The sequence below is a fragment of the Sceloporus occidentalis genome, unplaced genomic scaffold, assembly GCF_023333645.1.
Source record: "Sceloporus occidentalis isolate IW3139 unplaced genomic scaffold, rSceOcc1.0.p SCAF_55, whole genome shotgun sequence".
NCBI lineage: Eukaryota > Metazoa > Chordata > Lepidosauria > Squamata > Phrynosomatidae > Sceloporus > Sceloporus occidentalis.
In genome coordinates this window covers 5,791,479-5,863,567 of record NW_028317035.1, presented here as the reverse complement: position 1 = coordinate 5,863,567, position 72,089 = coordinate 5,791,479, and the positions used below count along the sequence as shown (strand labels likewise).

The window sequence follows — 72,089 nt, the reverse complement described above, 5'->3', positions numbered from 1 at the left end:
AGCTGCATTTGTAAAATCCAGTGGCACCACCAACTCTGTGGCTGCCTGACCAGACCCTCCTTGGTTACTGCGGTCAGGCTTGGGAACAAGTGGAAGGGGTGGGCAGAGGCCAGTTCAGCTGGGGGATCTGGCTGGGACATGCAGGGGGGGTCTTGGTCAGTTTCTGGGCCATATTGCGGGGAATAGGGCAAAGTGTCTGGGGTGAGGGAAGGGAGTGGGCAGAGGCCAGTTGCGCTCTGCTCGGATGTTTGTGCTTCTGGTGGGGGCACAATACTCACAGGATCCACTGGAGCACACTGCTGAGCACGGTCAAAGAGTTCTCGGTAGGCCTGCTCCAGGAACCATTCTTGGTAAACCAAATAATCGGAATCAGCCCACAAGTCGGGCAAGTAACAGGGCACATCTGCAAGAATCCCTTCCCTGAACTCCCGGATCTCCTCGCACCGATATTTCGATGGGCTCCCAAATTCTCGGTCCTCTTGTAGGCTTTCCATTATCAATCCCGGGCCGCCAAAGTCATCCCCCTTTAGCATGTAGTCATCCTTCAGCTCTGGATACCACTGCACAGCCTGCCAATACAGGGCCCGGTATCCACAATCTACAGTCATTTCAAGTGGAAGCAACTTCTCCAACTCCTCTTGAGGCTGCTCTCCCAGGTACTGCATTCGCCAATCTAGTTGTAGCACGTACCATTCCTTGGAGGGTGGGAGGACTATTCCCCGGACACCCTGGTCCACTCTGAGAGCCTCCATCCAGGCATTTATGTAACTTGCGACTCTGCTGTGCACCAACACGTCCTGTAGTGCTGGAACCATCTTTGGCTTGCTGCTGGTATACCCGCTGGTACTCCGCTGGGACGTTTGCCAGGAGGATCCCGCCGCTGCCGCCAATGTAACGGGTTCACCAAGAGAGCTGTAGTAACTCCCAGAGACCTTGGGCCCCTGTATGACAGATCATTCTGTCACACACATAATAACAACCTAATCTGTTATCAGTGACACTGTAGGTCACTGATTATTAATTGGTCTCTCTGATCAATGTCAATGGCCAAAACTTGTCAATATAAATGATCTGATCTGAAAAAATCTGTTAGATTTTTTGTTGTTGTTTTGTGTAAATATCTAAATGTCTTTGTGACCAAAGAGCAGTTGAAACCACAGCTTCTAAGTCTTCTTAAATAGGTTAATGTATCATACAAAGCATATATACATACATCACCAATTTATGACAGATGACGGGATGATGTAACTTGAGTGCTGTAGGCTCTATATTTTTGTAAATAAAGAGCAAGAAACAGACCTTTCCCTTTTAAGCATGAGTTTTTAAACCCCTTTACATTAAGATAGAAACATAGAAAGTGATTGCAGATAAAACTATTCGGCCCATCTAGTCTGCCCAACCTCTGAATACTTTTTCTTAGTCCCTGGATTTATCCTAGCCTATCCCATGCTTCTTTAAACTCCTTTACTGTATTAACATCTATCACCTCTCCTGGAAGAATTTAAATATTTCTATCTTATCCCCCTGCCACGTCTTTCTTCCAGGCTATATATGTTAGAATCTTTTATCCTTTCCTCGTAAGTTATATCCTGTAATCCATGAACCATTTTAGTAGCCCTTTTCTGAACTCTCTCCATAGTATCTATATCCTTCTGGGGATACAGTCTCCAGCACTGTACACAATACTCTAATTGAGGTCTCACCAACAACAGCAAAAGCACTTCTTTCCACTGCTAATACCTCTCCCTATACAACCTAGCATTCTTCTTGCATTTCCTGCTGCTCTATTGCATTGTCTACCCATTAACCTATATGAAAATGTATTGCCCTACTGGACCATTCATACGATACACTGGCCTTCCTAAGAGGACCTCTAACAGTTACATCACGTGATTAAAAACACATGTTCCTAGCACTCTTGTCACACAGGCGTAATGTGTGTATTAGTAAAGGAAAAAGTGAAAGCATAAAAATAATTTCGATACATTTTGCTACAGTACATATTTAGTTTTTAAATTTTTTTGGACTTTTAATAAAGTTCTATGTGACCAATGATTAATGACCCTTTAGGTCACTAATTATTTACCAGTCTCACCGATCAACAGCTAGTGACCCAATCTGATCATGCTCTCCATCAATAGCACTAAGCTGTAACTGTAACTTAACATCTATACAGACCTAACACTTTCATGATCCACTAACAGGACCCCAGCACTACTCCTTAAGTTTTCATCAAACCCTTAAGCTAACTGCTAGGTGTGTTCACTAAGCAGTTAGGTCAGTTATTTGCATGCTAGTTGGTTCTGAGAAACTATAGAAAAACTTGCCCCAAGCCCAGGGAAGGAGAGACACCAAAAATATTGTTTACTAAATTGCCCAAAAACCAAGGCTAGGAAGCTCACCAAAAATATGACAGAAAAAAAATAAATTCTGATATTTTTCCTGATATGTGCATGTGATGTAGAATGTAGAAGAAAAAACTCTCCTGTGTTCCCGTTAGATTTGTGATTGTAGTGGTCCACTAAGAAAGGTAAGTGGGAAGTCTTTGAGGAATGAGGCACTTGGCCTTCTACTTTTGGGAAATATATATTTTGTTGGAGTTATTTTGATGTCTACATCCAAAAGCATGATGTGTGCCTACCTTGTTTAACTGTAAAAAAATTCTCATGATTTGGGGGTCTCTAATGACCATGTAATGCTAACATACCACACGTATGTGGTACCTAATTTAAGTTGTAATACCCCTACTGTGTCTCAAATGAGACATGGGCCTAGTCAAAATTCCAAATTTGAAAACTGAATGTTCCCGTTTTGTGACCACAAAGTCTGAGACACATGACTTACCCATGCATGTAGGGTATTGCTGAAAACCAATTGAATTGATTTTGTATCACGTAAACATGGATGTGGATGTGGAAAATGTTTTTTTTGTTACTCCAACTCTGAAATGTCCTGTCATGGAATCAGTGGCATGGAACATGCCAATATGTCCCTAATCAGATTCCCTATGCTGTCTAGGTTTTGAAAAAAATATTGTTTTATGGGGTTAAATTTAAACATGGAAGCTCTACGTGGACCCAGCAATGTGATCAGTCAAAAATTTAAGTTTGGAAACTGAAATGCATATGTTCCAATTGTGACCCCAGAATTACATGTGAGGTATTGCTGTTCTCAGGAGGGGTAATTGTTTCAGCAATTGTATGTACTCTGAGAAAGAAATGTACTGAAATAATCAGTTTGTATATAATGTGTTTGTTAAAAATTGAAAGAAAATTGAGAGAATGTTTTACTGTAATGTTTGGCACAGATTGGAGCTAAATGGTTGAATAAAAATTGTTTAAAATGCCCCTAGTAAAATACTTTGGGTTGTTAACTTTAAAAAAATACATACTCTTGTTCAGTAGTTTTGCTCTTTCTTGCCACTATTGGGGCCCCAACAACTAGTATACCACATTTTTATATTATTATATCACATTTTACATTGTTCATTTAATAAAAAAATATAGCTGGGAAACAGCAATGCACGTCGTTCATATTTACCATCATAACTACCAAAATAGAGAAAAATACAAGGTATGTGAAGTATTTCCAAAATCGGGACAAATAGTCAAATACCTAAATAAATGTGTTTTTTTTTGTTTTTTTTAATTTGCACTGGCTGTGTATTGTTTTTATACTAAATGACTATCTATATACACACACACTAAACTGGGAAATCTGACCATTACACCAACAGGTATTTTAATGACATTGCATTCTAAATACATTAACATTAATATGTAGTTGCTCTCCCCCTTTCAGCTTTCATCCAGTAGATCATGTGTGATGCCAGACACTGATGTTGCCCTGGCTTGCAATCTCCATTCCAGTTCATCCCAAAAGTGGTCAATGAGGTCGAGGTCAGGGCTATGTGTGGCCAGTCATGTTCTTCCACACCAACTCATCCAACCATGTCTTGGAAGTCAGGGGCTTAGCCCAAACCCCAATTTCAATAAGTAAGAGGTGTGTCCCAATCCTCTTGTCCATACAGTGGTGCACAAAGCAAGGACCATACGGTCATCAAAGTCCCTGTTGGTGTAATGGTCAGGTGTCCCAATACTTTTGTCCATAATCAATATTCAATATTAATCTGTGAAATCACAGCTGATCATAAAGGGGTTAATGTCTCTCACTATAAACAGATGTTCTACATGTGTTCAGTTGACTGGAGTTTTTAAAATGTTATCCATTTCCTCATTAGAAAACAGCAGCTGTGTCGTCAGAGGAGAGCCAATTAGTGAATCATGTGTCGCAACTAACACAAGTGGCAAGTGCAAAGGTAAGAGCTACCAAATGATCGACAAGTGCAATGGACTGCAGCATAAGAATGTCCTTTTTGAGAGGGTGACTCTGGAAAATGAATTAGTCATAATTTGTTCAACAGCATGGAGACAAAATCTACAATGACTGTTGTAGCCTCGATTTCCGGGCTAGGCTTGTCCCCCCATTAACCACAATACTGACACCACACACCATTGAATATGGATAAGAAAAGGTCACAACCAATTTTATTTATTAGAGTCATTGTAATGCGAAAACCTGGAACAATAAACATAGGTGCGTTGACAAGGACAATGACTCAAAACACAAACATGTAAATATATACAATAAACACACAAAGCTTGTCAAGTAATCCAGGTCCCACAGCCAAATACCACTTAAGGAAGGGACATACCCGGATGCCCCATCCAAACCTGAGGTTCCCAGCACTGAAAGCCAAGAACCTCGCACCAGTTGTTACCAACGATTCTCTTACCACCACATTAACCTCCTGGATACCTGGCAAGGTGCCACCCCACAGACTGTGACAAATAACAAAAACCCAAAGCTAGAATATAAACATAAGGGGAGGGAGGGTGCGACACGCAACCAGGTAAGCTGACCACAAAAAATGGTTCCCAAGCCTGGGAAAACAGCCACTTAAATAATCTACCCCACCTCTACACAACAGTCACGGCCCACTATAGCCCATGCTGGCCCCTCCGTGGGCATCATTCTACTGTATTAATAGCAGACCTTAGGACAGATCAATAAAAAAAAAAGATATGGTGCACTTTATTAAAAATATATATATGTTGATTGTGATTGAGGAAAGCACGAAGATGTTGGTGCTGCTGGTGTATATTTGAGGCACTGGAATATTTCACATTTTTTGTTATAGACCTTAGGACAGTGGTATTAAAGGAAAGAACATGTAGCAGAGCTACAATTCTGGCAGAAGTGTTGTCTGTTAATATTTTCAATGCCAATTGCAAAGAAAGTCAAAATGGTGAACTTAAAAGGGAAAGGTTAACATAGCACTGGTCACCTAGGATATTATTAGTAACTTAAATGGGGATACTAGTGGAAGAGCGCTGGTTATTGAAGGGATTTGTATAGGCACTGGGGGATATCGTTGCTATTTTACACAACTGCTTTATTTTCTATTTCAGCTCTTGATAACAGCTCTGCAGAACCGCCACATGAAGGTGAAAAAAATATTGATATGTATCTGTATTTTCATCTTTTCATAAAATCACATCATACATATGCTAACAATGCAAATAAATAGTTACATATTATGCATTGGACAAGCACTTACAGTTGTGTATGATTACTAAAGGTTGAAATGCATGTGGGTGGCCAGTAAAGTGCTCATCGTGTTACATTTTTGATATGATCATTTCAAGTATTTCTGTCATTATTGGACTTATCTCCTAATGAGGCAATGTAATTCTATAATTAATTGGCAATTTTTAGAACACAAGATGCCAAATCTATGTTAATGGTTAGAACACATGTGTCAACACAGGTAACTAACACACTGGAGCCAATGTTTAAACATTTTGACAAGCTGACAATTGAAATCAAGGGGAAATTTTCTGATTCTTATACCCTGGGTAAACCTTACTATATAGGGGAAATTTGGCAGCTGAGATGGTGGGCTCTCCAAAACTACGCGCTTCCCTATATCAACAAGCATGTTCATGTAGAAACATGATATGCCTTATACCGCCTTATATCCCACTCTGCCTCCCAGAAATGCCTTATACCCCTATATGCCACTCTGCCTCCCTGATATGCCACTCTGCAAATAAGATATGCCTTATACCCCCTATATACCACTCTGCCTCCAAGATATGCCTCTTGTCCCCCTATTTGCCACTCTGCCCTCCCAGATATGCCATATACCCCCCTATATGCCACTCTGCCTCCCAGATATGCCTTTTAACCCCCTATATGCCACTCTGCCCCCCAGAAATACCTTATACCCCCTATATGCCACTCTGCCTCCCAGATATGCCTCTTGACCCCTTATTTGCCACTCTGCCCCAGATATGCCTTTTAACCCCCCTATATGCCACTCTGCCACCCAGATATGCCTTATACACCCCTATATTCCACTCTGCCTCCCTGATCTTCCTTTTAACCCACTATATGCCACTCTGCCTCCCTGATATTCCTTTCAACCCGCTAAATGCCACTCTGCCTCCCTGATATTCTTTTTAATCCCCTATATGCTACTCTGCCTCCAGAAAGCCCTTATACATCCCCCCATATGACACTCTTACCCTCCCCTGACTTACCAGTGCATCCCTAGACTTGTCACCCGTGTTTCAGATTCCCTGATGTCTAGTGGGGCAACCTCCGCTGCCAGCACTTCCGCCGGGCTTCTATGAATGACCACCGGAAGGTCGTGTGATGCCGGTGCTCCGTCATAGAAGCCCCAGAGTAAGTGCCGGCAGCAGCGGAGGTGGTATGCGCGCATCGCACAGACATCCACCGGCTGTCAGAGAGGAGGATCCAGGTCCCCTGCAGGATTGCGGGGGATCTTAGTCTGGTAGTCAGACCTCTATTTGAGGTCTGATTAGAAGACAACCTTGAATATAAGATGATGGTTATTTTTCAGAGCATTTGCTCTGAAAATAACCTTGTCTTATAATCAAGCAAATACGGTATTTATGTTAATATTTGTTTTTTCCAGTTGACATACAGTTTACAAATTTGTGAAATGAATTTTTTTTCTGAGTGTGTGTTTGTGTGTGTGGGGGGAGCCACACACAGGCTGGATCCACCCTGGATGCCAAATACTCTAGGTGAACCCCTGTGCATGTACACACACATTTTTACTCATATACACAAAATTTTATGGCAAGACAGCAAGCTTCATATTTTGCATAATCCTTCTTTACTGTTAACCTCCAGCAGCAAAACAGTTAACAAAGAATACAAGAAATAAGCAATCAGAAAAAACATAAAGCCATCTGAAGCGCATAACTCCTCTTTTTCCTAGCACACATAGAGAGTTGCCAAACTTGTATAGCGCTGTGATATAACCTGACCTCACTGAGCTCTTATCTCCCTCTACAGTAGCCTGCACATTGCAGCTACTGTTAATTTGTTTTACGAGGGTGCATTGGCAGATTATACATTAGAGAATCTGGGCCCTCCAGAGGTCAGGGGCCCATAGGTATGTGTCTAGGTTTCTTAATGGATAATCCACCACTGTATATGTGTCCGGGAAAAAATGAGACACTTTAAAAAGACTTAGTTCACCTTGAAACTATAACCCTTAAGGCAACCCTTGCTTATGCCATACTTTATTAATTAGGTGATGCCATTTTTATGTAACCAAGCCCCTTTAACTTTGATGTCATATCTACTGCCCCTATGTTTTAAGAACAAACTTTTTTATCCGTGAATTTTCAAGAAACAATGAGTTCTCATGTTAAACCTTAATTATTTATACACATAATCTGAAACATTAGGACAATTAAACAAAGGAAAAATGCCTTAAAATCATACAATCTATTCTTAAGATACCACAATTACTTTGCACAGTCAGTGTAAGCCTAGGATAGGGCCAGTAGTGTATTTAGGTTGACAACTAGGCACAGGCATCTACTGGAAACTAGACTGGGCTGTTTATGATCTCCCCTAGGTAAGTACATAATGACATAGTGGCGGGCTAAGCAATAACTGGCCATAATAGTGTGGCCAGCACTCAGCACTCAATAAAGCATTAATGTGAATAGAATTGTATAGGTACAATAGACTGCCTCCTTGAAAGAATGTGAGTTGGACATCAGATGCATATCACATCTTACTAAATACACACCAATGAACATTTCAGTTGGCCAAAGTGGGACATTTACGTTGGGGTCATGGTTAGAGGTGGGACAAGACAGGTCTTCTCAGTCTTTACAACACAGACCTCAAACACAAATCCTTCATCAACCTATGACATCATATCCCCATGCTATACTTTAATGGGTCGCACAAAGGCCATGTGGGAGCTGTGATTGAAGTCTGTGCTACAAATATGTATTGATAACAGTTATGTTGCAAAGATCTAAATATGGCACAAAAACCATAGAAACTCACTGATTGCTCATCATTACACACTTTGCACTTCCATCTGTCGTTACTTGAATCAATTTGCCTCATTCTTTACAGTGCATCTATTATATATACTCTTTTTGTCCACTTGGTAAATAGGTCTAAAAACTTCCTTTTACCCTTTCAGTTTGTTGAAAGTAAATTAGAATGTATAATATTTAATACTATGCAGTATAACTCACATATTATATTTTACTTTTGTGTATATGCTATTTTTAAATAATTCCTCCTCTTCATCCCAGATGGTCCATCAACCAGAGAATCATCTCCTCCAGTCTTTCACACAGGTAGCTTTATTGGAGGAGGGTTGCTGGTCATCCTAATGGAAGCTATTGGATACTTTGTACTGAAACGTCTACACGGACCAGAAAGAGACTACCAAACAATGTGAGAGATTTGGTGATCAGATTATGTATATATCATGTTATGTACAGTATGTTCTAATTCTAGTTTCTCTACCATGCCTGTACATATTATCTTATATGAGTATTACCTTCTAAATTCTAAAATGCGTCTAAGGAGGATCATCTGAAGAAGGAATAGTCAGCGAGTGGTTATACAGGTGTTGCACAATTACAACTCCTTAAATATAGTTTTGCTTTAGTATCAGTAAGAAATAACAGAATCACTGATTACATTTTTAATGTTATTGTATGTTCTTTATCCACAGGGAGGAAGGCACACAGTAACAAATCACTTGCAATATTCTACACCCTGACTCTCGATCACATCACAGTGAGGAGGAGGACTAAGTGGAAGATATAAAAGTAGTCAAAGGCTATATGTTTATATGCACACTTAAAACAAATCTTAACACAATTATTCCTGCTTCTAATTACAAATGTAATTTATATCACATTCTCTCTTGAAATATCACCTCAGCTCTAAAGGACATATCTCATTTATTTAATTTGGGAATCAGTATAAGTTTTGCAAGGTATCAACCACCTTTCATTTCCTTTTGTGCCCCAATCAAAAATGTTTGTGTGGATACTGACCTTTATAAAAAAAACCTATTGTGCCGCTCATTTATTAATCTGTAAACTGTATAGTAATAAGTGCATCTGTTTAAGATAAATAAATAAAAATAAACATAAATGCACTCATATATAATATGAAAACCACAGTCGTAGCTAGCTCCTTTTGTGTCCGAGGCAAGAATGGAAAATTGTGCCCCCCCCACGGGTATTCTTTTTTTACAGAGGCTATTTTATTTACACTGCCTTTACACACTGCCTTTAAACACACCTGCCCCATAAACACACATATACACATACACAGCCCTTACACACAACTGCCCACACACACTGCCTTAACACACACCTGTCCATAAACACACATATACACATACACTGCCTTTACATGTACCTGCCCACAAACACCTGTCCATAAACACACATATACACTTACACTGCCCTTACATACACCTGCCCATAAACACACATATACACATACACTGCCCTTACACACAACTGCTCATATACATTGCCTTTACACATACCTGCCTATAACCACACATACACACACATGCACTGCCCTTACACACCTCTGCCTTTACACACACCTGCCTATAAGCACACATATACACATACACTGCTCTTACACATGACTGTCCATATACACTGCATTTACACATACCTGCCCATAAGCACACATATGCACATACACTGCCCTTACACACGCCTGCCCACACACACTGCCTTTACAGACACCTGTCCATAAACACGCATATACACATACACTGCCCTTATACTTGACTGCTCATATACAATACCTTTACACATACCTGCACATACCTGCTCATAAACACACATATACACACATACACTGCCTTTGCACGCTACCTTTACACACACCTGCCCATAAACATGCATATACACATACACTGCCCTTATACTTGACTGCTCATATACAATACCTTTGCACATACCTGCTCATAAACACACATATACACACACATACACTGCCCTTACATGCTGCCTTTACACACACCTGCCCATAAACACACACCTGTCCATAAACAAACATATACACATACACTGCCTTTCCATACACATGCACACACACAGCAGCTTACAAACACACAAATACCTACACTGCTAATACACACACCTGCCCATACACACATCTGCCCGTTAACACACATATACACATACATACACCTGCCCATTAACACACATATACACATACACTGCCTTTATACACACCTGCCCACATATGCACATACACACACACACCAGCTTACAAACACAAAAATACTTACACTGCTCGTACACACACCTGCCCATACACACAGACATGACCTTACAAGCACACACATATATACATACACTGCCCCTACACCCCTTTCTCCCCATCTCTTACCTTTCTCATCTTCCATCCTCTCCCTTCCATTCAATTTTTGGAGAGCAAGGTCTGTCACTCCAGGCCTCTGCTTTAGTGCTCTCTCATCACTATGCGCCGGCTATTGATGCAGAGCGTGGGGGTATGATGTCATATCCCAGCGCTCGGCATCAATTGCCGGTGCGTGGTGATTAGGAAGCACCGAAGCAGAGGTCTGAAGTGGCAGCCGGCTGCTCAGGCGGCTGTGCACCCACTCGCACCTGCGCCCAAGACAAGTGCCTTACCCTTCCTACAGCCCTGATGAAAGTTGTGTTACTCAAACAGTAACATAATCAGACATATTTTGGCAAAATATGCTCATTTTAGGAGGTTAACGGGTTATAGGTAGAAATCACAGAGATTTATTAGCCATGAAATACTTTACTCATTGATCATTCAAATTTTGTTTGTTTAACTTTTGTTTGCTTTAACATTTTCAGACGCATTCAAGTTTAACAAAATCATTTTGACACCTAAGCTGTTTTTTTGGTTGCAAAACTAACTCTTGGTTTCCATATTTGACTCCAGCTTCACATATACTCTTTATATAACTGCCTTCTAGTACCATTCTTCTTCTTCCCATAAAGGTGGCATTCTTTAGAGGAAACAATAGAAAGATAGTTCTGCTAAGATTTACTTGCTTAAAATGCTAGAGAGCATAACTAATAGTGGAACATCACCATTAATCCCATAATCCTTTGCTTAACTATTTCCATTCACAAAAATAAATAAGGTATAGATAGTGTTGTCTGTCTCCTTGCTTTTTGTTGAGAACACTGATCATAGTGTTCCTAGACTGATTTACTTTATATTGCGTGCTGTATGTATAGTTAAAAAAAACACAGTAAGAGATATTCAGTTAATGTGTAAATATTGTGAGATTTCATTTTTCTGCCTATTGTTTCTGCAAGAAGCTCTCCATTAAAGAGAAAGCAAAGTAATCAGCTGGCAACGGCAAACTGATGCACATAAAAAAAGAAAAGCAAACACAGCACAGTCAATTGAAACCAGGGCCGGCCCAAGGCAAAATGCAGGTACACATATTTGTGGTTTCCAATACGACAATCCAGTTGTGCTTTTTTAATGCGGTCTGAAAATTACCTAGGTTACAAAATTAGTGTGTAAGCAACATACCTACCATGATATATTGTAGGTTTTCTAAGCAGTTACATAAATACATTTGTGTCACTAAACATAGCTATGGTGTTGTATTTTTGTGGGAATGTCTATTTTTTCTTTCTTAGGTTGAAATGCATTAGGTGAATAAGTCCCCTAGCCCAGTGAAAATGGATCAATAAAAGAAATGGTTTCTCAGTATGTTGACAAGGTTTTTTTTCTGATTTTTGAATGTAATACAAAACCCGATATGTTATTATTACAGGTAGAGTGGGATGATAATTTCATTGCTTTGGATGCACCAACGGCATCCTGTGCAAACAAGTGATGAGGGACGGTATAGCCATAGTCTAGATTTTGTCATGTCAAAATTACATGGGTTGCATGGTCTGTGGCCAATATTGCATTATTGTTAATCATATGAGATCATAGGTTTTCATCATTTGTGTAGAGAAATGCCTGAAAGTCATATGAATGAATGCATATGACTATCATGATTATTTTCAGAAGTTGGAAAATCTAAGAGAGAAAAAAACAACAAAAAGGTGGGAGATCTCTTTTTAGAGAAATACATACAAGAGAGTCAAGTACCTTGGGATTTACGGCTAGAAAAATCTCCAGCATTTGGCTTCGATAAGATATGATAAGATAAGAAATAATTTCAGAACAATGTGCTAAAGGTTTGATGCAGCTAATCACACATTTTGAAAAGGACAATATAACTCTTATTAGAAAGGAGATTAAGTCCTTAAAAAATCTATAAACCCACTAGTATGGAAGAGAATATTTTTATTCAGAGAGAATTTTGAATACATGTATTTTGCCAATACAAAAAGTGGGAAATACAAAAGTGACAAACAAGACAAATTAAATGGTACTTAATTCACTAAAAATCAGATGAAGATTTTCAATTTATCTTGTCGACTCCTCACTAAATCCGAAGCTGCTTCTTTAAAGAAGTGGTTAAAAATTTTCCCACAAACATTGTGTAATTATTTTAATAAATACATTCATATGCAAAAGGGAATTAAAAAATTCAATGCGTCTCTGGCTGAATCAAGACCAGTGAAATTATTACAATCAGACTCTAATTTAGAGATGATAAAGGTGGTGAAATAGTCCTTTTAGACAGGAGTGCATATTGGGGGGAGACATATAGAATATTCAATGATAACATCGCTTAGAAGGTCCTCCCTAGTGATCCAACAAAATTCTTACACTCAAGTAATTATTACAATTAGCTTTTGATATTATCACTAAAGCCAATTTTCCTATCTTCTACTTTCTACCTAAAGACCATGAGTCCTAGACTCACTTACAGCTAACCTCTCTGAATATGTTAATCATCATCTTCAAACATATGTTAAAATAACTAAACTTTATTTAAAAGATATAAATGCCATTATACAGGAGGATATTGGATGGTGGGACTCATTTATATGGGTCACCTATGGTGTTACTTCCCTATACACAATTATTGACCTTAAACTGGGCCTAAGGTCTTTAGCAAGACTTCTACAATCTGGACACCTGTAAACCCTACTTCAGCTAATTTTTTTGTTAAAATCTATTGAGTTTATATTCCATCATTATTGTTTTTTGTTTGGAGACCATTTTTACTTACAGCTTCAAGGCACTGCCATGGGCACTTAATTCCACCTAGCAATGCCAATCTGTACATGAATGATTGGCAAGGGTACACCTAACGTGATCATAATCCCTTAAATATGAATTTTGTGCTCTGTTGTTGTCATATTGATGATGTTCTAGTAACTTGGGACAGGGACCTTGTGTTAGGTACCAGGAACCAGAGAAACGCAAAACAAGCAAAGCCAAATCGTGATCCAAGTGCATAAACCAAAAGACAAGCTGGGGTCAGGAACCAAGACAAGCCGGGGTCAGGAGAGACGTCAGGGAAAGCCAGGTCATGGACAAGTAATCATGGAACACAAGAGCAATTGCAGATGGAAACAACACAAGGGCAAGGAGGAAGTGAACCTTTGCTGCTTAAATAGCCCAAAGGGGCTGACTGTGGACTGGATAATGGGCAGGTCCAAAGGAGAGTAGCCGTGATAACTCTGACAGGCAGTTAATTAGCCTTCAGTTGAGTAACTGCGGTAGTAAGCAGAAAGGCAGCCAGACCATAATACATTGATTCTTTATTAGGTTTTACAAGCTTCTGAATCAAAACCATTACAATTTTAAAATATAATAAATTATCTATAAATTTTTCGGATCTAACAAGATTCTAACATTTTTACCAAATAAATCTACAAATGGAAATGGGTTTATAGACAGGTAGAAGTAATATAAGAAACAGGCACATATTTTGAAGGAAGAAATAAAATAAGAACATTTTGATTTGCAAATTTGAACCAGATTATAACAGAAGTGGTGAGAATAAACTGCAATTCTTTATTTATAGAAGAACCTGAGGGGAGTTGTAATAGGAAAAATGAGGGCCTAAATTTTGACTTTGCTACACAATATAACTCACAGGCTTTTAAAATAAATAAGAATATTTGAAAAACACTGGGCTATATTTAAAGTAGGACCAAACTTCTTAAGAACATTTTACTCCTAGTTTAATATTAAACCAAAGGCACTTTTATAAGGACCTGCATTGTAACATTTGTTCTACTATCCCAAGAAAAGTAACTTCTTTTTCTAGTGTTACAACTAACAAGATCTTTGAAATTTCCACAAAAATTACATGTGAAAACCATTGTATATCTCCTTCAATGTGGCTGTGCAAAAGAATAACAGAAGAGCGACCAGATGTTTGAAAAAACTTATTTACATCTATCTAATATACACACGAAATCCGAGAAACATCCTTTCTCTTTACATACTAATAATTGTATAACTTTTAGTTTAAATACATTTTTATTTTTTGGTATTGAACAAGGCAATAAAGACCTAAGAGGAGGAGCTTTCCTATGAAAATGATGTCAAAGAGAAATTTGGATTTAGAAACTGAAAACCTTACATCCATTGGGTCTTAATAAAGACTTTGATACAATGTGTTTTCTAAAAACAACCTTTATATCCATTGAAAAACATATACATATACATACATGTATTCATTTGATGTAATACATTTAAAACTGTTTTTGGAAATGAATGTATATGCTTGGAGTGAGTAATTTTACTTATGGTGATGATACTTTGAGAACATCACAAAGTTTTTTCCTTTAACAATATTCCGCTTTTGTCAATTTGTCATTTATTATTCTGTGTAGATTACGTAATGTATATCACATGACCATACACCTGGTTATGTGATTGGACTTAAACACATTGCCTGCAATTAAGATATCAGATGTAAATTGTGATCAACGATTGGAGAATATGGTGTACAAGGGGATTGGATCAAGGGAGTTGTAGGAATTATAAATAGTGTATTAAGTGTTTGTTGGTGTTACGATTTTACCCACCATACCCCAAGGAAGATCCATTTTTGAACGAAATGCGTAGGGTGTGGGTGATCTCTTTGAATTTATATTATGATTGGTTTGAGTTTCCTAAGGTCAGTCAACCCCCTCTGAATATCGATGGTTGTGTTGGTTTCACATTAACGGCTATTGATAATCCCAATCTTTTGAAATTAGTTTTCTTGGCACTTGAGCAGGTTAACAGTGCAACTATACTATGTGAGTATAAATAAATAAATTGTAACTATTTTTAATATCACAACAAACGGTATTGCACTATATACTGTATATCTTCTTCTTTGTTTCATTGCTCTGTCCATATCCGTCCGAGCCTGGATAGTCCAATCGTATCACGGGATCCACTGAATTAGTGGAACTGCTGTTTTTGCTCTATTGCTACAATTGGGGATTGAGGAACCCACGGAAGAGTTATTATCAAAAGGATTGTATTATTTCTGTGTTGTTTTTTTTATTCATAAATGTAGAGGCAACTTACACCAACAATAACTTGCCCTGAGTAAGAATATATTCAAGCTGGTGTACACGACACAAGGAGCTCTCTTTCTCCCAGTTCCCTTAGTAAACCTGGGGCCAATCTCTTCATCGCTATCACCTGTTTGATTTTTTTGTTTTGCCATTCTCATCCAGGCTTTGACAGTTCATTATTATTTTTCAGACATCCTTGTCACAGGCCAACACCACTACAAGTGCAACCTTTCAAAAATGTTTGATACTAGCCAAAGCTAAAGAACCTGTTACCTCTAGACAAAAATACTGTATATCAAAAAGGTTAATAAAACAATAATTTAAACTAGGGATAATAAAGTACCTTTAGAAGGAAGCTCAATACTCATGAGTGAAATGAACCCTGGCACCTTAAGGCTAGCAATCCGTAGATCACAGGTATGTGGTCCCCTGCTAGATACATGCAGGTGCACCCTACATTGTGATGCCCAGATCTGGAAATGAGCATGAGCACAGCATGAGACCAAGTATGTTCAGAACAGGGAGGGTTGGGGACTACATCCTATGGTGTTACCTTGGCTGTCTGAGAGGCTTGATGATGTGCAGAATGCATTATTTGTCACCAGCACATATGGCAAGCCAGGGCCTGCTATTATTTGTTTCCGGCCCTTAAATATTTATTATGCCTAATGGAAACAAATCTGACATAGACATTATGTATGACAATGAGTGACCTATTTTAAAAACATCACAACACATATGTTTTGCTTAGATCTATCACTATATATGCATATTTCTGAATTAAATGTATAATTCTGCCATATAAAAGTACACAGACATACACTTAGTACTTTTTATTGTACTGTATGCAGGGCCGGCCCGACAATGGAGCCAAGTGGGGCAACCGCTCCAGGCGGCACTTTTGAAGGGGCGGCACTTTGCCGCCCCAAGCCCTTTTTTGTTTTTGTTAAAAGCGAGAGAGAAAGGGGTGCCGAGTGGTTTTCGCTTACCAAGCTGTCAGTACCCGCTCGGCGCCCCTCTCTCTCTCCTCTGCGGCGAGTCTCCCTGTTCGGTCTCGGTGCCGGCTTGTAATGCTGAGTGCCGGAAGATTTCCGGCGCTCAGCATTACAAGCCGGCACTGAGACCGAACAGGGAGACTCGCCGCAGGACTGCTGAAAGGTAAGTACAAGGGGGGCGGAAGGGACGGAGGGAGAGGAAGGGTAGATAATGGGGGGGGGGCGGCAGGGACGGAGGGAGAGGAAGGGTAGATAAGGGGGGGGCGGCATTTTGCCTTGGGCCGGCCCTGACTGTATGTGTCATTTTACTCTTCATCCCAAGGGTTGCAGTTTGTGTTTTTAGTAATAGAACATATTTAAGATCAATCCTTGCTAAAATCTCCCTTACTGCAATTTGCAGTATTTTGAGGAATTATGTAATATCTCACATATACTATTTTTCAGAAGTCTGCAAAAAATTGTGTTTATCTGACAAAGTCAAAATGGGGTTAGATAATTTACTGAAGTTCTCATTCACTCATGAGGGATTAAATATGGAGTATTGAGTGGCTAATATGCATTTGTTTTATGGTGACAAGCTGGCATTAAGCATCCACTCAGTCCAAGTCCAGATTCTTCATCAGGCCACTTTCTTGCTTCAAGATCAGCGTGGTGTGAGGTTCTGTCTTAATGGCAGCGTATCCTCTATCCATTCACCTGATCTGTTTATTACAGACTCCCAGAATGATTTTTCCTGCTCTGTAGAATCCATCCAACTCACAGGGAGGGTGTAACTGCTCCCTAGGAAAACACAAAACAAATAAGCACTTAAGATACACGATATGGCAAAGTAACCAAAGAACTGTAGTGAACAATCAACTTCAACAGCTAGTCTGTGCCATCTTGGCCCCACACAACTGGCCTGTGCCTTCTTTGCCCCTTGCCCCCTCTTCCTACATACAACATACATAAACACACTTACACAAATTACAATCATACTCACTAACATACATTCCATCTTACCACACAATAACACATCAATGCTCACACACACATAAGTACACATGCATGCTCACACATACACAAGTTCACACATTATATGTATACAGTATCTCACAAAAGTGTGTACACCCCTCACATTTTTGTAAATGTTTTATTATATCTATTCATGTGACAATACTGAAGAAATGACACGCTGCTACAATGTTAAGTAGTGAGTGTACAGCCTGTATAACAGTGTAAATTTGCTGTCCCCTCAAAATAACTCATCACACAGCCATTCATGTCTAAACCTTGGCAAAAAAAGTGAGTACACCCCTAAGTGGAAATGTCTAAATTGGGCCCAATTAGCCATTTTTCCTCCCTCTACATAAAGATCGCCTAAGCTATAAAAAGATTGCCAAGACTCTGAAACTGAGCTGCAGCACGGTTGGCAATACCATACAGCAGACAGTTTCAGAGTGCACAGGTTCCACTCAGAACAGGCCTAGCCATGGTCGACCAAAGACGTTGAATGCACGTGCTCAGCGTAATATCCACAGGTTGTCTTTGGGAAACAGACGTATGAGTGCTGCCAGCATTGCTGCAAAGGTTGAAAGGGTGGGGAGTCAGCCTGTCAATGCTTGGACCATAAGCCATACACTGCCCAGAAGTAGAGTCGTTCCAGAAGGAAGCCTCTTCCAAAGATGATGCACAAGAAAGCCCACAGTTTGCTGAAGACAAGCAGACATGACGTAATATTCCACGCCCACCGCGGCAGAGCAGAGAGACAAAGGCCTTTCGCTCCAACCGCAGGACCTCTGCAAGGTAAGTGATCTACAAAGGGGGAGGAAAAGGGTGAGTGAGAAGGGGGGGGTAGATAGTGAGATGGGGAGAGTGGGGTAGATAGTGAGAAGGGGGAGAGAGGATTGATGGTGAGAAAAGGGGGGACAGGGTAGAAAGGAGGGTAGTAAGAATATTGAAATAAAAAGTTTGAATGAGTGAGATAATTAATTTATGTGTTGAGGAATACAACAAAATGAGAGAATAAACAAATTAATGTGTGGATGAATTGTGTGAATGAGTGAGAGTATGAATTAATGTGTGGATTGATCTATACCTGCAAAGCTGGGTTTGTGTGTTATTCTGTTGATCTATATCTGCTATGCTATGTTTCCATACATTATTTATGTATACCTGCAAATACAGGGTTTGTATGTCTTATTCAGTTGATCTATACCTGCAATGCTATGTTTCCATGCATTATTATTGTATACCTGCAAATACATGATCTGTATGTCTGATTCTGTTTATTTGATCTACATTTTCAGTGGTGAGTTCACATGTGATTTTTCAATTGATCTATACATGCAAAGCTGGGTTTGTGTGTTAATGTGTTGATCTATACCTGCTATGCTGTTTCCATACATTATTTATGTATTGTTATGTCTTATTCAGTTGATCTATATACGCAAATGCTGTTTCCATGTGTTGTTTATTTGATCTATACCTGAACTACAGGAAGTAATATTTATATATATATTGGCAGCAGGGCCTAATATTTATATATATATTGGCAGCAGGGTCTAATATTAACATATATTGGCAGCAGGGTCTAATATGAATATATTGGTAGCAGGGTGTTATATTAATATATATCGGCACTATAAATATAGTGTATATGTAGCGCAGCAGCGTACCTAGCGGGGGGCGGTCCGCACTGGGTGCCGCTCATCAGGGGGGTGCCAACTTGCCGGCACCCGGCACCCCTCCAGAGACGGACAGTAATGTCCGCCGCTGGAGGAGCAGGCTCGCAAGGGAGCGATATCGGAGGTCTTTAACAGACCTCCGGCTCCCTTGAGTGATTTTAAGCCGGTTCAAGGATCTCCCTGTTAAAGACCTCCGATACTGCTCCCTTGCGATCCGCGCGGCAACAGCTGCTGTGCGCCGGGGTTTGTTATCAGATCCTGGCGCACAACACTGAAGCCGCGCCCACCGCCGTCCGTGCCCTCTGAACCGGAAGAAGACAGAAGAACTGAAGAAGAGGAGCGAAGAGGAGGAAAAGGAGCTGCAAGGAGAAAAGAGGAACGGTAGAAAAGCATTCAGTGGGAGTGACAGTGAGAGTGCATCGGTAAGTGTGGCTTGGTAAGTGTGTGAGAGTGATGGGTTTTATGCTGTACCATTTCCAATGTATTTTTCCATTATATAATTTATGCTCTAAAGTACATCATAACTCCCATCACTCTATACTGTTCCATACAGTGGCAGAGCTGGGAGACAGAGGCCTTGCACCCCCACCACAGGACTCCTGAAAGGTAAGTGAACTTCAAAGAGGGTAGATAGTTAGGAGGGGTAGATAGGGAGAAGGGAGTGAGATGGGGGATAGGGGGTAGATAGGGAGAAGGGAGTGAGAAGGGGTAGATAGGGTAGAAGGGAGTGAGATCGGTTAGATAGGGCAATCATACTCCTATCATGCCAAGTCTGTGAGTACATCCTGGAATCTGGGTATGCCTGGGCATGATAGGAATGTGATTGCTGTTAACAATCATATATATATAAATATATATATTAATATTGTTATTTAATTGTTTTGTCCTATTTTGGTGTGTTACTTACTTTAAATAAAAGTGTTAGATTTTTATTTATGGTGTGGGGGGGTCATATTCGGTTTCGGACAGCTAAATGCTGCATTTTCGGTTTCAGTCCAGAATTCGTTTCGGTGCATCCCTACTACTAATGAAGTGGTAGGCCTACACCACATCAATGTTTGCCTCAGTATATAGTGATAGGTGTTATGCTTACCACCGTCATTGTCTGCGCCGGTATATAACGGTAGAAGCTATGCAGTTTTAAAGTGTGTGTGTGTGGGGGGGTGCCACATACAGGATCCGTCCCAGGTGCCAAATACTCTAGGTACGCCCCTGATGTAGCGTTTTATAATTGCCCCCCCTTACTTTGGTCTCTGTCCCCCCATAAATATGAAAGCTGGAGGAACTTACAGCAATCATTATTTCATTCTTTTAGGATTGGGGCGACGATGGAGGCAGCTAGAGGGGGCCTGCCTGATGCTTCGGTGGGATGCATGAGGCGATGGCAGCCTACTTCATGTTCGTGTTCATCTGGACTCACTTCTTTAATGTTTGTTTTCCAGGTCCTGTTTCCTCATCTGCCACTCGATTGTTCGATCTGTGTGGCTCATCTGTTTTCTGGGCCAGGAAACAGGCGGCAGTGCGGCCAAACAGGGAGCAGCTGGGGTTTTCTCCGTGGGCAATTGAAGTGGGGTGGTTTGGGAGGAGAGGTATGGGGCTTCTCCCCAAGTTAGTTTAGCTGTGCAAATTGTTCTAAGTATACATTCTAAGTATAATTAACTGTTTGTTGCATATAAACAGATTTATAGAGAATATAATTTCAACTTATTATATGAAACAGCGATTTTATATTTTTCGCAACCTTAAGATGACGTACACTACTGTCCATAGCCCTAGCAATTATCTACTAGATTTTTCTATCCTCGGCAACTGCCCTCATTCGACTTTGTCAGTGAAAGTTTGATCATGAGAGATTATTCTAGTGCTTGTTGGGGTCACTTAGCAAGTTCCATCATGTGTAAGACACTAATGTGTAACAATAATGGCTCTTAGCAGTATGTTGGGTGTACCTGCTTTACAGTCTAGACAAAACAGTTACAGGAATAAACGTTCAGAAACTAAGCACAATAAGATACAGCAAGTCTGTAAATACGTGGCTGCCTGTGTACATTACTGAGCCTCAATTTTCTTCTCCTGCCTGACTCCGGCTAAAAGGCCTGCAATTCGGACAGGGTCTTCACTCCCTTCCTTGTTGGCTGTGCTTGAGAGAGACAAAATGCCCTCTGCTCCCTAGCCAGCAGCCGGACTGCAGCAAAGGCTTTGAAATCCCATGGCTTTACTGGCCTTCTTCAAGAGAATACTGTGATTCTACAAAATAGTCTTCCTCTTTGGGCATTTGCAATGAAAAAAAATTGAAAAAATGTACAAATAGTGAAGGAAAACCAAATTCAAAATTCAAAACAAATGCATTTGAGACAAATATTTTAAAAAAGTGACCATTAAGGTCCCAGCCCACAGGATGATAAATATCCTCAGAGGCAGAAGCAAGGTGAAAAAGCCTTCTTGTGCCTATGCACTTTGTATGGTCAGTGACACTCGCAGGTTGAGGCAAGCCTGTAAGGGAAATAGAAGCATCTGGGCCCTCAGGTGAGAGAAGGCAGAGAAGCAATGCTCAGTACCATTTATCATGTCTTCAAAAAAAATGCAACCAAGGCATGCTTGTACAATGATTACTCGGAGGTACTCTCCTGTACTGTACATTCTTGTAATGGCTTGATTCTTCTAGTACTGAAACATCCAAAGTGCATTTCACATACCAAGCAGCATTCTATTTAGTGGGAATTAGTGGTGCTGAACATGATCTTATAGTAAAATCAAAGTAATTCTGTAACTTGTCAATACATGTTTCCCTTTTTGTAATTCAGACAGCAACTCAAAATAGTGAGCAAAAAGCAAGAAAGCTTCAGGGAGGATCAATATCAGGTAGGGTATTTACATGCATTCATACATAGCTCATGGTACCAGTGCATTAGTAAGCCAAGTAAAGTACCACAGAACCATAATCTTATTGGTTGTTATTTTTGAGTAAATCGCTCCATTTATTGGTTAATCTGTTTCAAAGCCTAGTCTAAATCCGTATCTATTGTTTAATCACCTTCCTGTTCTGATGTGTATAAAAGATCTGGTTTCTTCCCTTATAAAGAGGTGTGGATGTGTTCCCATACACTTGCCTGGTGCAGTTTTCTATGTGTATGGTCTAAAATGCCCTTTGATTCTTATCTGCAATATCACTGATTCGGACAAGAATGGCTACCACCTGTACCCAGCCAACAGACAGGTATGTAGACCATATGACCGAATGCCTGTGGACACCTGACCTTTTTGAATTTGGTGGACATCCCATCAAACCATGGGCATTAACATGGAACACCCCCCCCATTGTGGCTATAACAGCCTTCACTCTTCTTTGAAGGCTTTCCACAAGATTTTGCAGTGTGGAAATGTGTGCCCATTAGCCCAAGAGAGCATTTGTGAGGACAGGCACTGATGTTGGACGAGAAAGGCTTGCTTGCAATCAGCAATCCAATTCTTCTCAAAGATGTTAATTAAGGTCAAGTCTTTGTGCAGGCCACTCAGGTTCCTCCAAACCAGATTTTTCAGAGCATATACAGTATTTATGGAACTTACTCTGTGCATAGGGGCACAGTCATGCTAGAACAGGAAAGGGCCTTCCCAAAGCTGTTGTCACAAAGTTCAATGCATACAATTGTCAAAAATTTCTTTGTATACTGTAGCATTAGGTCATGGCCCATGGCGTAGCACCTCACCCGAGTACCCACGTCTAGCGGGTACTCGACACTTACCTGCCTCACCGTCTTCTGCTGCCGTCCGTTCGGTATTATTACTAGACAGCATTCTCCTGGCACCAACAAAGGCAGATTTATCCATCAGATAGTGATATGTGATTCATCACTCCAGAGAACATGCTTCCACCACTCCAGAGCCCAGTGGTGGTGTGCGTAACGCTACACCCTAGCTAACACTTGGCATTGCACATAGCGACATTCAGCCATGCAGACTTAATTCATGAAACACCTGACGCACATTGCTTGTGTTAATGTTGCTTCGATAGGCAGTTTGGAACTCTGTAGCAAATGATTACAGAGAACAGGTGATTTTCACGTGCTACGTGCTTAAGGACTTCTGCTCTGTGAGTGTTTGTGGTCTACTGCTTCATGGCTGAGGTGTTGTTACTCCTAGACAATTCCAGAGGACAAGGGCAGATCTAGCAAGGCAAAAATATCACCAACTGACTTGTGTCAAAAGTGACATCTTATGACAGTCCCACTGTTAAAGTCACTGAGCTCTTCAATGCGACCAGTGTTTATCTATGTGCTTGATTTTATACACCTGTTAGTAATATGTGTGGCTGAAACATCTAACCTCAATTTTTAGGAGGGGTGTCTACATACTTTTGATCATATGGTGTATGTATGTTAGAGTGAATGTGTGCGTGTATGTGTTAGCGTGGGTGTGTAGAAAGAGTATGTATGTAACTGTGTGTTAGAGGGAGAGTGTGTTAGCATGAGTGTGTAAGTTTGTGTTAGCGTGTGTTGTATGAGTGTGTATGCAAGGGTTTCCCCATCTATTCGAATCAGAAAATTCATCATGACTTACCACGGCCAGTGCTAAGACGAATTCCACCCAGGGGTTTGCTTGATAAAGTCCCCTGATCCCAAACTGTGAATTCTACACATGCCTCAGTCAGGTCTTCTACACGGAAGCCATCATACACCATGGTGTGATTGAACAAAGGCTGCAAGCTATGTGTTATTACTCTTGTACGCTGAATACTGGATGGGCTATCATCCGGAAGCACGCAACTAGGCGGAAAGAAATTACAAGGGAAGATGCACGACAAATGCATCAGGTGAGAAACAAAATAAGTGGTTAGAATTGAATAGATAACAAAACAAGCTTAAAGATAACAGTACCTATGTGTTGAAAATGTTGCACAGATTTGCTAAAAAGCTGAAGGTCTTTGAAGGAGAGGAGGAAGAGAAATGGGTGATTGGACAAAGTGATGACTAATTTAGTGTGACTACAACAAAGGGACACAGAGGAGTTAATTGGAAGCAAGAGATGCAAAATAGTAGAGGGAAGCACAAATTAAATATGAAATGGAGACCCTAGAGGAAAAGGGTGAAGGCAAACAGTGAGGGTAGAGATACTCTAGTGCAAACATTACCATTTTACATAAGAGCTGACGTTTCCAGCCTTATGAGGTACAAGCTGCTGAGCCTCCTTCACCCAAATGTGGAGCTCCCCAGAGGGTGGAAGGCCAAAGCCTGCAAAGTAGGATAAAGGCAAGTGAGAATTATGGTGGAGACAAACATATGGCGTATGGAAGACTAATTAATGTAGGATACTGTAGCCCACTGGAGTTAGGAGGATATAGGCTAGAAAACAGAACACAATTGGGGAGAAAGATGACTACAGAGATAAGTTTCAGAAGATTCACCATCAGAGCCTTGAGGGATGAACTTGGTAGCTATATTGAGCCTTCCACGGCTATAGAGGAAGTCTGGTGACAGTGGGGTCTGTGGGAACAGCAAAGGTTAGCTCTGGTCCAAAATAAGATAATCATGAGTCACAGATTTTACTGTTATATAACAGGTGGCGAATCTCAGAAACATTTTTTTGCCTTTTCTTAATCTACATTTTGTAGAAAAACAATTAAAAACAAGATCATTTATGGTTCAGGTTTATATAACCAAACCACAAGGGTCTAACATGTGTACATTATATCACAATATTAATAATATTGCTGTAAAATTGAAGCATTTGTCTTCAGGACATTGATGAATAGTTGAATACCCTGTTCAAGAACAGGAAAATTTGACAGAGAAGATAAATAAATGCTCCGAGTGCCTTGCGTCAGATTAAGTTGTTTCTGAAACAATTGAAAAGCGAATTTAGACCATCTTGCAGAGAAAAGTTGCCGTGGTCCCATAGAAAAGCATCGGGGGCTTCTGCGAGTTGCAGGAAGTTTATGCCACCTCAGGCACTGAAGGTTTCCCAGTAGCTGTAATCCAGCATTTGGTCCCAAATTAAATTAAATTGTGAAAGTGGAATGTGTTTTTTTTATTCCTGAATGTAGTGTCAAATTTGAGCCTCATTCACCAGATAGTTATTCAATGTGTGTGATGTTGATAAACTTAAAAATAAGACAACTAAAACAATATTTTGGTGGTGAAAGGTGGCCTTTATTATGGTTTCTACATCTTTATATATTTATATCTTTATTTTAACCAAATTAAATATGCACTTTACAGAAAATGCCATATGGTCAGGATCCCCCATATCACCAAATCCTATTCACCTAGATGATTTGCTGTTGCCATTTCTTTCTATTAGTGCCTCTGCTAGGAACAGAAAATTAAAAATAACAGGGAGCCCGGTAGCCGGGTTCAAGGCTATTGCCATAAGACTTCAAATTATATCATTATAGATGTCACTTTGCAGTATTAAGCAGTCAGTTATTTAGAGTGAGTCTGTATTTGTTGCCGTGTTTGAGTGTGTTAGAATAAGTGTGTATTAGAATGAGTTTGTGTGTGTAAATGTGTGTTCTAGTTCATACATAAACTACCAGGGTGGGGTGCGGAAGGCCCCACGACTTTACCTGTCCTTCTGGGACAGAATGTGCTAGCACTCCTCTGTTAACAACTATTGGTTGTTTCTATTTAAGTTCTAAGGATTTACCCCAATATAGTGGAACTTGCTCTGGGTGGATTGCAATTTATGTGTTAGGGGCTAAAACAAGCAGTTCATGCATGAAAATCTACAAATATCCCTGAGTTAAAGCAGTTCTGCAGGAGTGGGCACTCTTATAAGAGATTACGGGAATTTAAGTAAGTATTAATGATATACATATAGATATAGCTTAGGATAAGATATCAGGTTATTAAGAAAAGGTATGTTGCTTACTCGCGGCTGCAGATTGTGCCAGGATGGTTGAGTTTGCCTCCAGTCCCAGGATGCAAGGTCCAGTTCTACTTCACCCAAGAAAAGTTTTCTCCCTAGTGAGCTTCTATGCCATACAGACAAGTTTAGGAATCGACCTTGTAGCTCAGAGCGCTCCATTTTGTACTGCAAATAAAGAGGTATCAAACGAGTCAGGAAACTGCAGAAATCAACCTTGCAAAAAAAAGGCTTAGATCTAATGTAGGGATGTTTTACTTTGCTGAAAGGGTGGTAGATTAGTGAAACATTCTCCAAGCAGAAGCGGTAGAGGGATTAACTCATATGATGTAGTGGATGCATGGAAGGGTAATCTAGCAGAGGTGGTTTGTTTCTTTGTGTAAGCATTGAATGGGTTCATATGATGTTAATTTAAATCAGTTTCTTGTGCATGCCCTCTGTATCTGTTCTGGCTAGAGGTGTCATCTTCCCAGAGGACCCTGGGGTGATTCATGGCCCAACCGATAAGGATCCTGAGTTATAGGAATTCCATTCCTAGCTTAAGTGGAGGGGTTTTCTGAGAGTCTGATTTAGGGGCAATACAGGGACATCAAAGAAGAACTCCACGATTTACTCTGATCGGAACAACATCATAAGAAACCATCTGGAATGAAGGAGTTTCCTCAGGCCTGCTTATTAAAGAAACTCGTGAGTGAGAGTCCTGTGTTTGAGTCCCTTTGTTTTTAAGAACTGTTTGCTGTTTTATTTTTATTTTGTATGCCTTGTTTTTTTGTAATTCTGGCACTGTGTAACATTTGTCTTTTTGTTATTAAAATATTCATAATCCAAATCTGTCTTTGGACTCTAGTATTGATATCCACAAACCCTAAGAGAGGATAAAAGAGAGAGAGTGAGAGAGAGAGTGAGAGTGAGAGATTGGTGACCTCTGGTGGCACTTTAGTTTTAGTTTAGTGCATGGGCCAAATGAAGCATGTCTCTTAAAGCAATTGCCTTCAGTGTTTCACAGGCACACAAGAGGTTCAAAAGATGAAGAGGTTAACCATTGTTCTGTAGAAAAGGGAAAAACCATCACATATAACTTACCTTCAGAGTTTCATTAAACAAAGGATCCAGCGTCTTCTTCTTCACTTTTGTTTTCCTCTTGCCTTGTGTGGATTTATCTGGTAGTAGATAGCACTTCACATACCTACATGTGAGTGTAAAATAAATAATGGTTACAAGAAAATGTGTGCACCCACCTCATATGTTTACTGTCTTTCCATTCTCTACTGTCTATTATCATAACCTCTCAGATCTATTGTGCTAAGTTACTTCTACCCCTACCTCCCTTGACCATACCTCAGATTGGCATTTCATCTATTACTTACGGGTTAGACGTTTGGCTGTGGGCTGCTGTAAGGTCTCTGCACTGTATAATTAGGATCCTCAGCTCCTTCTTAGGTGGATCATATTGGATCGAGAACTGAATCCAGCCACGAACCTCTAAGGAATGTACCTCCCCAGCACTAAACAGGCTCATCATACTGCCAGAGAGCTATGGGTCATACAGAAAAAGAGGAGGAGATCAGGGTGAAAGATATTGCTGAACCAATTTTACTGCTTTGCAAACTGCTTTTTATACATAACCCCCATGAAGTAGAGCGGTGCATGTAAGATATTATATGATTTAGAAAGCAGAGACAGGTTATGAGAAATACAGACTGATAAACAGTGATATCTTTGTAGAACTGGGGCATCCAACAAGTAGAGATCCAATTACGGTACAATTAATTATTTGGGAGCACTAGACAAAACATAGGCTTGAAGAGAAACATAGCATCTGTAATCAAAAACACTACTATGTAGTGCCACTTTAGCCCATTTTGCAGCAAAAACATGCACAGTTCATGATGGAGTCAGTGAGCTAAACTCACAACTCTCTGGCAAGCTCCCACTTCAGCAACTAAGCCCAAAAGTGTGGTAGGCGTACAGTAATGTGCTAAAAAAACGATACATGATGAGACACAGTGACAATGACATGTGAAGGCAAGGAATTTGCAACATTAAGACAATATAGTAGGGAAATAACAGCTACATTATTAGACATGGTAGAGAGGCTAAAGATGCAAATTAAAGTATTTATGTATATTTTCAGGCAGAAACGCACTCACATGGAAACCAATGGGATTGCTTTATGCTGATGCACACATGGGGTCTCTTAGGACACCACCACCACCATGCATTAATGTGGATATGATGGGGGAAGTGTCCCTGTAATTACTTTATTTTTATTTTTTTCAAGTCTCCGTTTAATAAAAGATCAGGTATACAACAGTGTGTTACATCCGAAAACATACCAAAAGGCACAGGTATAGTACAGAAGCACAATGCACTGCAAAATAAATCACGATGAATCAATGGTCATAGGCAAACGACATATCGGTTCACAGGGTGATAATCATGCATGACAGAGAGCATCGTGACACGGAACGAAAGGGAGAAGTATGCAAAAGTACATAGTGTGGAGCAGAGGTGCTCAATAGACAGGTTAGATAAGTGGAGATCAGTGTCCAACAAAGACCCCCTCAACACAATGCGTATGGTAAAAAGGCACATAAGTAAGCACACGGAAATGTCCGTACGGAGAGAGCAAACAAAAACAAACAAAACAAAATCATGAACACAACATAAAAATCAGAGTCAGATGGCGCGTGTCGCTACAACCACATAACACCTAAGTGCTAGCGAAGCAGCCGAGGGACACAAAGAGAGGGGAACACCCAGAGCAGGGAAGGGTGAGCCGCGCAAACGGACCCAGGGGTGGCAAACCCACACGACCGAAGGGGCCCCTCAGGCGGACTGTAAAAGAGCAGGAAAGCGCGGGGAAGAGGTGAGCTCCTTCCACCAGAACCAGCGCCTGATGAACAAATATTCCTTGCCCCTGGAGGCCCACACCAACTCCTCCATGTGGGCAATAAAGTTCATCCTGCTGACCAAGCCTGGATCGGCGGAGTGTCACGGCTTCTCCAAAAACGGGGGATAACAGCTTTGGCCGCACTTAACATATGGTACGTCACTGAGTGTCTATAAACAGCGACCGGGAGCGATGTATGGTGCAAGAGAGCCGCCTCGGGGGTCAGCACATAATGAGGGTCATTTACTTCCCGAATCACCCCTTCCACTAGCCTCCAAAAGGGGGTAACCAAGGGGCAAGACCACCAAATATGTAAAATAGTGCCAGGGCCCGTCTCACACCTCCAACAACAGTCCGGGACATCCGGGAGGAATTGATGTAAAGCGTGTGGGGTGCGATACCACCGAATCAATAACTTGTAGGAGGTTTCCTGGATTCTACTTGAGATAGCGCCCTTATGAACCAACTGAATAATCTTATCCCATACCTCATCCCCGGAGAGAGCCGGGAGATCCCGTTCCCAAAGGGCCAGGAAATACGGCTTAGAGGAGCACTCAAGAGTAAGGAGGATGAAGTACAGTGTGGAAACCAGGTGGGGCGGCTCAGACTTATAGGTGCACAGGCGTTCAAATTCCGTCAGAGGTCTGCGGTAACTCATCAAGCACGGTAAAGAAGCAATAAAGTGGCGCATTTGGGCATAAAAAAAGGTGTCTTGCGGGCGCGGCCGAGACGCCCCTAACAGAGTCTGCAACGGTTTGACTGAGTCCGAGTCAGAAATATGATAGAAACGCAAAATACCGGAAACTAAAGGAGAAAACGGTCTAGTCCTGCCTGTTCTGTAGCCAGGGGCAAAGGCAGGATTGTCAGAGATGGGGAAGAGAGGGCTAGTGGAGGACGTCAAAGAACCCTTGGACATGTATTTCCGGAGGATCCGCATAGTCGGGGAAATGGTGCAATGTTTAAGGCGAGCGGTGGGCCGGGAGGGGGTGGACAGCCACGGATAAGAGTGTATGGGGTGCGGGAGAGCGTCCTCCTCCAGTGCCACCCACTGCTTAGGAGCCCTAATAGTCCACTCAACCACACGACGCAGATGAGCCGCATGGTAATACAACTCCAAGTGTGGGACACCCAGGCCTCCCAGGAGCTTAGGACGAACCAGATGGGAAAAAGCGAGGCGATGGTGTCCAGACGACCAAATGTACTTCAAAAAGACTCGGTGGCATTGCTTAAAATAATCCCTGGGAATAAAAATCGGTAGGGCATGAAAGAGGTACAGGAACCGTGGCAAGATGTTCATCTTAACGACGGCAACCCTCCCGAACCACGAAACATGCGGGAAGGCCCACTTACACAGGTCCTGAGAGACCCGCTGCAGGATGGGGACAAAATTCAATGAGAATAGCAGGGAGAGATCCGCAGGGAGTTGGAGGCCCAGGAATCGAAGGGACGAGCCGCACCATTTAATGGGAAACCGAGAGCTTAACTCCCGTTTAGTAGAGTCCGCCAGGTGGACCCCCAATATCTCCGACTTACCCAAGTTTATCTTATAATTAGAAAATGCTTGGTACGTCTCCAGTTCCTGGAGGAAAAAGGGCAGGGATGTAAGGGGAGCAGACAGGATCCCCAACATATCATCCGCGAATAAGGCCAATTATGCTCCACCCCCGAAACTAACATTCCAGAGATACCAGGATTGGCTCTAATAGCATTGGCCAAAGGTTCCATGCTAAGCGCGAACAGGAGGGGGGACAGTGGACAACCCTGACGAGTACCATTGGCCAAGAAAAACGGGTCCGAAAGAAAGCCATTAATCTTGACCCTGGCAGAGGGGTTAAAATAGAGTACTGAGACCCAGTTACAAAAAGTCGCACCCAGGCCCAAGCTGCGCAGCACTTGGAAGAGATAGGGCCACGAGACCCTATCGAACGCCTTCTCAGCGTCCGTAGAGACCAGAGCCAGCGGGGTATGAAGGCGCCCAGCCCGGTCAAGAACGTCAAGGACTCTGGTGGTGTTATCCCTCGCCTCCCGCCCCGGAACCAAACCAACCTGGTCCAGATGGATGAGCGACGGTACAAGGGGCCCCAAACGAGTAGCAAGAATCTTGGCCAATAATTTTATGTCAGTGTTGAGCAACGAGATGGGACGATAGCTTTCGCAAAGGTCAGCCGCCTTACCCGGCTTCAGTATAACAGTAACATGGGCCGTGTTGGTATGCGGGTCAAAGTGATCCCCATCAGCCATGCCATTAAACAAGGTAACCAAATGGGGGGCTAAAGTGGCAACAAACTGTTTATAGTATGCTTTCGTAAGTCCATCAGGACCAGGACTCTTGCCATTAGGGAGAGATTTAATGGCCGCCACCACCTCAGCAAGGTCAATCGGGGTATCCAAAAGCGCAGCATCCAACGGGGAAACATGTTTAGTTAAATATTTAGCCAAATACTGCCGCAGGGAATCCCGAAAGGACGGCGCCAAGCCCGGAGCTGGAGGCAGGTTGTACAGGGATGCATAAAAATCGCGGAAGCAAGCTGCTATGTCAGGGGTGGAGTGGCGGGCGGCACCGGAACGATCCCGGACCTTCGGTATAAAGGACTGAGCCCGCTTGGCACGAAGGGCCCTAGCAAGCAACTTACCCGCCTTGTCCCCAGATTCATAGAAGTGACTACGGGTTAGGAGATAAAGTCGCCTGGACTGACTATCCACCAGGGACGCCAACCTCTCTCGCAAAGCAACCAACTGAACCAGGAGTGCAGGGTCTAAGGTGAGTTTATGCCTAGAGTCCAAACGAGCTATCTCATTAGTAAGACGCATGATTTCACCCAAACGGATGCGCTTAACAGTAGCCCCCATTTGAATTAGCCACCCCCGTATCACCGACTTATGGGCCTCCCAAACAGTGGAAAAGGGCAGATGGGCAGAAACATTCTCCGAGAAATATTGCTTGAGGTCCTTATCAAGAATTTGAACATGGGCAGGCGTGGAAAGCAAGGACTCATTAAGTCTCCAACACCAGGAGCGGGGGGGGAGACACTTAAAGGAGAGAGTAACATGGACCGGGGCATGGTCACTTATAGTGATGGGACCCACACTGGAGGAGGACAACATAGGTAAATGATGGTGAGACACGAAAATAGTATCAATCCTCGTATAACAAGAATGTAAAGGGGAAAAATACGTGTAATCCCTAGTAGAGGGATTTTGGACACGCCACGCGTCCACTAACTGTATAGCGTGAAGGGCCCGTTTAACCCGGGCGATGCGCGAATAGGAGATGCACGACCGTCCCGAGGAGCTGTCCAGTCGCGGGTCCAACGTCATATTAAAGTCACCACCCAACAAGGAGATCCCCTCCTGAAAATCAGCTAATTTGTGGAGGGCAGAAACCAGAAACCGCGTTTGATCACGATTGGGGGCATAAACACAGGCCAGGGTAACCATTTGGGTGGCAACAAAACCTTTAATGAAGAGGCATCTACCCTCCTGATCCCTCCAGGTGTCAACATGCTGAAACGGCAGGGATTTATGGAGTAATATAGCGACCCCCTTAGTTTTGGAATCCGGGGAGCTAGACGTGTAGAGGAGAGGAAAGTGTTGAGAATATAATTTGGGTTCCCTCCCGGCCCTGAAGTGGGTCTCCTGAATAAAGGCGACCTTAGATTTATCAGACCGCAAGAAGCGAATCAGTTGAGAGCGACGCTCCGGCTTATTAAGGCCCCGAACATTGAGGGTAGTAAACCTCACTTTATTCGATTGCATGAATGTGACACCTAGAGAGACAGCATAAGAGTGAGCAGAGGACACGCGCCATCAAGACAACAAAATCCATACAAATATAAACACAAGAACCATAAAACATAACAAAGCGTGGACAAGCCACGAGGCAGGCACCAACACGAAGAGTGCCTAGCAACAGGAGAGCCATAACGTCCAAACAATGGACAAAACCAAAGGCCTGGTACACAAGGAACCAGGATGGTCAGCTCAGGGAGCAGAGACAGCAGAAACAACACAGAAAGAAAAAGAAACAATTACAAACCAATAAAAAAAAAAAAAAGGGAAAATTATAGCAGGCACCATGGCCCACCGCATACCAGAAATATGACAAGGGAGGAAAGAAACCAAAACGGCGTAAGAATAGGCAAAAATAGGCAAATAAATGGGGATAAAACAAGTAAATGTGTAGAGGCATGTGTGGCCACCAAGGACCGTGGAATGCGCAACCGTGTGCTACAGACACCCAACCCGCCACTGGCAGGTGAGCGCTACGCTAGCAAAAGAGAAACCATGACAGGAGCCGGGAGCAAAAAGAAAGGAGAAGGGAAAGGCTTCCCGACCGCCATGGCTAGAAAGAAAAACGACTCCCGGAGGAGGAGAAGGGAGCAACAGAAAAGACGGACAGACACGGAGGTCTAACGAACAGAAGCGCAAAAGCGGATAAGTGTGTGCGAGGCAAACAGTCAAATAGCCCAGGGCCACAAAGTAGCTACCTAGCATGGCACACAGCCTATTGCCCTGGCAAAGGTTGTGGAGGAAAAAGAAAGCCACTACAGGAGTCGGTAGCAGAAAGAAAAAAGGAAAAGGCTTCCCGACCGTAGTGGCTAGGCAGGAAAAAGACTCCCGAAGGAGGAGAAAGGACGCAACAAAGACTGACAACCCAAACACAAAAAGGGGCTAACAGGGATGTGGAAGAGTGTAGTCGAGCACGGGCTAACCCGGAAACCGGAGACCAAGGGAAGCGCTGCGGGGAAAACTCACAACCCGCCATCCAGGAAGGCCCTCAAAGGAAAGAGGGAGCCATGACAGAGATCGGTTGAGAAAAGAAAGGAAAAGAAAAAGGCGTCCCGATCGTCATGACTAGGAAAGAAAAAACCCCCAAAGGAGGAGAAAGAGCGCGGCAGGGACAAAAAGCAAAATAAAAGCTACCAAAGCGGAAAACAATAGGGGAGCCGTAAAGGCGAGGGACCCCCAATACTACACATCGAGTCCCGGTAAGCAAGAGCCCTGCGAGGCAAGACCAGGTACACGGCAAATAAAAGCACAAAACAATAAGAATAATAAAATAACAAAAAAAGAGAGAAGCCAAAGCAAAGATAAACACAAGGAAGGGTCGACCCTCGCATGAACCCGACAAACAGTGCAAGTACCGGACAAGCCGGTACCAACAACGTCCGCAAGGAGAGAGAGGGAACACACGGGTAGTCCATGAGCGGTAGCCAACCGCAGAAGAGCCTAAAGTCATCCAGGACGAGTCATGCAGCCAGAGGTCAACCCTCGAAGCGGAGCCGGGCGATGAGAAGACGTGAAGGAGTCCAGGGAAGCGCCAGCAAAAAGTCCCGTGAAGAACAGCAAGGTAAGCTTACAGCGTAATCATGGAGAGCATCATTCCGGTCTGGATTTACGGCGCCTCTGGGGTCTGGCTGACCAGTCACACGAGGAGACGCTCAATTTGGGTGGGAGAGGGAAGGAAAATTCCCAATCAGGAATAGCGACAGCAGGTAGGCCCAGCTTCTCAAGGAGGTCCGGTACATCCTCAGCCCGACGGACGATAAAGCGGTCCGGTCCCTTGCGAACCATCAGGGAGAACGGGAAGCCCCACTGGTAGGGGATGGCGGCATCCCGGAGGGCAGATGTAAGAGGCCTGAGCATCCGACGATACTGAAGGGTGATGGGAGACAGGTCGGGAAAGATTTGTATAGCGTTACCATCCCAATCCAAAGAGCCGGCCTTGCGACACGCAGCAAGTATAGCGTCCTTCACAGCGTATTCCGTGAGACAGCACACTATATCCCTCGGCGGGCGACCATCAGGCTGTCTAGGGCGAAGTGCCCGGTGAATCCGGTCAAATTTAATTGCCGTGTCATCCGGTTGTTGGAGCAGGCGGTTAAAAAGAGCACAGGTCACCGTAGTGATATCGGGCCCAGCAACAGACTCCGGAATGCCACGTACTCGCAGGTTAGAGCGACGGCCTCGGTTGTCAAGGTCTTCGACCTTTTGCGTCAGCCGGGCAATAGTCTCAGCTTGTAGATGAAGTTGTTCCGAAGCGACATCCACTGCCGAGCGAGTAGCAACCGCATCACTTTCAAGGGTAGTGACTCTGTCGCCCATGTTTTGGAGGTCCCGCTTGATTTCCGCGAGGTCTGCTTTCAGCGGAGCATGAGTGTCTCGAATAATAGAGATAAGATCCGCTTTGGTAGGTAGATCTTTCAGGGTGTCCCGCCAACCGTCACCATCTCGATTCGTCCGCAGATGCGGCGGATCCTGGCTGGATTCAGACGGCAGATCCGAGGCCACGCTACAAGGACTGCCAGGTGGCGAGGCCTTCTCCAGGGAATCACGGGACTCCGCGTCCGGCAAATTGTGAAAGAAGGACTTCACAGAGGTAGGTAGCGGTCGACCCTTCGGCGGGGCAGGCTTAGGGGTAGCGATAGCCTTCGAGTGTTTCCCCATTTTCAGTAGAGAAGCGCCGCTTGGAGCTAATTAATGCGGCGGGCCAGCGGAGCCAGCAAGTTAAGCGTCCATGTTGGTCGGCTGTCAAACCACGCCCCCTGTAATTACTTTATGCACTTAGACACTAGAGTGAGAATGATTCACAAGCAAATATGTTATTCCATTACATGGCCATATTCTTGTTTTATTTTCAATGCTGATTTTTATAGATGGAAGGCAGGTACTTCAAATTACCCCTGTAAACACAATTGGGCAACCAGACACATCATAAGTCTTCACCTTTGATTGCATTCAAATTATGCTAATTGATTTAAAAAGTAGTATAACAAGTATAATCTTGAATACTATGAAAAATGTATTGGCTATTTTTTACAGGGTGTAACAAATACCCCTGAATGTGACAGGGTGATAGACAATGCCAAAACTGCAACCTAGTAACAGCTAAATTAGAAAAGTACTGTGCAAGATAACAGATTTAAATAAAGAAAATAAGTAACAAACAATACATAATAACCAGTAATATACTAACGAGAAAGTAAACCTTATGAGTACAGCAAATCCAATACCATATTGCAATGTGTTACTATAAGCAGTTTTGGGGTGCATCTTACGCAGAAGGAGCCTGAAACCTGATTTGATTGTTGATTGTGAAACAGTTGGTATCAATCAAGGTGTTCCTTCCTTCAAACACCAACAGTGGTGTATTAACAATATAGTGTTTAACCCCTTCAATCCCAGGGGTTTTTGGTACCTCAAAGCCCGGAGCAATTTTGCCATTTTTGCGCTATGTCGGTTCAGCGATTATTCACTTTTCCTGTGAATAGTGTACCCATGTAAACTATATATTGTTTTTTCAAGGAAAGATAGAAGTAGGTAAAGTGACAGAAAATTCCATCCAAGTTTATCAATTCAAGTGTCCTGATTTCAGAAATATCTAATTTATATAGAATTTTCATACTTTTCCAGCACATAAAGCCAACATACTATAAGGTGTACATTACTTTATACAAAGCCGTAAAATTTTTACATTAGGTATGATGGGACTGTAACTCTAATTTGAAACAAATAAAACGAAAACACCCACAAAGGTATATATTTCTGTAAAGCAGACAACCCAGGCTATCCTATCAGGGGTATTTGGGCATTCTACATGCAGGTATTTGGCCACCAATCACTGTCAAAGGTGGCCACAGAAAACGCGTCTTAGTATTTTGTAGTATTCTTAGGATTTTTTGTACAGGGCAGAGAAATCTATCCTAAATTGTTCAGCCGCCTCTCCTGATTACGGAAATACCCCACATGCCTAGTTTTTTGTGGTTTTCTGGACTTTACAGGGCACAAACGGGACCATGCGCCTTATAGATTCCAAACGTGAAATTTTCACATTTTGCTTTAGTAGACCTATGTTTCATTTGGGGCTGTTTAGCACCCCCCTAATTATAAATATCCCCATAAAAGTATATATTTCCGAAAAGCAGACAACCCAGAATATCTGATCAAGAGCATTTGGACAATTTTCATGCAACCATGTGGCCACCAATCACTGCTAAAGTCAGCTGTAGCAATAATTTCATGCGCTTTTTTCACCAACACATCTGTGTTGCTGAGGATATTTTGCTCATGTTATGTTTTCTGGACATTACAGGGCATAAGTTGTAACATGCCGGCATACTGGATCACTGATTACGGAAATACCCCACACGCATAGGTTTTTTATGCATATGGTTATTTATGTTTTTTTTTTTAATTTGCAGGGAAAAAACTTATGGAATTGTGCCAATTGAAAAAAAACCCCTGTGGCTCACCCTAACACAAAAAAAAAAAAGAAGTATAACGGAAATTTAATAATCTACCTTGGTGTGGTAGATCATGAAGCACTCATCGATGCAGAGTCCTGGCAAAGAGGCACAGGAAGGGCAGTGGTACCTGGAGTCCTTCCTAATACCCTTTTTGTAACAGACTCTGCATCTTTTCTGAGGCTTCTGTTTGGCACCAGACGCAGGACATTCTCATCCTGCACATTAGAGATTGGCTGCTCAAAGAGGATATCCCTCAGGATTTTGAGCTGGAACTCTAGGAAGGTGTAGATCTTCTCAGTGGCACATTTCTTGTACAACACATATGTGTTGTACATGGCAACCTGGGTGAGGTAAATGGCCACCTTTTTGTACCAGGTCTTGGTCTTACGCAGCACAAGGTACGGCTGCAGACACTGGTCAGAAAGATCTATACCCCCATGTTCTTGTTGTAATCGGTGATGCACTGATGCTTGAGCCCCTGAGCATCACCTTCCCCACGTACACTGACAGGTACCACCTTCTCGTTGTGTATAGTGGAGAGGATATACACATCCTTCCTGTCAGTGTACCTGAGGGCCAATAGCTCCTGACTGCGCAGAGCACTGGTAGTGCCGCGCCTCTGCTTTGGGTATGTAAGGTTTTTAGGATAACCCTTGCGGGTTGGCCTAACAGTGCCACATGCAGGGGTCTGCTGTAAAAATAAAAAATGAAACAAATTTGGGCTAGTATAAAAGTTATCCACCCAGAGGTGGTAGCCCTTATTCAAATAGGGGGGACAGCAGGTCCCACACTATCTTCCCACTAGTACCCACAGATTGTGGGCAGCCAGGGGGATCAAGGTGACTGTCCTTCCCTTCGTAGATTCTGAAGGAAACAGTATATCCCGTCCCACTCTCGCAAAGTTTATATAACTTTACACCGTACCTCGAGCGCTTGGACGGGATATACTGTTTGAAGTTCAGTCTACCCTTGAATAGGACCAGGGACTCATCTATAGCGACATTTTTATCGGGGGTATAAATTTCAGGGAATTTACTTGAAAAATAATTAATAATGGGCCTCAATTTATATAAACGGTCAAATTTGGGGTGCTCTCTAGGGGGGCATTGGGAATTGTCACTAAAATGTAAAAATTTTAGTTCCGGGGCATTATTTGGGAAAAAGCAGGGGTGGATATTATGGGATCTGTGCTCCAATATGATCGTATAGTGGGCTTTTTCACAATGCCCATCATAAGGGTCAGGGCCCAAAATTTTCTAATTTCATGGGAGTCAGTGGGGTACCAGGTCTGGCTTCTGTCTCCTTGGTCAGCTGTCTGACACTGGGCTGCATAGATGTTTGTTTGAGCTGCTAGCAGTTCAAAAAACTCGGGGGAAAACATTAAATTGAAAAATGACTTTGGCTCACTAGCATCAATGTCACATCTGATGCCAGGAGTCCCAGTAAAAGCAGGGATTACTGGGTCTATCATATTTGGGGCACCCAATTATATTTAGAGTCAGGCTCTCCACGCCTGGCTTTAACAGATGGACCCTGGCCATCATCTTCTTCCTCTGACTCGTCATTATCTGACGCACAGCTAGATTTATCAGATATTGGATCAATATCTGATGCAGTCAGAGTGGCATCGTCGTCTGACGCAGTCAGAGTGGCTTTGTCATCAGACTGAGTGAGGAAGTCATAAGCCTCCTCTGCGCCATTGTACATGACACCTACCTACCCAATTTCTAAAACACTACACTATCCCCAATTCCCTCTAACCACCCACCAAACTAAACCCAATTTTTTTTTTGTATTTTTTTTTTTTGAGGATTGTGGGGAGGAAAGGGTGGGTTGATTTTGGGTAAGACAGGTATTTGGGGGTTTATATATATGATGTGGTTTTGCACTAAACACTGCAGCTCTGCAAGATGATCTCTCTCTCTCTCTCTCCGATCACAATAATGGAGGAGAGAGGAAGAGCATCTGCAGTAACGGTCACACGATCGCTGTGATTGGCCATCACAGCGATCATGTGACATTACTGCCGGATGTGTGGCACTGGGGGACTGCCCCGGATGTGGGGCAGTCCCCCAAGGCTAATGACACACTGGAGGGAATGTATCTGTATAGTGCAATCATTTACTTTAAACAAAAATATATTAAATAATTAACTCACAAAAAGGGAGCTTCAAATCAGGATTATAGTCGCAAAGTAATTGATTGTAGTAAGAGCATTCTTTCTTCTCTTGGGTATTGGCAATAATAAATCTGTGGTATGAATTACAAAAGGACAGGAATATAGGGCAGAACTTCTGTACAAACAAAGTTATTGTGTATAAGAAGGTTTACTTTAAGAAATGGTGAGATAGGAGACAATCCTCTCCTCCTTTCTACCCCCCATATGCCACTCTGTCCCATGATATGCCTTTTAACCCCCTATATGCCAATGTGGCATATAGGGGTATAAGGCATTTCTGGAGGCAGAGTAGCATATAGGGGGTATAAGGCATTTCTGGAGGCAGAGTGGCATATAGGGGGTTAAAAGGCATATCATGGGTCAGAGTGGCATATAGGGGGGTATAAGGCATTTCTGGGGGCAAAGTGACAAGCCTGGGGGCAGATGTGCATAACTGGGGGGGCAGGTTGGCAAATAAAAGGAAATAAAAATATATATATATATTTTTCTCAATCATAGCTTTTATTAAATATGAAAAAATAGTTTAGTAGTAATACTTTTTCCCTTTAGGGTCATTTTATATTCAGGATTTTTCTTTTTTTCCTAAATTAACATTCAGATTTTGGGTGGTTGTCTTATAATCAGGGTCTATGTGTCCTGGTGTGTGTGTATTTGGGTGTCGGTGTGGCAAAGCCTGTCCTGATGTGTGTCCTGGTGTGTGTGTTTTGGTGTCGGTGTGGTAGAGCCTGTCCTGGTGTGTGTGTCTGGGTGTCGGTGTGGCAGAGCCTTTCCTGGTAAGTGTTTGGATGTGTCGGTGTGGTAGAGCCTGTCCTGGTGGGAGTGTGTTTGGATGTGTCGGTGTGGCAGAGCCTGTCCTGGTGTGTGTTTGGGTGTGTCGGTGTGGCAGAGCCTGTCCTGGTGTGTGTTTGGGTGTGTCGGAGTGGTAGAGCCTGTCCTTGTGTGTGTTTGGATGTACTGGTGTGGTAGAGCCTGTCCTGGTGTGCGTGTTTGGGTGTAGGTTTGGCAGAGCCTGTCCTGGTATGTGTTTCGGTGTTGGTGTGGCAGAGCCTGTCCTGGTGTGTGTGCATTGATTTATTTAATGTTTACTTATCAAGAGATAAAATGCCCTGCTGAATTTGTAGTCACTTCAGAGGACAAAACTTTCTAGGCCCAGAAATCAGTGAGAGGAAAAGTAATTGTGTTATTTACTCTTATTTCAATCTGCATTTCTTATCACAAAGGATTAATCGCAGAAACTTCAGAGTGAAACTCAATTTAGTTATAAGAACTGATTTCATTATTCCCGTTGGTTTCACAGTCCTTCCCCCTTAAGAGAGGATCTTGTACATTAACATACTTTGCACCATGAACTGTGTGCATTTAAAAAAATAATAATAATGTATGTGGGATGAGGTATTCATTGGATAATGTAGTGCTAGAACAGTTGTGGTGGTATTAATACCCAAGAATATCGTGAAGAATAATGTGATCACTGTTTTGTTCCACTGAATAAAATGGAACTTTTTCATCTAAAAATGTTTGCAGTAGCAAATGTTTTGATTCCATTATCTCTAATGTATTTAATTTATTAGGGCCTTTTAACACTTTTGCTTTCTGGCATTTTAATACAATTTATGTGATATAAGAATGTTTCATAGTTATTTGTATGGCAAATAGTGTGTCTCAGGTATGTATAAGGGGTGTGTGTGGGTACAAGAGTTCGACCACGAGATAAACTATATGGAGGCGGTTTCCAGGGCTGCTTTTCATTCCCAATCCGGCCCTGAATGGACACTTCTCTATAGGGTATCATTGCATCTTAACACAAGGCTCTAATGGCTAGGCTAGGGAGGAGCAAAATGAGATGGATCTTTAATTTGGATACCATGGCCTTGAGAAAGACTTTGAACTTTGTAATTTCCTGTCAAATGCTTTGGAGCATTTTTTTTCTTAATCCATGTTTGGTATGCATTTTGAATTTTAGCTTTTCTGTTTAAATAATGTCACATGACACATCCCTATTTCTTTTATTCTCTACAGTGATGTGCCTCTTTAGTGAGTCCTCTAATATATTATTTAAAATTGTTAATCTAGTTTTGTTGTAATTATTATGAGTTTCATTTTTTTGGACAGTCATTTACACTACATAAGGGGAATGTTTTCTTATACTTTTGTTTATTGTGACTGTTGTCCATGTTATTTTATACATTGAGTATTTATTTTAGCCTTATACATACTGTTGTGGACTTTCGCTCCTGTTTTTCTCAGGAGTATAAATAGGGTGGACAGGAAGATGGTTGTTACACATTGAGGAAGTAAATCATGGTGAAACATGTTTATGATATAATGTCACCACATTAAAAGAAGCTGGATAGTACAGAAAGCTGCAATCATTACTACCACAATCTGACTGATACGTGCCTATAGCTGATAGGGCTTGTATACATATTCTTTGAACCTTGTGTGGTTTTGAGGTGTAACTTGATCTGCCATCTCACCATTTTTAACATAGGAATTCTTAATCCATATTAAATTTGTCCGTTGGTAATCCATGTCACAGATTGTATTGCTAATACCCGAGAGAAGAAGTAATAATCTTATTACAATCAACTGCTTTGCAATTAGTTTGTGAGTTACACTATGAAGAGGGGTTATATTATTTAATATATTTTTGCTTACAGTAACATATTGCACTGTTGTTCTACACCACTATTTGTCAATATTTGACCGTCTGTTGGTGTTTTAAAGCTAGGAAAACCTTGATTTATGCCAACTGTTTCACAACAGCCAGGTCTGAGGCTTCTTTTGCAGAAATTGGACCACAAAAAAGGGGAGGGGTGTTGTATTTTTGCATATATTAATGTTTATAGTAGCACATTGCAATATCATATTGTATTTGTTATACTTATTAGGTTTAATTTCAATTAAGTATATTGCTGTTTATTATATGTATTGTTTGTTAGTTTTTATTATAGGGTGCTTCAAGTTATAGCACCCACACCAACACCCACACAGTGTATGCATTTTCTCACAGATTTGTTGCCAAGGGTTGGTACGGAGGGACTGTAGTTGAGGCTTCTGTGTCCATCCCCTTTTGGTAAACTCTCAGGATTCAAAACCTGCTTAGTAGTGTCCTCCTGCAAGGCATATTTAAAGTAAACTATTAATAAAAAATAGTAAAATACATAGGGAAAGATACTATAAAATGGAATCTGAAGAAACTTGTGATACCTTTTATTATTATTACTTATTAACATACAGCATCATCATATTCCGCAGCGATGAACAATGGGTAAGCAGGACATAACAAGTAGTGCATAACAACAATTCCAACGTAAATAATGAAACGGTAAGGAGGTTCCTGTTTAAATGAGCTTATGGTGGACATTTTACTACACAACAAATAGTCCACTAAACAATATCAGACGCAATAAAAATAAAACCTAATTTGGTAAAAATATATATATATTAGGTGTGTTTGGTGAGCTGTTCTAAAGTTACACTAGTTTACAATCCAACAACGGTTTGTTAATACACTTCATTTTTAATCCCTCAATGAGGCAGGATGTACTACGTCCTGCAATTCTTACCATGGAGGATGCAAGACCTAACAGTACTTCCTGCATTTAAATGTCCATTACTTACGCACTGCCCTGGCATATGTGGGAGAACTGATGATGGCAGAACAGCTTCAGCTCATCTGAAAGTTTTCCTCACATGCAAGGCCAGATTAAAGATGTAGAGGCCCTAAAGGACTTGTACAAAAAGGGCCCCTATTTTCTTGCTCACAACTGTTTTTACTGTACAATCTCAAATCCATCCACTGTAACCTCTGTAACCCCTTTCTCTTGCACCCTCTGGAATGCATGCTTTGTGTTTAACAAAAACTCACTGCTGTCCACAAAGTTTTGATCTCTAACCACATCAGTCTCCTTTGCACTCACCTCCCCTGCTGCTCTCTCTTATGGTGGTCTGCACTTCAGCCACACACCTAAACGTGGAGACAGACAGGGAGTGGGTGTTGCAATTCTCAACCCCCCCCCCCCGCTGCACCTTTCAATGTTGCCTAATCTTTTGAAGTACACTCTTCTCCCCATTTACCATGCATGTTGCAGTGATTTACCAGCCTCCTGGCTCTACTACCCAATTATTTGATCACTTTGTCGCCTGGCTCTCACTTTCTATCTTCCACCAGCCCTAGACTAATCCTGGGAGATTTTAACATTGATGGCCCATCATCATCTGCTCCTTCGAAACTGCTGTCACTTGTTTCCTTTCTTAGTCTCTCACCAACCCCATGCCCTGCGATGGTCACCAAAATGACCTAGTGTTCTCCCACCTTGGTAAAATATCCCACTTCTCTAACTCTTCCTTCTCTCTGTCTGACCAGTGCCAATTAACATTCAACCCTGCCATACCTCCCACACCTCCTCTACCTAAAAAAAACACCAAAAACCTACTGAAACCTTAGTGACATTGTAACTCCTCAGCTTGCTAACACACTTCTGCCACTTTTCTAATGCATCTCTACTTTCCCCTGTCCAGATGTCGCCACAGCTTAGTATAAACATACACTAGCCTCAGTCCTAGATATTACTGCTACCGTAACTGTGTGCCACCCCCTATGCCGTCCACCTCAGCAATGGCATTCCACACAGACCTGTCTCCTCCAAAAGTGTTCCCTTACCACTGAGCATCTGTGGAGGAAGTTTTGTTCACAGAAATACTTTACAAATTCATGCTCCGCTCCTAAACATCAACCTTCCATCTCTATTCCAAACCTATTTTATTTCATTAATCTCCTGCCTTTTATTTAGCCCTAGATACCTGTTCTGCATGTTTAATACCCTTCTCCAAGAGCTTGCCACCTACTTTTAAAACAAAATTAACACCATCAGATATAAAATCTTCACCCATGGCGTCAATCAAATGGTACCTTGACCTCCCTCCTCACCACAAACCCCTCAATGGCTTCAGTCTAGTAACCTCTACTGAAGTTTCTGAGGTTCTGTCATCCTCTTACCTCACCACCTGCCCCCTTGTGCATATTCCCTTGCACTTCCTATCATCCCTTTATGATGTCCTAAACCCAACCCTAACCAACTTTTTTAATTTCTCTCTTTCCTCTGGTATCCCCATCCTCTCTGCCATCCTAGGGCTATACTAGGGCTGCAACAACTTGCCGATAAATTGTTGCCAACAAATGTCATTATCGATTAGTTGAATCGATATTATTGATTATAAGATTAGAGTTTTTCCAGAACAAATGCTCTGAAAAATACTTGTTTTATAATCAGACCTCAGATAATAACACTAAGATCCAGATCCCCTGCAGCGCTGCAGGAGACCTGGATCCTTCTCTCTGACAGCCGGCAGGGTCTGTGCGATGCGCACAGCCATCCTCCGCTACTGTCCTCCACTTTCACCGGGGCTTCTATGATGGAGCACCAGCATGACGTGACCTTCCGGTGCTCCACCATAGAAGCCCTGGCAGAAGTATCGACCAGCACAGTGGAGGTTGTCTGTGTGCATTGCTTAACGTTCTGCCAGAGACAGACAGGAGGATCCACCGCAGCATTGCAGGGGACCTGGATCTTCCTCTCTAGCAGCCGGTGGGCATCTGTGCAATGCGCGCAGACATCTTCTGCTACTGCCGGCACTTTCACAGGGGCTTCTATGATGGAGCACCAGCATCACATGACCTTCCGTTGCTCAGTCATAGAAGCTCCAGCAAAAGTGCTGGCCACCAGCAGAAGATGTCTACGCACATCGCGCAGACGTTCACCGCAATAGGCCAACTAATCGATTATGAAAATAATCATTAGTTGCAGCCCTAAAAGATACCTTCCTTTGATCCCACATGTCCATTAAACTACCGTCCAGTTTCCCTTCTCCCCTTGGCATCCAAACTGCTGGAGCAATTAACTCATAATCAACTAATTTTTTTTCTCTCTACACACTCTCTGCTTGGCCCTCTACAATCTGGTTTCCATCCACAGCACTCCACAGAGACCACACTCACTAAAATTACTAACAACCTCCTCACAGCTAAAACAAAAAGCCACTACTCACTACTATACAGCCTTCGACACAGTTCACTACCCTCCTTCTACAAATCCTTCATGCCCATGGCATCCTTCACACAGCTCTTTCCTGGGTCAAATCCTACCTCTCTGAATGGTCCTCTACTATTCTTCATCTATACCTCTTCACTTGGGACAACTCATATCTTCCTTTGGCTTCCAATACCACCTATTTGCAGATAACACCCTAATCTATATCTCTTCTCCCACCATTTTACCATCTCTTTTAACCTCACTGACTGTCTTTCCGGAATTACATCATGGGTGGCATTGCATTACCTGAAGCTTAACTTCTCAAAGACTGAGCTTATATCCATCACTGCTGACAACTCCACCATCCAACCGACAGACCAAGTTCGCTGTCTTGGTGTCACACTTGATGCTGCTCTCTCCTTCATCCTTCACATCCAGTCCCTTAACGAATCCTGTTGCCTTCACGTGAAGTATCTCCCAAATTCGCCCATTCCTCATAAGAAACTGCCAAAATATTAATCCTCTCCCTTGTAATATCGCTTCTGGATTATTGCAACTGGTCCCCCACCTTTCACCAATTCCATGCTTCCTCAGCACTGCAGCTACATTATGTTTCTCTGTTACCATTCCTCATCTGATGCTCCACTGTGCCAATCATTTCATTGGCTCCTCATAACATTTAGGTTCAAATTCAAACTCCTGACCAACAGTGCCCTTAACAACTCCATAACGCCTCATATCTCTAACCTTTAGTTATGAAGAGAGACTAAAACATTTAAAATTATATACACTAGAAAAATGGTATCTTAGAGGGGATATGATGACATTATAAAAATAGATGCAGGGCCAATATAAAGAGCTATTCAGGAACCTGTTCATTAACAGAAATGTACAAAGAACAAGAGGTCACTCTCTGAGACTGGAAGAGCGGAGATTTCATAGATGACAAAGGAAGAAATTCTTTACATTAAAGAAAATAAAGGTATGGAATTCACTGCCAAGGGAGGTGGTGTTATCAAATACATTAGATGCCTTCCAAAGGGGCCTTTTTTTAGAAAGGCATGAGATACAGGTCTATGAATAACAATAATATTTTAGAGCTCCTCGATCCAAGGAGAAATCTGATTGCTCTTTGGAGTCAAAAAATTATTTTCCCCCTGATGGACCAATCACATGGCAGCAACTCAATGCATTTAGGCATGTGGACATGGTCAAGACAACTTGCTGAAGTTCAAACTGAGCATCAGAATGGTGAGGAAAGTAAGTGATTTTGAATGTGGCATGGTTGTTGATGCCAAACGGGCTTGTCTGAGTATTTCAGAAACTGCTGATCTACTGGGATTTTCATGCACAACCATCTTCAGGGTTTAGTGAGAACAGTCCAAAAAATATTCAGTGAGCAGCAGTTGTGTGGACGAAAATGGCTTGTTGATGTCGGAAGTCAGAGGAGAACGGGTAGACTGGTTCGAAATGACAGAAAGGCAACAGTAACTCAAATAACCACTCAATGCAACCAAGGCATGCAGAATACAACCTCTGAACACACAACCCGTCGAACCTTGAAGCAGATGTGCTACAACAGCAGAAGACCACACCGGGTGCCACTCCTGTCACCTAAGAACAGGAAACTGAGGATACAACTTGCGCAGGCTCACCAAAATTGGAAAATGGAAAGCTGGAAGAATGTTGCCTGGTCTCATGAGTCTTGATTCCAGCTGCGACATTCAGATGGTAATGTCAGACTTTGGCGTAAACAACATAAAAGCATGGATCCATCCTGCCTTTATCAACGGTTCAGGCTGGTGGTGGTGTTGTAATGTTGTGGGGAACATTTCTTTTGGAACACTTTGGGCCCCTTAGTACCAATTGAGCATCGTTTAAACGCGACAGCCTACCTGAGTATTGTTGCTGACCATGTCCATCCCTTTATGACCACAGTGTACCCATCTTCTGATGGCTACTTCCAGTAGGATAATGCACCGTGTCACAAAGCTCACATCTCAAACTGGTTTCTTGAACATGATAATGAGTTCACTGTACTCCAATGGCCTCCACAGTCACGAGATGTCAATCCAACACAGCACCTTTTGGATGTGGTAGAAGATTTGCATCATGCATGTGCAGCCGACGAATCAGAAGCAACGGCGTGATGCCCTCATGTCCATATGGACCAAAATCTCTTATAGAAAGTATACCATGAAGAATGAAGGCAGTTGGGAAGGCAAAAGGGGGTCCAACCTGGTACTAGCAAGTTGTAGCTAATAAAGTGGCCAGTGAGTGTATGTATGTAACTATGTAACCTCCAATCCAAATACACCGCCCTCTTTGTTCCTCTCATGACATGTGTGTCTTTTCTATTGTCATTACCTCTCACATTCAGGATTTCACATGTACATGCTTTACCCCTTCTCTGAAATTCCCTTCCCCGTTCTAACAGACTTTCTCCCTTGAACACAACTTTTAAAAGCTCCCTGAAAACCCACTTTTTTGAGAAGCACACAACCTTTCTTCCTAACACTGTAAGCCAATCCTAATCAAGCCATCTGAACACCCAACAACCTCTACAGATCATCCTGACTCAACCAACTCTTCCCATCTAAGCAGTTCTCTCTCTCCTGCTGTTTCACCCCCCCGACCACCGACTAGATTGTAAGCTTGCAAGAGCGGGGCCCTCTTCTCCTTTTGTACCAGTCTGTTTTTGTTTCTGATTTTAATTTATTTTATGGACACTGTTGTAAAAGCACTACAGAATCTGCTGGCGCTATATAATAAATGTAATGTATGCCCCTTCACCTAAAAGTAGAGCACAAAATCCCTGATACTCAAGGTCAAAACCTGAGAGCTCCCAGGTATTGCAAGATTACAAAAGGTCTCGAAAGTAAGGTGTGTCTTTTTGTAAATGATACAAAGGTCTGCAACAGGGTAGACATTTCTGGGGGAACAAGCCAAATCATTTTAGCAAATGTGGCAGCTGCAGCTTAATGTTGATAAATGTAAAATAATTTACTAGGGACATAAAATGAGCACTGGGTGCACTCTTCTGTCAGCAACAACAGAAGAGAAAGACTTGGGGGTAATTACTTCTGAGGACTTAAGCGTAAGCATGCAATACAATAATGCAAACAGGGTGCTGGGTTGTATAGCTAGAGGTATTGGTAGCTTTACAGATCTTTGGTCAGACCTCAACTCAAGTATTGTAAACAGTTTAGGAGACCATGTCTTCAACAGGATAATGATATTTTGGAAAGAATTCAATTTGGAGGAAAGAAGAGAGGGAGAAGATGTGATTGAAACATTTCAATACTTAAAGACATTTAAGAAAGTACAGTTGGACGTTTATATAAAAGGAGGAGAAATGTTAATCTAAAACTAGCGAGTCTAAATCAGGAACAATTGGCAGACTAGATGGGCTGAATGGTTGATATCTGCTGTCATGTTCCATGTTTCAATTCCTCTTTCAGTAACCTCTAACTTTCATTGTGAAGATACCTACTCACCTCCACTGTGACAGTCACTGGTGACAAACTTATCTCTTCCATATCTTGTTCTCCCTCACTTGGTATACGATGGCGGCCCACAATAAAATCTGGAGAAGAACAGTTATAATGCTTAAAAATAGAGCGTAGCACTGCAAACAAAACAATAGGAGATATTTGGTGACTTTCGGATAAGGTAAATCAGAGGTGTCCATGTAAATAAGTTTGATGACAACCACGGAGCCAGTGGAAAAGGTGACTGAATTTCGAGTAGTCCTGATTTCTATTTGAATGCATTTGATTAAAGTATTTAGCAAGTTCATTATTTAGTTGATAAATGTTTTCCAGACTTGAAAAACACTACTTTGGGTGGTAACTAATTTGCCATTAAATGGAGAGTGCCTCCTCTTAGTTAATCAGGGGAGCTGTGAATTTTGCTTTCATTAATGACCAGCACCACTTATGAACGTTGACACCAAATTGGGCCAAAGTAAAGAGAACACTGAACGTTATAATTTCCTTTCTAAATATCACTCAATGATCTTTAAATCATTGAGTGATTTTGTTGTCATTGTGTAATATGGTCAAAAAAAGTTTTGTTTACAAGCTATGCAAATAGCTTGTTTTCATGCTTCCAACATGTACCATTGTAGCATTCTTTGAATTATCTCTCAACCTATTTATGTGCTTCAGAACAGATACCCTTGGGCAATAAATAAAACTAAACTGACTCACAGGGAGAAAGAATGAGGGAGGATAGCATGCCTATGCGAACAAAACAAAATAACAGACCTCATTTTGACTAAAATACATTTTCAGAAGTATTGTGCTGTTTTCTTCTTTTAAAGCAGTTAATTTTTTGTACAGCTGCACTTTAGTCGTTTTGTGTTCTAGCACCAAACACTCGACTCCTTGTCGTACTGCCTTGATGTGAACAATAGAATCATGCAGTCCTAATCATCCAGCATCACAATCTGACTAATGGAAGCCAATTGGGGAACTATACAAGTAAGACGTCATTGCCTTTACCATTAACAAATCAGTGTTTTTATAGGGGAAATATCACATGGCTTATAACAATGGCAGAGCAGATGACAGAACTTTATTGGAGCAATATCAACCCATTTGTGCCCTTTAGGAAGAACTACCACATCCTTAAAAGATGTGGGAAGACATTTCTCTACAGCTACACGGGAGACCAGGCTGTCTATTGACAAACTAGACTCAGCTGTGGCACTTACAGTGTAGATGAAATTCTAGGCAAAATTGCAAAATTTTGCCTATTTTAGTACAGGGTTTTTTTTTTAACAAAATATTACTAATAATTATTATGTTTTATGCATTTGTACAAAACAATGTATAATCTGTGTGGGTACATCAAACATGAGAAAGGAAAATCATGGTTTAACAAACATTTTGCACAGCTGCCTAAAACTTTTGCACTGTACTGTAGATCCAAACAAAAAAACAACAAAAACTTTTCTTTTTCAAAAACGGGCCTTGATTTGGAATGTGGAACATAAAGCTAAAACGTTTTCAAAAAAATATAGAAAACACATCTGCCTGGCACTGTCCCTATAGTTTAAAATTGCTTTTGTTTTCAGTAAGTGGCTATTACACGACCTTTTTCGTCGTGTTCATTGGACTAGAAGTCACAGGAGCTTATTGCACCTGCACACTTAGCTGGTTCTGTAGTCAATATTACAAGGTAACACTGAATTTTTTCAAGGAGTCCCTTTTAATTTAATCCAAATCAAATTAAAAGAAACTCTTAAGGCTTGATTCGGCTACTAGAAGATGCCAATGCTCATTTGTTTGATCCAACCAGGGTTTCTTGCAGATTTGGTTTGTCTTTTTCAGACCTGACTCTTTAAGTTATTTACAGACTACCCCTAGATAATCATATGTGGCAGTTATCATTCCAGGGTTAAATTCAAATCAACTGTGCCTTTGTTGAATAAACCCCTAATTTCTGAATCACATATACAGTATGAAGTATCACAGGAATGTAGAGTGATAGCAACAGACCAGTCTCATTGTTTTCCTCATCATCCTTTGAGCTTTCATCATCCTACAGGAAAACAGGAAAAGTGCAATATTAGCCAAGAAATTGTTGACAATTTTGAGGCACAATATGACACAGATTGCCAGTTAATTAAGTAATCAATAAACATAAATGCGTAGAAAAGCCAGCTACAATATGAATAGGCAAAGTGAAAGGATATTGTGAATATGACATACAGCTAAACAATAAAACAATAGTGATTTGGAGTCACTTTCCTAGTTAGTTCTACATACCTGTATATCACTGGAGAGGTCCTGCGTTGGGTACTCATCATCCAGCCTATGACAAAGAAGAATTATTGCCTGCATGTGGTAAAGTTAGGTCCTACCTGAACAGGAATATGTGTGTGTTTCTAGGGCCCCTTTTTGCCATACACCAGTGGTGAGGAACTTCCGTCCCATAGGCTTACAATATCATTTGGTCTGGCCCTCGGGGCAAAAGGGGCAATAAACCGCTGCCCTCCCCCCACAATCACTTCCTCAGGGGCCACTGCTTACCTCTCTCCTTTGCTTGCACACTGTGCGAGTAACGTCTCTTTTACCGCCAATGGGATGCCGGAATCCAGTGAAATCACGTCAAGTTATGTCACATGACCCTGCTGCGTCCCTGCTTCCCCTGGGCGGTAAAGAGAAGTTGTTTGCACAGAGTGCGAGCAACCCAAAGAGAAGCAGTGGGCCCACAGTGGGGTGGAGGAAGGTGTATGAATGAGTACCTGAATTAAAGAATATTTGTGAATGAGTATATGTGAATGAGTATCTGTGGATAAGGGAATGAAAGAGTATCTGTGAATTAGTGAATTGATATTTGTGAATGAGTCAATTAATGAATATCTGTGTGATAGCATGGATGTGTAAGTGGGGGGAAGCATGGCATAGGGAGGCTGTTTGAGGCAAGGATGCCACAGGGAGTCTGTGTGAGGGCAAATATGGCAAGTATTATGCTTACAATCTGGGTGCTAGGTAGGTCCTGTGGATGTTATCTGGGTGCCAGGGCTGACATTATACTAAAGGGGGATGTGGGTGGCATATATATATATATATATATATATATATATATATATATATATATATATATATATACACAATGTGTGGCTTGCTGGGGGCAATACGCAAGGGTGTGGGGGCATTCATTCACAAGGGAGTGCTGGCTGGGGGCATCACATAAATCGATACTAAAGGGAGGGCTGTCTAGTAGGATAAAGATACAATGTGGGGATAATTTTTAAGTTGATAATTTTGTATGACCCGCAAATGATGTTTTGAATATCCAGATGGCCCTTGACAGAAAAAAGTTTCTCCACCCCTGCCATACACAAATCAAATCTTGCTGGGAAGATTTCCTTTTTGTCACAAAAAAGGTTAAATTCTTCCATAACTAACCTGGCCATAGGTTCCCAATTTTCATCCTCATCTGTTTCTTCGCTTTCATGTCCCCCATTCACTTGTGTGTAATCATGACCCCAATTTTGGTCCCATTCACCTGGAAAGATGAATGTATTATGTGCCTTTGACCAAATTTACATATTAGGTGCATGTAATATTTAGTGTTTGCTTAACAATGAGATTGCCTTCTGTTAATCCCAAGAAACATTTAGCACCTCTATACCACTACTTTTGACCAGCAAAACTCAAAATTACAGATGCTAAGAGAAAGTTGAACCAACCTCTGGTTTTCTTCTTCCTCCTGATAGATGCTCGAACAATGTCTACCCCTCCTCGCTGACCCCAGGGACGCGATGCCCGTACATCACAGAACCATTCCCCAGAAAGACGTTTTAGTGCACAATTATCTGTGAGAGTTGATCGAAGCCTCCTGCAAGAGGGGAGAGGGCAAGACTGGTATTGAAAATTGCCAGGGTTTCTCATGTTGTAATCTGATGGTATGAATTAGGCACCACAACATTTTGTTTGTGAGGACAGAAACAAAACAAATCTGAGACAAAGTGATGGTTCCATATTTTTTTAGACAATGTTTTCCTCCCATACAGATGGGAAAAAACACCCTAGGTTTCCTTCCTGCTTTATACTATGTGATTAGCCCTGCTGCCATTCTTAATAGCAGTGGCATTGACTACATTATATATTTTATATCATAATGTGGGAATTAAGGACTTCCAGAGTGTTAGACAGTATGCAGTAATCTGACAATGTCCATACTTTGGTTTGTTATTGTATAAGGTGTCTGTACCGTATGCGCTGCTCGTCCTTCTCCTTTAGTTCATTGTCTCGTTGTAACACCTCAGCTATTGCTTGTTGCTCCTCCCCTGTAAGGAAACTGAGGTCCAGGAGATCCCCACTCTCATCCATTTCCATGTTTTGTCCACATGAGGCCTTTTACGCCATATGGGATAAAATCACAATGTACAAGTAAGTCACCTCACGGGCAGTGTTTCTTCAGATCAATGTGATGGCTCCTCCTAAAGGACCTGTTCAGCAAAAAATACATATTACTTAAAATGAATTAAAAGCAGACGATGCTGGGTAGTGAACAGATATAATGTTGAGACAAAGCTTGACACGTTTCAGTAGCCAGGTAGCTTTTTAGATCTGGCTCTTAGTTTTTTGTATCATTTTATATTGATCTCAAAGGGTGTGCTCATTCTGGTTCTAAAAATATATTTAGATGGCTGCTAGATTTATCTAAATGGTTCCTAATATCTATACTAATTTATCCAGCCCAGGAATAATCAGACTGGCAGAACTGTGTAGAGAGCATCTCGATTGCTTGTCTCATACTGATTATATAACTATGTTATCCAGCTCAAAACCCATAGGCCAAATAGGCTCTTCTTGTGTTGTTGTACTCATCCCGGCTTAACACAAAATATTTCTGTCTAGCACCATTCAGTAAATACTAGCAGGATACATGTTTTGGATATTTTAGTTTTAAACCAAGGGACTAATTTAATTTATGGGAGTAAAATTAAGATTAATTTCATGTTCTGATGTTCTGATGTTACCCCCTTGCACTGGCCCATTTGAGGTGAGCAATGCCTGACCCTCCGGGGTAATAGGCGTGCGAGCTGTAGGGAAACATTGCAGGCAAGGTAAGGTATGATGGATTTAGCATGTTTTAGTGTAAATGTGAGAGGGACTGTTAATGTTAACGTGTATGTGCAAGTGTGTTTTAGTGTATGTTAATGTGTCTGTGTGTTAGAGTGAGTGTGTATATGTAAGTGTTATAATGGGTGCATGTGTAAGTGTGTATGAGGGGGAACAGCAAGGGGCCAGAAGGTGCCAACCCTCCTGTTAATATGTATGTAAATATTAGAAGATATGGAAACTGACAGATAGTTTCATTATTTAGTTGAGGCATAATTAAGTCAGGCATTCTTGAGCACCAAGATATGTGTTCAGCAGTAAGCAGAATGTAAGGTAAGGTCCACTGGTGGTTCTTCCTTGATTTAGGCCCAGGGCTGCACCGAAGGTAAGTACAACGCTGGTCACATGCACACAAAACTTTCAGACTCTGGGTTAACTTTATTGCTATAAGAGAGAAATATGAACATATGCCCAAATAAATTATACTGTTTATTAATGTACAGGATGTAGGTTTAACCGCAGAGTGGCAGCTACATAAGAGATTGGTAAACAAACTTACCTCGGAATGCCCACTACTTATCTTATTGGTAAAATACCTAATATGGCTACGTGATACAAAGTATGGTTAGAGGAAGAAATATCTGTTCCCTGCTTACATGCAAGGATTAGCAGTTACTGTCATAGATGCGCCCTATGGCTACCCTTAGCCCCCCCCATGCTCCACACTTAGGAGGAACCATCAGTGCAACAGCTTCTCATGCTTGTGATCTCTGCATCACTGAATAGATCGGAGTACTGAGATATAATGAGCTTTTGTGGGCTACAACTCCCATTGCCCACAACCAGAATAATGATTGCAGGTGCACATTATGGAAATTAACACTTCCCCACTCTTTAAAATGTCAAGTTCAACTGTCAACTACTTGGGCTTTGTGTGCAATCAACATCTACGTACCGAGTGATCCTCGGTGAAGTGCACAAAGAATGCAGGGCCTTATGGTGGAGAGAGGAGGACCTGGAGCGTGCAGGATTAAAGAGGAGGGGGTTCCATTAGCAAAGTGGATGAGTGAGCTGGGGAGGAATATTTGGGATAATGGGTACAGGAAGGTTTTATATAGTTAGGGCAGAGTGCATTGCAGTTTTTGGCCTGATCTTACCATAGAGAGTTTTCGGCCTTACATCTGTAAGTGCAGTGTTTTTGTCACAACATGATGTGGTTGGTCTTGGGTAGTACCTGGAAAGTGGTTATGTAGTGGCTTCTCTATTATGGCACCTTCTAGCTGGTATAGGTTGTGGCTGGTTGACTGGGCTGATCGAAAGATTGCTCTGAGCATGGTGGATGGAGTTGCAGGATCACTACTTTGACCCTGTTGTGATAACGAGTTTGGTGGTGCCCTTGCAGTATGTAAGGATCAGTTGCATGCCTGGTGCTTTTTTTGGAGATCAGTTGGGGGTTTTGACGCATATGAACATCATATACTAGGGTGCAAGTTATAGGAAAATAAGTACAAGTAGCCTTTTGATATTTCAAAACCATTTTTTCCAAATCTGGTCATTCTGCACCTATGGGCTATTTGGGACATCTTTGAAGCCGGCCAATGCAAACCATCAAACCATATGTTTTTGAAAACTAGACACCCCAAGGTATATCAAATGCTGGTATTTTAACACATTCCATGCACTAATTCTACTACCACCCTTTGTCAAACTTTGCGGTAGTAATTTATTTTGTGTTTTTATCACATAAATTGTACTTCAGGTATGAATTTACAGCTCCTGGTATATGTCACTGCCAAACAAGACCCCAACATGTGTTCAGCAACTCCTCCGCAGTACAGTGATATTCTCTATGTATGGGTTAGTCATGGGTTGACATATGGTCCTTCTGCCATAGTTTCCTATTTGGGAATTTCAAATGGCGGTATTTTAACCCTTTCCATGCACTAATTTTACCACCAGCCTTTGCCAAAATATGTGGGTTTTTCACAGAGATTGTACTGCAGGTATGAATTTACCATTCGCCGGTGCAGGAAGCAGGAAGACAAGTCTGGGGATTCGGCAGTGAACAGAATAAAAACTGTTCGCCGCCATAGGAATCCCCAGAGAGGTTTACTTACCAGTTCGCCCGTCTCCACTAGGGGCGCTGTCAATTCTCACGGCTGGAGCCGTGAGTCAGAGGGACGTCTTAGGGCACGCCCCTGACGCACTGTTGGGGGCGTGGCTTAAGGTGGCGCCAGATTTAAAAACCCTGCAGTACTCCTCACAGTCATCCTGTTGTGGTCTATTCTATTGGATTGTGTTTGCTATTGCTGCTACTACTTTGGTTGACCATTGGCTTTCCTGATTCCCCTTTTGCCTGCTGATTTTGTACCTCTGCCTGAGACTCTTGATTACCGACCCGGCTCGTCTGACTACCCTCTTAGTGTACCTGACCCCTGGCTCGTCTGACTACCTGCATCGTGTACCTGATCCCTGGCTCGTCTGACTACCTGCATCGTGTACCTGACCCCTGGCTCGTCTGACTACCCGCTTAGTGTACCTGACCCCTGGCTCGTCTGACTACCTGCATCGTGTACCTGACCCCTGGCTGTTCCTATCATCTGCTGCTTGCTGCGCCTCGCTGCTTCAGCTCAGTATCTACCCTTTTCTGCTATCGCTGCGGCTTCCTCACGGTTGGGATCATCCTGAGTTACCTGGTGGTTCCCTGTTCTGAAGATCTCCTGCGGTGAGTGCCGTTTGTGCTAGCATACGTGACATTTGTGATTAGAAAGCTTCTTGGAAACTCTCTTGCAGTGGCACTTGTGACCGCTATGTGGAGTGGTCACAGTGCATCCTGGGGTGGGTCTTCGGTGTCCCTGTATGCCGCTCTATCGCCTACTAAGCTCTTTTAAAACATACAATGTATGGCGGACGTTGACTGCCCAGGGAAGGGACACACGGGGCCCCTGATACCGATCTCAATGCTGAATGTCTTGACATTGAGGCATTACAGTAACACTGTTTAAGCGAAGAAAGCCATCATAGATCGCTTTGAAGGCTTTTTTAATGTCATGAAGTGCCAGGCATCTAGACTGCATTACCTTACGTAATTATGTCAGTGCAAGATCATCGATGAAGACATTAAATAATAGTCGGCCTAGGACAGAATCCTGAGGTAACTTCTTATCACTTTTGTCATGCTGGAAAATATTCCATTAATGACAACTCTCTGAACTCTATCTTTAAGACAGTTTTTAATTCAGATGCAAGCAATATAGCCTGTAATCTCGTTCAATTTGTACAGTAGCCCTGTATGGGGGACTGTATCAAATGCTTTCACGAAATCCAAATAACTCACATCAGGGCCAACGGCACATTGTGCTTGTTCCCGGTGTGCCGGATGTCCAGTCTGGTCCTGACTCACATCCACCCTGATATATATGTTTGCTCACCTCTTCAAAGTATGCAATTAAGTTGACACGATCTGTCCTTTATAAAACCGTGCTGACTCTTACTAATGATATTGTTAGACAAAGGGCATTCCTGAATATTATCCATTACCAAACTTTCTAAATGATGCTGCTGGTCCCTTTAATTGATATGCGTTAAATAAGACTTTCTTCTGTCTTTTTTTCTGACTGACTGTTGGTTTTTAATCTGCTTCTTTTGTGTTTCTTAGAGTGCGTGGCTATAAGTGTATTACCTGATGTTAGTATAAAGATATTCTACCTATCGTCGATGTTTCTCCCTGAGAACAGTTAATCCAAGTCAATTACCTCCAGCAATGCCCTTAATCTATTGAAGTTAGTCGTCCTAAAGTTCAGGATTTAGGTGGAGCTTCTACTGGTTTTCTTTTGTGAATTAATCTGTACATTGTCAGCCACCAGATCCAGACAAGTATCCTCTCTTCCTACTTTTACATTAGTAAATTTTATATGATGTGAAAATGTGTCTTGACCTCTGACACTCAAAGGGTTAGTGCACATGCCACAATTGCTAACCAAAGAAGTGATATACTGTAGTGTTTCTGTAAAGAAGTCACAGAATGGTTAAGGGAAATCAGATACACCTGTGTAACAATGTGTGCTCTACATCTTCCTGTGACTTTTAAAGGTTTAATACACTCCACCCAAAAAGAAAATAGTAAGACGGGAGGAGGAGAAAATGGTAACAAATGACACCTGTTCACTTCACTGGCTAACTCAGTAAAGAGCAGTCAATTTAGTTCTCACACAACACAAGGCTCACAAGGTATATATTAAAGAATACAGGTACATATCCTATGTCAAAGCAGATCTGTCACTTCTCCTGAATCATACATTTTACAGTTTTATAAACTAAACCATACACTGAATCCTATACATTAAATACTCCCAGGAGTTTGGGATGATATGGTTGTTATATAACAACCCATACGTGCCAAGTGTCCAAGTTCCTGGTAGCCAGTTCTGATTTGAATGGTTGTAAAAAGTGAGGCACTGGGGGAACCAGCCCACTCCCAGAATTTTTAACTGGACGAGACTCTGAGTAGCCCTAAATATGTCAATATACTTTCTTTCGTATACACATACATGCATTCTTCCTCCCACAAATATACAAACAAGAATTTGCTCACATAACCACATGGGGCTGTGAATAGGGCATATTGTTACCCCACGACCTCGGGAGCATCTGAAATCTATCCCCTCAGGTCCACAATTCTTAGTAATTTCTTCAGTCTTCCCTTCTCTAAATGCATAGAGAGGTGAGTTGGTTTAATGTAGGCCATGCCAGACTCCCTTGCTGGATACCATAAGCCCTTGCCTTCATCAGGGAGGGCTGGCAACATTCACCCCAGGGGCAAGTAAAAGAAAGTGGCCTAGTCATAAAGCACCCCAAAGAAAATTTGGCACATACAATGTACATGACTATTCCCAAAATATATTCAAAGTACGAAAATGCAGAAAAAAAACATAAGCAGAGCACAAAATATACAATTCAGCAAAAAAAATCTTCAGGTAGTGGCTCTAAATGTTAAAATCAGAGTGCCCCAGGGGAGGAATTGTCCTATGTCCTACTCAACAGTCCACCCCTTGCCTTCAGCCATAAGGACAGATGAAATTACCAGAAGAGGCATTTTAGCTGACTCAGCTCCAGCTCTTTCCCTTTTTGATGAGCCAAGCAATTTGTCAAGGTTTACTCATAAACTGCATTGGCGGAGACGCTGCCACCACTATCTCTTCCACTATGATTAGTAGGTTGTATAAAATGTATCAAACCCTAAATATAAGGTCCTGTAAACGGTCATGTATGCAAGGCACTCACTGTTGGAGCATTTTACCAGTCAATCACATAGGCTCTTATGCTGGCTGTCTTTACTGAATAATAAAGGCAAATTTGCTCATCTGAAAAAATATAACTCACTAAACAATGGAGCATTAAATAAAAACAATTGGCAGATGGTATTCAGTGCTGGATTAAATTCTGGTTTTATTTCAGATGTGATAATTTCTCTTTTAATAGAAACATACAAAGCTTTGAGCATAATTAATATATAATTAATTAATAAGACTTTTTGTTTCCAAGTCATGGCCATTTTTCTGGGTATTACATTTAAAAGTAGATCTAAAATCTGTGGCAAACCTTACATAAACAATTTGTTTTCTGTTCAGTAATCCACTCCCTTCTCCAAATTATTCTCTCACAAAGGCTGCCAGAATCAGTTTGCACCAAATGGGAGGAATATTGTAACAAAAGCAAAGAAATAATCCCTTAAATCCTAAGGAAATTAACATAAAATAACCGTCTTGTGCTTTACACATAAAATGGGATTCAGATACATAGATTTCCTATTTAACACACAGATGCGTATGTTAAAATGAACTGAGAATGTAGCTTCAGGAAAAGTGATAATTTAACTTTAAGATACAGTGACTCAACTTGTTTCAAGAGGTTTATATCTTTACAATTATACTTAAAAACAAAATGCCATTTTAAGTATTCATAGTTTACTTAAACTAATATTTTGCTTCCCTAAAACCAGAGATGGTCCACCTAAATAACAAAAAGAGACATGCATAATGTGGCTCTGTCTTCATGTCACTGATAGCCGATAGCTCCATTTTGTTGCATTAGAACTCCCTGAGTATGACACAGAAATAAAGAAGATGGATGCCACAGTTAGTGTGTTTTTTACAGAAAAAGAAACCTTCAATTACACACAATAAATGGGGTAGATCCGTCTGAGTGTCCAGTCAACCAGATGGAACACTCTGTCTGTGTTCATGATCATCAATAACAGAGGTGTTTTGATGTGGCTCGTTTCCCTGAAGGCCAGAAAACCAAGGCCTGAGTTTCAAATATGTTTACAGCCTAATAACAAGAATGTTACGGGAACAATTGTGTGTGTCATTTAAAGACATTATTTATTTCAAATTTAATGAGCCGTTGCTACCTACTTGCAAAACATATTATTCTAAGAGAAACATTGGCTGCGTATTATTTTATTTTGCTGTCTATGGACATATCCCTTTCTGGTGCAAAAGACCTGCGTAGCTGGCTGTTTAAATTCACATATGTTTGTCCAGACCTGGGCCCAGCCCCTAAAAAATGTTGGAAAACACAGTCACAGCAGCAGACAACAAACATAGCAATGAAAGGACAATGGAACAAAGAAAACAATCAAACTAAAATAATCATTAAAATAATCAAACACACAGCTTACAGTCGGTATCAATTTGGTTTGAACAACATACACAAGTGATCATGGAGTTTTCAGAACATTAGCCCACAAGCAGGTGTGTTGTCAGCTGACAGAATCACACAGGCATACGAAGAGCCTTCCTCTTCTATCCATGTCAGGCTGACAGACTAAGAGTACCTTTGCCACATCTACTTGACTGACAGTAAAGCGACACAGGAGCAGAGCCCTTCGGAAATATGTGTTACTTTAAACAACACTGAGAGTCACTGCGTGTCCAAGAGAAGAATGGAACTGGTGCATATGTTTTGCACAGCCACCGGAAAATTATCTGTGGAAGTATAATGCCTATACTAGACAAGCTTAAATGTGACACAGAATAGATTTATTGTGAATCTTTATACACAATACAGAAAATACAGTATTTTTTTGGAGTGGTGAACACATGGCAGGAAGTATTCCCCACAGTTTCACAGCGAAGCGTATTTTTAGTATTTTTCTCACTCACAATAACAGTTATATATATTGAACATGTTGGCAGACAACCCTTTTGTAGTCAAATAGCCTAAAATACTTGAAAATCACAAGTGTGGACCCTGAGGCGCACAGCTGTCTTTCTTTTTCCGTAAGTCCTTTCCAAATATACAAGAAAGAGGGTGTTCTCTGTGCTGTAAATGTCACACATGCAATACATTGGCTCTTTCAGTCTAAGGCACACAGAAATTCACTTGCAGGCAGCCCTACACAAGCACATCTGAGTGTCTTCATATGTCAGCGTCAAGTAAACACAAGAGAGGATGTCTCTGTTTTTCATTGCAATGCAAATACACAGCATACAATGGTTCTTTCAGACAGTTAAATTAAGATATTTGAAGCCCAAAATCTTTTTTGTTTCAGTATGTTAAGGTGAAATAAACAGGAAAGACGGTTGTGCGTGTTTCGGGGTAATAGGTTCACATAGGAAAGGTTCCTGCGGTTTGTGTTATACACAGGTGTGCCCACAATGAGACTCTTTAGGTGTGTTATAGAAAACGTACTCCCTCGTGATGCTTTACAAAAGCAACGGGAGGCTTTCTGTGTTTCCGAAGATAATTTTGCCTTTTCATATAGAATTCTGTATCCCATTGCATGAGCTGAATGCCCAGTCCTACCCCCTAGACTAATTGAACACCAGGAAGTAAAATCAGGTGGGCACCTTGCCCTCCCCAAAACTCATTCTGTATCTCTTCTTCCCCCTCCCAACTTTTTAAGTCCCCCAAATTGTGAATAATTCTTTCACATGGATCCTTACCTTTGGGACTGTATAGATCAAGTCCACGTGTGCAGGAGATAGTGTTGTGTGAGAGCTCAGGTATGTGAATGTGCGCATAGGATATTCATAACACTGACTCAGTGCAAAATACTCCACCCACAGGGCAGGCACACCTCTGACTGTCTGCAAATGTACAGCTAGAAAGGACATTGCAAGCTGTAAAATGCCTACCTGTTGCATTGACAGTGAGCATTTTGTGCACTTCAAATGGAAACCCCAAACTAGCACTACATTTTTAGCCTTGCAAACTGCAGCACATTTAGCACAATGATTGAAAGTGATGGATGAGTTAAAAGTGCCACCAAGTTAAAGCAACAAATATTAACTCTTTCTTAGCAATTATATATATATATATATATATATATATATATATACTGTATTTCCATGAAGATTATTATTTAAATGGATACTGTATGTGCTTTAATGCCTATGATGGCTGAGTGGTTCCTTTACATTTTTGTTTGGTCACCTTTGCAAATACATGTAGGGATTCTTCAGAATCCGACCATATGTGTTTGCACCACCCCTCCCCCCAGCTCCTAAGCTTGCAGGAGATGTGTTCCCGTAACCATTTCAAATGAAGTTAAAAAAAAGTATTTTTTCCCCCCACAGATTGAAGAATACACATTAAAGTCCTTACAAAGTACTTTAATATCCATGGCATTTGTATGCATCACTACCTTCCTATCTTCAAAACCCAAAAAAGACACCACTAGTGACCATTTTGGTAGCCACAGCGTTTACTGACAAGCAAACATAGGAAGCATTAAGCAATAACCAAAGATATTTTCCCAGGCTGGTTAAAATGAGTGTATGTGTACAGGGTAAAAATAAGTGTGTGTGTGCATATAGAGGATTAGAATAAGTGTGTTCATGGAGTGACAGCGTTAGGGTGTGTGTGTCCATGTATGGTGTTTGTGTGGATGAGAGGAGTGTCAGTGTACGGTGTTGGAACATGTATACAGTGCTACAATTAATGTATGTGTGTTGGTGTGCTATGCTATGCTGTGTGGGGTGTCAGGGTACAGTGTTAGAATGAGCGTGTGTGAGGTGTCATTGTAAAGTTTTTGAGTGTATTTGTCCAAAGATATTGCCAATTAAGTGTAAGAAATGTGAGGGAAGGACATTAGAGTATTGTTACCTCAGGCCCCCACTTGGTCTAGGGCTAGCCCTGTTACTGTGTGTTTTAGTCATGGTGGGTCAGAAGAAATACTGCATCTAGGTGTAACCTTTGTCTCACTCCAGGATGTTCTTCAGCATATCCCAGATTTGTCTTTTACTTGGTGTGCAAATTTTCCACTGTCTGCACAAACACGACAGACATAAGCAGTATTATGTTCTGTAGAGTTACTTGTGGTCTAAATCTACACTAACAAGGGACAATGCAAAGGCCGGAAACATTCTTCAAGTCGTTTCTGGTCCAAGAAAATTGTGTTACCATGTACATTATGTACCCTTCCAGGGGATTAGTCAGTCAGCAGGGGAAATGTGTGCATGCATGATAATGTACTCACTTAATTACAGTATGTTTATTTGCCTTGTGTATAACCTACAGAAAATGCTACAAATGGTAAATTGAAAAAAGGATTAGAAATTAGCCCTTGGAACATGCAGGAATAATGCTCCAGCTAAAGAGTAGCGTAGTATGACAACTACATCATTTTTATTTGTTTGGTTTCACTGGAGGGTTAGTTTGCGCCGCTGTTTCCAAAATGATTCCCGCAAGAAAAGTTTTTCCTATAATTTGAGTTTTTTTATAAAATGGGATGTTCCTAGTAGGCAATACCAGGACAAAACACATAAAAAACATAAGCCTCACAAAATAAAAATGTGAAAATGTCAAGTTTGGACAAGGGAATTGGCATGTTCCATTTTGTGCCCTATGCGTGTAATCTGGAGATGCAGCTGAATATATTTTGGTGGGTAGTTTCTCTGCAGCTGCATGTAATCTGTGCAAACAATCCTAAAAGGCATGGAAAGGTTGGTGAAAAAAGTTAATGCACATCCTGCTTTTACAGAGATTGGTGACCAAATGGTTGCATAATAAGTGTCCAACTGCTCCTAGTGAAAAACCCTGGCTTCTCTCCAAAAATATATACTTTTAGAGGGGTATTTTTAACTGGTGGGCTGCTAAACAGTATCCTTATCTCCACAAAAATAAACATAAAAACATTTTATGCCTACTATTAAATCATCAACATTTTAAAAAGGCCCAACTGGCATCAAAGAAACGTTATCTTTTTTGGTTCAATACACCTCCTTTATAGGCAGCCATTGTTGTCAGTTGGGAGAGCTAATTTTTTTGTGGTTTTCTGTATTTTTTTATATTTATACAAATAAAATGACAAACACATCTTACTTAGAAAGCGCAAACATGTCACCCAAACAGCAAAATAACATTAAAACTAAAATGCAACTTAGAGGGCAGGGGTTGCGTTAACGATGTGCACATCAGTCCTTAATTCCCATCACTGTATAGAAATTAGGTTTGGCTCAAATTGATGACATCTCCTGAGGTCCGGTATACTGTGTTGTGGTTGACTTGACATTTGGGATTCTCCAGCAGTCACTGTTCCCTTAAAAAGCTGTTGTCGCGGGGTGTCGCAATTGTGCTGCTTAAACAACCGTTAATCTGAACCCTAAATCGGATGTAGTGCACATTTATTGCCCAAAATCCTTTGTTATTACAAACCATGAATGACGGACTAATAAAAGGGTGTGAGTAGAGTACGTAAATGAGGATCCCTGTGTTTTATACCAAGTTTTGGTAAAATAAAAAACAAGGATGTGCTTCCTAAACAAAACAGAAGAAAGCACAAACATAATGTTATCACTGTGGAGGTAGCATGCAGACTATGTCAGACACCTTAGGAGCATTATGACATAATTATATTAACAATATAAATTAGTCATAATACTGTACCATACAAATGTAAATCCTGTATTGCAGTGTCCTTGAAAGCAGTAGAATCTGTTTGTGTGATAAGATCTGTAAAAGAAACCTGAAGCTTTTGTTTAGTGTGTTTGGTTTTGTTTAGGCTTTTGATCTTACATTGTAAAGATGATGTCATTGTCCCTATAAGAACTGTGTGTCTTCCCCTATACCTTGTTACAATCTTTACATTATTGTAGCAGTTACTTACATCCCTGTTACATCCTTGTTACCATACATCTTCATTACCAATGTGGAGCATTAAACCCTCCATTTTCTTATCAAAGAAGCATTTTCTTGTGATTATTCGAGCTACGTGGATTTAAGCTAAAAAAAATTACCCCTAGACAAAGGTGTGTCGGCACCTGGAATCCCCTTTTCCCAAATACATCCCATTTCCGACAATCACCCCTTAACTTTCACCGTAACCATTAAATGCAAATCATCACAATTCCTCGGCTGAATATCATGAAATTATATATGTAAACCTAAAGGGCAGAAGCAGTCATAGAACCTCTCCTCTCACCAGCTGGGCAAAACTGTCCTATAGTTTCTGTAATAGGAAGGTTGGTTAAAGGCTCCCTTGAATAGCACTTTCAGTTTTGTGGAAGGCAAAGGGACGTATTGTAAATTAGATCGGCAATTGAGGGGGGGGGGATTCATTCCAAAGCATTCTTTAGTTCTTCTCAATTTCACAGATCTGAAATATCCTCTGTTCTGCACAGTCTCCCACAGTGTATATGTCATGTTTTAATCCATCTTTTGATCCACCTCTTCATTCCATTTTAGATCATTAATATAATTATATTGTGTGCATAGGCAACCCTAAACAAATTACAAAATTATACCGCACAGAAAAAAGAGTTGTAATAAGTGTTGTACCTGTTTATTTTATTTACAAGTGCCAGATAAATCACACTCTTTCCTTAACTACAAAACATTTTCTCAATTACACTGAAATCCTCTGTGAGATCCTGACACCAATTAATTCTTTATGTGCCTGCACAGATGAGAGACTATGATACAAGTTGGGAAGTTTGCAAAATAATTGTAACTATATAGCCTGTATCTTCATAATCAAAACAAAAAGATAAGCAGGGAATCATGCAGTCTCTTGAAGATGGGTTGAAATGGAGAAGGAACCTCAATATGTGAAGACATTGTCCTATCTCCTGTGACACCTTGTTTGAAAGTAGCAAGGCAGTTGCAATGAAGAAGTGTGCAAACGATCTGAGTCTCACCGTAGATGTAAAGTAAGAACAATGGTTATCATTGCCCCTACCATCAAAAGGAAGGGGAGCCACGTTTTCAAAAATGCGCCAAAACTGCAGAGAAACAAGACAGAAAGCATAACAAAATTATAAATAGCAAAAGAAATGGGTAATCCACAAAACTCCACAAGATTTCGGGAATACAGAGCCTCACATATGCAACTTTATATACCCTATTTACTCGATTATAAGACAACCCCCCAAAATCTGAATATTAATTTGGGGAAAAAAAGAAAACTTTTTACTAGTAAATATTAATTTGTGTAAACTATTTTTTCATATTTAATAAAAAGCTATGATTGAGAAAAATTATTTTTTTGATTTTGTTTCCTTTCATTTGCCAACCTGCCCCCTCCCAGTTATGCACATCTGCACCCCAGATATGCCTTATACCCCCTTATATGGCACTCTGCCCCCCAGAAATGCCTTATACCCCCTATATGCCACTCTGCTTCCCTGATATGCCTTATACCCTCCTATATGCACTCTGCCCAATGATATGCCTTTTAACCCTCCAGAAATGCCTTATACATATATATGCCAGAGTGGCATATAGGGGGTTAAAAGGCATATTACGGGGCAGAGTGGCATATAGGGGGGTATAAGACATTTCTGTAGACAGAGTGGCATAAAGGGGGTTAAAAGGCATATCATGGGGCACTCTGCCTCCAGAAAAGCCTTATGCCCCCCTATATAACCCCCCGATTTACCAGTGCTTCCTGGTGTTTAGTGGGAGCAGTGGGTGGAGGCTGGTGTTAGTTCTGCTGGGGCTTCTATGACTGAGCACCGGAAGGTCAAGTGATGCCGGTGCTCCGTCATAGAAGCTGCAGCGGGGGTTGTCTGCGTCCATCGTGCAGACGTTCGCCAGCTGCCAGAGAGAATAATTCCCTGCAGCGCTGCAGGGAATCCTCTCTGGCAGCCGGGTAAGGTCTGTGCGATTCGTGTAGACAACCTCCGCTGCTGCCAGCACTTTCGCCAGCACGCTGTGCTAGAAGACCCGGTGGAAGTGCCGGCAGCAGCTGAGGTTATCAGACAGGAGGATCCGGGTCCCCTGCAGCGCTGCGGGTGATCTGGATCTTAGTCTCATAGCCAGACCTCTATTTGAGGTCTGATTATAAGATGACGGGGTATTTTTCAGAGCATTTGCTCTGAAAAAAACTTGTCTTATAATCGAGCAAATACGGTATATGGAAATATATAGTCAGACACAGATATAGGCAGATGACGGAAGACTCACCTGACATATTTACTGTATACTAGACACAGGATACAGAGCTTCACCATGTTCCAAGATGTGTTGTTATACTTCATTAAATTCAAGGCCATAGCCACATGGGAGTGACAGTTATCACAGCACAAGTTGTGCTGAAAAGAAGGAGGAGAGAGGTTTTAGATGTTTAAACATCTGTAGAATGTGATGGGGATGAAAAGGAAGGACGCCACCAATGGTTGGAGGGACATGATGTAGAGACACAGAAGATGTAGGCTCTATGGATGTCTTGAACATGTGTGGTGGAGGAAAAGAAAAGGGTAACTTTTGTTTGATAGACGTGAGCACATGCTAGAGCATTTGAAAAAGAGGATATGGAATAGGTAAGAGAGAAAAAGTCACAAAAAATAATTTGAGACAGGCCCTGTACTCCGTACCATGCGATGTTTATACTCTTCAGATGCTTCATGAACGGCTGCATCCCATGGATTGGATCCAGTGGCATAAACAAGATTTGGGTCTAACTGCCAGTATCTAAAGAAAGTTGCAGCACATTAATAGGAAATAATGATAACAAAGAGTGGTAGAGGAAGACAGAAGGGGTGGTGGTACTCACTTCACTGGCTTTCCAAAGGCCATACAGTCTTCCTATAAAAGAAGAGGGCTGTGAGTAATAAATAGTGAATTCAATCAAATAGGATGTGGCCCAGTGGGATGAAGTGATTTGTGAAGGAAAGACATATGAGGTTTATATTTTAATATCAAACAAAGATTGTTATGTTTAGCAGCAAGGCAAAGGGAGCATAACTATATGATTGTGAAAGGCAATGTAGAAAAAAAATTTGAGGTGGATTAAGGCATCAAGTAAGAATTACCACTTTGTGATGTGGCTTTTGGAAAATCTCAATGATTTACCTATTCCATTTAAATGGCAAAAATGGCCTATTTAACATTAGTAGAAGGGGGGTCTTTAAGATCTTAAAGGGTTATTCATTCAAGATGTTGTCACATATGTAAACACAGTTGGAATATAACAAGTACTATATTGAAATTAGAAGACAGGATACTCAGATAACATAACAAGGATTTTATTTAAACAAGAATGAAATGTGCGAAGAAATGTCTTTACAGGAAGCAAATAACTGATGTTGCAGTACATTCTGTTGTAAACAAAAGAAAGGGTGATTCCATTGCGCAACTGAAGATTAAGGGGTGTTAAAGTCAAAATTAAAAGTAGCAGTAACCGTAGTTTTTCTTTTGTTCTTAAGAAAAATTACATATATTAAAAGGTTTGAACAATCTTTCTCTCGAGATTAATGAATAAAGATGCTGCCTACCTCCCCAGAAGTATCTACAACATGCAGTCAGTGCTGTTGGAGACTGGTTTATTCGGTCTCTTAAGAGAAAACTAGGGCTAGTTTCATTGTTTTAAGAGAAAAATAAGAGATCAATTATTGACACCTTGTCTTCCTGCTAGAGCCAGATTTACAATAATGAAGAGGTGAGAGATGCCATGATTTATGAGTCGTGCAAGGTAGATATTGCCAGATGAATCCCAGAACCGCCAATTACCAATGAAAAACTTACAACCTTACTGAAGATTGTAGAGCTACACCTGAGCTATGATGAAAAATAACCTTTTATACAGTCAAAACTGGTGACTATTGGCCTGTACGAGGCAGAGATGAGGCACACAGACTTCTCTGTGTGACTCGAACTGTGGCTTCAACATGTCACTTTTGTTGCTAACATTTATTATGGCAAATAAAGAGTAGTCAACTGCTCAAGCTTTACAGTTATTTAATCAGCGGGCCACTTTATATGCATCTACACTTTTGTTAGGAGCGATCATTTTACCTACATCCATAGTTCAACGTTTGGGTAAACAGTGATTTGTCTTAGTCAATTCTAGTTGTGTCATTCATTCCCCCTTGAAAATATGTATTGTAAAAAAAAAAAAAACCTGTAAAAATCTATATAAATAAAAGATAACAACTTGTTACATGGCGATAGTTAGGGCTGCAGTGTGGAAGCCTTGTGCCTTGTGGAGCCAGAGCTGTAAACCCACCACTGTTCCCTGTGCAACTCACAGACACATAATACGGTCCAGCGAAGTCCCGGATCACTCCGTTTGATGTGCAGATTCCCATATGACCAATGAATGGAAACAGCCATCTGGTGGATATAGATATACAGAGGGACACCTATATGTATATTGCCAATATTAGGACATCTTAATTCATCAGTCATCAGTACACAGGAAATGAACTCTATTTCTTTATACAATAAAATAAAAGCTAACATTATATATATATATATATATATATATATATATATATATATATATATATGATACACTACAGGAAACCTATATCGAATACAGAACATCAGTGAGTTACACAACAGCTTTAGTAACATAGGAATATTATCAGGGCTTAACTCGAAAACTCTCCGTTAGTCTATGATTTCTGTGCAAGCCTATGCAACAGCCTGCACGATGCTTTATTGATATATATAAACCGATTAACATTTCCAGGCGGTTTATAAACTAAAACCCAACCATATACAATAAAAAATGTCATCATCACCCAGAAGCTTGTAACTAAATACACTTATACTTAAATCAATATAAACAGCATCTGGCGTGAATACGGCGGGACTCCACCCCTTCCTTACGTCAGCACAGGAATTGGGGTCCACACCACACAGTGCGGAAAACGGTTGCGTTCAGGGTCCGGCTTCATCTTCTCTTCCACTACTTCCGCCATCACTGGCAGGAGCAGCGCCACTTCCGCCATCACTGTCCAATCGCGTACAAGAGCTTTCTACACCCGTCATAGAGTCACTTCCGTCCCTTAGCCTTCTTTCACACACCTTTTTCTGTATACGTCAATACATTGTCATTTTTACGCAGGACTGACCCCTGGTGGTTGCTCGTGTCATTGCACTGCTTTAGGCGCTTCTCAAAATGTATATATTCTAATAAAAAAGACATATTTGTATAATCAGCCCCCTTGCCTGTGTCAGTCCTTTCGAGTAATATTTTTTATGTTAAGTGTGAAATAAGATTATTTATGTTACCTTCCTGAACCCAACTGGTCGTTGAATACATTTTCTTTAAGTAGTTTCGTTTCCCATGCTCTAATTAAGGTTTGTTTATTAATTAAATATTAAATTATATTTCCTCATAGCATAAGCAGAGTAGTCCTGTGATTTAATGCAATAACTCTATTTTTTTTTGTTAAATGTCCAATCTCCATAAGTCCCCCCTTTTTCCCATGGTCCATACAGCATACCATCCAAGTAGCATTTCCTCCCCATTTAAAAAAATAAAAACAAGATGAAATATACGGTATTGGGGGAAACTAGAAAACTAGTAAGAGATACAAATGTATATACATTACTTAAAATAATCCAGTTAAAGATATCCAACAATCATTAGATACTTTGTTAAAGGAACAGATGAATATAAATATATAAATGTCAAATATCCTAAGACACCTACTTTTTACATATTGCTAAATTACATAATGACCAAATTAACCCACCGGGTGGCCCTATTGAAGTGTCCACAAAAGCATTTTTAAAAGACATGCAATGCAAGTTCATTGTATATTATCACTGAACACTCTAAAGGTCTGGAAGCCATGTTTTTTCACTTAATTTTACAATTACGAAGAGTAGCGCTGGCCACCAGATTCGCCCCCAGTTCTGCTTATTTATTGATGGCCTATTGGGAACATCTCTATTTTTTCACAGCATGACTAGGTGGCGAATCTGGTCCCTATCACAGTTATACAGATGATATTTTCTTCATATGGGAGGGATACGTGGAGTGTTTAACTCGGTTCATCTTTTCTGTATATTATTCGATAAATTAAAAGTGAAATTTTTGTATAAGAAGTATCCTAACGATGTATTAGGAAAAGACAGCTGAGAAAGTCAACAAAGTGGACAGGTGATCTTTAATTAAATATAAAAAAAGGAACCCAATCCATTTGTGAGATTATCTTTTATTACTGATTTCAATGAAGGTAGTAATTTTGTTTAAAAGTCATTAGCAAAAATTGACATTTTTACAACAAGACGAGGACATTAGGAAATTCTTAAGTAAGAATCAAAGTTCCACTTTTAGAGGAGCAAGAAGTTTAAAAAAACCCAAAACATTTTAATAGTGATGTCTTTTATAGATGCGGGAGATGTTGACCCTGCCACACCTGTCAATATCAAAAAAGGGAAAAAAATACCCACAGATTCAAATCTAGGAATAATGATGTAATTTATAAGATTAGCAATGTTTTCAAGATTTCAAGAGAGTATCCCAAAATTTTTGTATTTTTAGCTATTGATAAAGTAGAGTCAGCTGGGTTTTTAAATTGCAAACATTAAATCCAGGGGGTTTCCTTTGTTCCC

The 72,089-nt window shown here is 41.2% G+C and overlaps 2 protein-coding genes across 2 annotated transcripts; both read right to left on the bottom strand.

The window, feature by feature from the left end:
- Positions 1-17,474: 17,474 nt before the first annotated feature.
- Positions 17,475-53,564, bottom strand: LOC149287989 (synaptotagmin-like protein 1). Its single transcript, XM_089492311.1, has 14 exons — positions 53,440-53,564; positions 52,916-53,064; positions 52,632-52,731; positions 51,486-51,531; positions 51,216-51,258; positions 49,209-49,297; positions 42,688-42,792; positions 27,726-27,892; positions 27,442-27,544; positions 26,365-26,526; positions 24,899-24,977; positions 24,626-24,725; positions 24,055-24,260; positions 17,475-17,611 (listed from the first exon to the last, which is right to left on the bottom strand). The coding sequence occupies exons 1-14, from the start codon at positions 53,562-53,564 to the stop codon at positions 17,475-17,477; spliced, it is 1,611 nt and encodes a 536-aa protein (XP_089348437.1).
- A 12,868-nt stretch (positions 53,565-66,432) lies between these two features.
- LOC149287988 (transmembrane protein 222-like) lies at positions 66,433-70,474 on the bottom strand. Its single transcript, XM_089492368.1, has 6 exons — positions 70,353-70,474; positions 69,767-69,851; positions 68,293-68,324; positions 68,114-68,210; positions 67,704-67,831; positions 66,433-66,520 (listed from the first exon to the last, which is right to left on the bottom strand). The coding sequence occupies exons 1-6, from the start codon at positions 70,472-70,474 to the stop codon at positions 66,433-66,435; spliced, it is 552 nt and encodes a 183-aa protein (XP_089348494.1).
- Between the last annotated feature and the right edge of the window lie 1,615 nt (positions 70,475-72,089).

Excerpts from the sequence above, each read along its gene's own strand:
- LOC149287988 (XM_089492368.1), bottom strand. The coding sequence starts at position 70,474 with ATGGCGGAAGTGGCGCTGCTCCTGCCAGTGATGGCGGAAGTAGTGGAA. Across the intron at positions 69,852-70,352 it reads ACCCCAATTCCTGTGCTGAC|ATGGCTGTTTCCATTCATTG; the intron begins GTAAGGAAGGGG and ends TATATCCACCAG. Across the intron at positions 68,211-68,292 it reads GCCTTTGGAAAGCCAGTGAA|ATACTGGCAGTTAGACCCAA; the intron begins GTGAGTACCACC and ends AACTTTCTTTAG.
- LOC149287989 (XM_089492311.1), bottom strand. The coding sequence starts at position 53,564 with ATGGAAATGGATGAGAGTGGGGATCTCCTGGACCTCAGTTTCCTTACA. Across the intron at positions 51,532-52,631 it reads AATTGGGAACCTATGGCCAG|GCTGGATGATGAGTACCCAA; the intron begins GTTAGTTATGGA and ends TCTTTGTCATAG. Across the intron at positions 24,978-26,364 it reads GGCACAATCTGCAGCCGCGA|ACCCCACTGTCACCAGACTT; the intron begins GTAAGCAACATA and ends CTGTTCCCACAG.